We start from the raw sequence: 72089 nt of genomic DNA on the forward strand, positions 1-72089 counted from the left end.
ACAGCATTAACATTCAATTATACATTTAGACAAAGGCGACTCCGTGAATGCAAGTGTTGAGACCCTTATGGAATAAACAAAGGTGTCTTATTGGATGCAAGAGTTGAGACCCTTATGGAATAGACAAAGGCGTTTCCGTGAATGAAAGTATTGAGACCCTTATGGAATAAACAAAGGCGTCTCTGTGTGTGCAGAAGTTGAGACCCTTATGATTTAGACAAAGACGTCTCCAAGGATGCAAGTGTTGAGACCCTTATGGAATAAACAAAGGCATCTCCTTGAATGGAAGAGTTGAGACCCTTATGGAATAGACAACGGCGTCTCAGTGAATGAAAGTGTTGAGACCCTTATGGAATAAACAAAGGCGTCTCCGTGAATGCAGGAGTTGAGACCCTTATGGAATAGACAAAGGCATCTCCGTGAATGCAAGTGTTGAGACCCTTATACAATAGACAAAGGCGTCTCTGTGTGTGCAAGAGTTGAGACCCTTATGGAATAAACAAAGGCGTCTCCGTGTGTGTAAGAGTTGAGACCCTTATGGAATAAACAAAGGCGTCTCCGTGAATGCAAGAGTTGAGACCCGTATGGAATAGACAAAGGCGTCTCCGTGAATGCAAGAGTTGAGACCCTTATGGAATAGACAAAGGCGTCTCCGTGGATGCAAGTGTTGAGACCCTTATGGAATAAACAAAGGTGTCTCTGTGAATGCAAGAGTTGACACCCTTATGGAATAGACAAAGGTGTCTCCGTGAATGCAAGAGTTGAGACCCTTATGGAATAGACAAAGGTGTCTCTGTGTGTGCAGGAGTTGAGAACTTTATGATTTAGACAAAGGTGTCTCCAAGGATGCAAGAGTTGAGACCCTTATGGAATAGACAAAGGCATCTCCGTGAATGCAAACCAACTCAGAAAGGTATTATAGCACAGAGTTGTGGTGAAGCCAGTCGGGGGAAGGGAATTAGGGTAGGGAACAGCAGGGAGAGAGATCTGAAAAGGAAAAATGGTTAAGCATGAATGTATATACTTGTTCATAACAGCATTAACATTCAATTATACATTTAGACAAACGCGTCTCCGTGAATGCAAGTGTTGAGACCCTTATGGAATAAACAAAGGCGTCTCTGTGTGTGCAGGAGTTGAGACCCTTATGATTTAGACAAAGGCGTCTCCAAGGATGCAAGTGTTGAGACCCTTATGGAATAAACAAAGGCATCTCCGTGAATGCAAGAGTTGAGACCCTTATGGAATAGACAACCGCGTCTCCGTGAATGAAAGTGTTGAGACCCTTATGGAATAAACAAAGGCGTCTCCGTGAATGAAAGTGTTGAAACCCTTATGGAATAAACAAAGGCGTCTCCGTGAATGCAGGAGTTGAGACCCTTATGGAATAGACAAAGGCATCTCTGTGTGTGCAAGAGATGAGACCCTTATGGAATAGACAAAGACATCTCCGTGAATGCAAGTGTTGAGACCATTATGGAATAGACAAAGGTGTCTCTGTGTGTGCAAGAGTTGAGACCCTCGTGGAATAACTAAAGGCGTCTCCGTGTGTGTATGAGTTGAGACCCTTATGGAATAAACAAAGGCGTCTCCGTGAATGCAAGAGTTGAGACCCGTATGGAATAGACAAAGGCATCTCCGTGAATGCAAGAGTTGAGACCCTTATGGAATAGACGACGGCGTCTCCGTGAATGAAAGTGTTGAAACCCTTATGGAATAAACAAAGGCGTCTCCGTGAATAAAAGTGTTGAAACCCTTATGGAATAAACAAAGGCGTCTCCGTGAATGCAGGAGTTGAGACCCTTATGGAATAGACAAAGGCATCTCTGTGTGTGCAAGAGATGAGACCCTTATGGAATAGACAAAGACATCTCCGTGAATGCAAGTGTTGAGACCCTTATGGAATAGACAAAGGTGTCTCTGTGTGTGCAAGAGTTGAGACCCTCATGGAATAACTAAAGGCGTCTCCATGTGTGTATGAGTTGAGACCCTTATGGAATAAACAAAGGCGTCTCCGTGAATGCAAGAGTTGAGACCCGTATGGAATAGACAAAGGCGTCTCCGTGGATGCAAGTGTTGAGACCCTTATGGAATAAACAAAGGCATCTCTGTGAATGCAAGAGTTGAGACCCTTATGGAATAGACAAAGGCGTCTCTGTGAATGCAAGAGTTGAGACTCTTATGGAATAGACAAAGGCGTCTCCGTGTGTGCAAGAGTTGAGACCCTTATGGAATTGACAAAGGCGTCTCCGTGAATGCAAGAGTTGAGACCCGTATGGAATAGACAAAGGCGTCTCCGTGAATGCAAGAGTTGAGACCCTTATGGAATAGACAAAGGCGTCTCCGGGATGCAAGTGTTGAGACCCTTATGGAATAAACAAAGGCGAATCCGTGAATGCAAGAGTTGAGACCCTTATGGAATAGACAAAGGTGTCTCCGTGGATGCAAGTGTTGAGACCCCTATGGAATAAACAAAGGCATCTCTGTGAATGCAAGAGTTGAGACCCTTATGGAATAGACAAAGGCGTCTCCGTGAATGCAAGAGTTGAGACCCTTATGGAATAGACAAAGGCGTCTCCGTGAAAGCAAGAGTTGAGACACTTATGGAATAGACAAACGCGTCTCCGTGAATGCAAGAGTTGAGACCCTTATGGAATAGACAAAGGCGTCTCCGTGAATGCAAACCAACTCAGAAAGCTATTATAGCACAGAGTTATGGTGAAGCCAGTCGGGGGAAGGGAATTAGGGTAGGGAACAACAGGGAGAGAGATCTGAAAAGGAAAAATTGTTAAGCATGCATGTATGTACTTGTTCATAACAGCATTAACATTCAATTATACATTTAGACAAAGGCTTCTCCGTGAATGCAAGTGTTGAGACCCTTATGGAATAAACAAAGGTGTCTTATTGGATGCAAGAGTTGAGACCCTTATGGAATAGACAAAGGCGTTTCCGTGAATGAAAGAATTGAGACCCTTATGGAATAAACAAAGGCGTCTCTGTGTGTGCAGGAGTTGAGACCCTTATGATTTAGACAAAGGTGTCTCCAAGGATGCAAGTGTTGAGACCCTTATGGAATAGACAAAGGCATCTCCGTGAATGCAAACCAACTCAGAAAGCTATTATAGCACAGAGTTGTGGTGAAGCCAGTCGGGGGAAGGGAATTAGGGTAGGGAACAGCAGGGAGAGAGATCTGAAAAGGAAAAATGGTTAAGCATGAATGTATATACTTGTTCATAACAGCATTAACATTCAATTATACATTTAGACAAACGCGTCTCCGTGAATGCAAGTGTTGAGACCCTTATGGAATAAACAAAGGCGTCTCTGTGTGTGCAGGAGTTGAGACCCTTATGATTTAGACAAAGGCGTCTCCAAGGATGCAAGTGTTGAGACCCTTATGGAATGAACAAAGGCATCTCCGTGAATGCAAGAGTTGAGACCCTTATGGAATCGACAACGGCGTCTCCGTGAATGAAAGTGTGAGACCCTTATGGAATAAACAAAGGCGTCTCCGTGAATGCAGGAGTTGAGACCCTTATGGAATAGACAAAGGCATCTCAGTGAATGCAAGTGTTGAGACCCTTATGGAATAAACAAAGGTGTCTTATTGGATGCAAGAGTTGAGACCCTTATGGAATAGACAAAGGCGTTTCCGTGAATGAAAGTATTGAGACCCTTATGGAATAAACAAAGGCGTCTCTGTGTGTGCAGGAGTTGAGACCCTTATGATTTAGACAAAGGTGTCTCCAAGGATGCAAGTGTTGAGACCCTTATGGAATAGACAAAGGCATCTCCGTGAATGCAAACCAACTCAGAAAGCTATTATAGCACAGAGTTATGGTGAAGCCAGTCGGGGGAAGGGAATTAGGGTAGGGAACAGCAGGGAGAGAGATCTGAAAAGGAAAAATGGTTAAGCATGCATGTATATACTTGTTCATAACAGCATTAACATTCAATTATACATTTAGACAAAGGCGTCTCCGTGAATGCAAGTGTTGAGACCCTTATGGAATAAACAAAGGTGTCTTATTGGATGCAAGAGTTGAGACCCTTATGGAATAGACAAAGGCGTTTCCGTGAATGAAAGTATTGAGACCCTTATGGAATAAACAAAGGCGTCTCTGTGTGTGCAGGAGTTGAGACCCTTATGATTTAGACAAAGGCGTCTCCAAGGATGCAAGTGTTGAGACCCTTATGGAATAAACAAAGGCGTCTCCGTGAATGCAAGAGTTGAGACCAGAATGGAATAGACAAAGGCGTCTCCGTGAATGCAAGAGTTGAGACCCTTATGGAATAGACAAAGGCGTCTCCGGGATGCAAGTGTTGAGACCCTTATGGAATAAACAAAGGCGAATCCGTGAATGCAAGAGTTGAGACCCTTATGGAATAGACAAAGGTGTCTCCGTGGATGCAAGTGTTGAGACCCCTATGGAATAAACAAAGGCATCTCTGTGAATGCAAGAGTTGAGACCCTTATGGAATAGACAAAGGCGTCTCCGTGAATGCAAGAGTTGAGACCCTTATGGAATAGACAAAGGCGTCTCCGTGAAAGCAAGAGTTGAGACCCTTATGGAATAGACAAACGCGTCTCCGTGAATGCAAGAGTTGAGACCCTTATGGAATAGACAAAGGCATCTCCGTGAATGCAAACCAACTCAGAAAGCTATTATAGCACAGAGTTATGCTGAAGCCAGTCGGGGGAAGGGAATTAGGGTAGGGAACAGCAGGGAGAGAGATCTGAAAAGGAAAAATTGTTAAGCATGCATGTATGTACTTGTTCATAACAGCATTAACATTCAATTATACATTTAGACAAAGGCGTCTCCGTGAATGCAAGTGTTGAGACCCTTATGGAATAAACAAAGGTGTCTTATTGGATGCAAGAGTTGAGACCCTTATGGAATAGACAAAGGCGTTTCCGTGAATGAAAGTATTGAGACCCTTATGGAATAAACAAAGGCGTCTCTGTGTGTGCAGAAGTTGAGACCCTTATGATTTAGACAAAGGCGTCTCCAAGGATGCAAGTGTTGAGACCCTTATGGAATAAACAAAGGCATCTCCTTGAATGGAAGAGTTGAGACCCTTATGGAATAGACAACGGCGTCTCAGTGAATGAAAGTGTTGAGACCCTTATGGAATAAACAAAGGCGTCTCCGTGAATGCAGGAGTTGAGACCCTTATGGAATAGACAAAGGCATCTCCGTGAATGCAAGTGTTGAGACCCTTATACAATAGACAAAGGCGTCTCTGTGTGTGCAAGAGTTGAGACCCTTATGGAATAAACAAAGGCGTCTCCGTGTGTGTAAGAGTTGAGACCCTTATGGAATAAACAAAGGCGTCTCCGAGAATGCAAGAGTTGAGACCCGTATGGAATAGACAAAGGCGTCTCCGTGAATGCAAGAGTTGAGACCCTTATGGAATAGACAAAGGCGTCTCCGTGGATGCAAGTGTTGAGACCCTTATGGAATAAACAAAGGTGTCTCTGTGAATGCAAGAGTTGACACCCTTATGGAATAGACAAAGGTGTCTCCGTGAATGCAAGAGTTGAGACCCTTATGGAATAGACAAAGGCGTCTCTGTGTGTGCAAGAGTTGAGACCCTTACGGAATAGACAAAGGCGTCTCCGTGAAAGCAAGAGTTGAGACCCTTATGGAATAGACAAAGGCGTCTCCGTGAATGCAAGAGTTGAGACCCTTATGGAATAGACAAAGGCGTCTCCGTGAATGCAAACCAACTCAGAAAGCTATTATAGCACAGAGGAATTAGGGTAGGGAACAGCAGGGAGAGACATCTGAAAAGGAAAAATGGTTAAGCATGCATGTATATACTTGTTCATAACAGCATTAACATTCAGTTATACATTTAGACAAAGGCGTCTCCGTGAATGCAAGTGTTGAGACCCGTATGGAATAGACAAAGGCGTCTCCGTGAATGCAAGAGTTGAGACCCTTATGGAATAGACAAAGGCGTCTCCGTGGATGCAAGTGTTGAGACCCTTGTGGAATAAACAAAGGCGTCTCCGTGGATGCAAGTGTTGAGACCCTTATGGAATAAACAAAGGCGTCTCTGTGAATGCAAGAGTTGAGACCCTCATGGAATAGACAAAGGCGTCTCTGTGTGTGCAAGAGTTGAGACCCTTATGGAATAGACAAAGGCATCTCCGTGAAAGCAAGAGTTGAGACCCTTATGGAATAGACAAAAGCGTCTCCGTGAATGCAAGAGTTGAGACCCTTATGGAATAGACAAAGGCATCTCCGTGAATGCAAACCAACTCAGAAAGCTATTATAGCACAGAGTTGTGGTGAAGCCAGTCGGGGGAAGGGAATTAGGGTAGGGAACAGCAGGGAGAGAGATCTGAAAAGGAAAAATGGTTAAGCATGCATATATATACTTGTTCATAACAGCATTAACATTCAATTATACATTTAGACAAACGTGTCTCCGTGAATGCAAGTGTTGAGACCCTTATGGAATAAACAAAGGCGTCTCTGTGTGTGCAGGAGTTGAGACCCTTATGATTTAGACAAAAGCGTCTCCAAGGATGCAAGTGTTGAGACCCTTATGGAATAAACAAAGGCATCTCCGTGAATGCAAGAGTTGAGACCCTTATGGAATAGACAACGGCGTCTCCGTGAATGAAAGTGTTGAGACCCTTATGGAATAAACAAAGGCGTCTCCGTGAATGCAGGAGTTGAGACCCTTATGGAGTAGACAAAGGCATCTCCGTGAATGCAAGTGTTGAGACCCTTATGGAATAGACAAAGGCGTCTCTGTGAGTGCATGAGTTGAGACCCTTATGGAATAAACAAAGGCGTCTCCGTGAATGCAAGAGTTGAGACCCGTATGGAATAGACAAAGGCGTCTCCGTGAATGCAAGAGTTGAGACCCTTATGGAGTAGACAAAGGCGAATCCGTGAAGGCAAGAGTTGAGACCCTTATGAAATAGACAAAGGTGTCTCCGTGAATGCAAGAGTTGAGACCCTTATAGAATAGACAAAGGCGTCTCCGTGTGTGCAAGAGTTGAGACCCTCATGGAATAGACAAAGGCGTTTGCGTGAAAGCAAGAGTTGAGACCCTTATGGAATAGACAAAGGTGTCTCCGTGAATGCAAGAGTTGAGACCCTTATGAAATAGACAAAGGCGTCTCCGTGAATGCAAACCAACTCAGAAAGCTATTATAGCACAGAGTTATGGTGAAGCCAGTCGGGGGAAGGGAATTAGGGTAGGGAACAGCAGGGAGAGAGATCTGAAAAGGAAAAATGGTTAAGCATGCATGTATATACTTGTTCATAACAGCATTAACATTCAATTATACATTTAGACAAAGGCATCTCCGTGAATGCAAGTGTTGAGACCCTTATGGAATAAACAAAAGTGTCTTATTGGATGCAAGAATTGAGACCCTTATGGAATAGACAAAGGCGTCTCCGTGAATGAAAGTGTTGAGACCCTTATGGAATAAACAAAGGCATCTCTGTGAATACAAGAGTTGAGAACCTTATGGAATAGACAACGGCGTCTCCGTGAATGAAAGTGTTGAGACCCTTATGGAATAAACAAAGGCGTCTTCGTGAATGCAGGAGTTGAGACCCTTATGGAATAGACGAAGGAATCTCCGTGAATGCATGTGTTGAGACCCTTATGGAATAGACAAAGGAATCTCTGTGTGTGCAAGAGATGAGACCCTCATGGAATAAACAAAGGCGTCTCCGTGAATGCAGGAGTTGAGACCCTTATGGAATAAACAAAGGCGTCTCCGTGGATGCAAGTGTTGAGACCCTTATGGAATAAACAAAGGCGTCTCTGTGAATGCAAGAGTTGAGACCCTTATGGAATAGACAAAGGCGTCTCCGTGAATGCAAGAGTTGAGACCCTCATAGAATAGACAAAGGCGTCTCTGTGTGTGCAAGAGTTGCGACCCTTATGGAATAGACAAAGGCATCTCCGTAAAAGCAAGAGTTGAGACCCTTATGGAATAGACATAGGCGTCTCCGTGAATGCAAGAGTTGAGACCCTTATGGAATAGACAAAGGCATCTCCGTGAATGCAAACCAACTCAGAAAACTATTATAGCACAGAGTTGTGGTGAAGCCAGTCGGGGGAGGGGAATTAGGGTAGGGAACAGCAGGGAGAGAGATCTGAAAAGGAAAAATGGTTAAGCATGAATGTATATACTTGTTCATAACAGCATTAACATTCAATTATACATTTAGACAAAGGCGTCTCAGTGAATGCAAGTGTTGAGACCCTTATGGAATAAACAAAGGTGTCTTATTGGATGCAAGAGTTGAGACCCTTATGGAATAGACAAAGGCGTCTCCGTGAATGAAAGTGTTGAGACCCTTATGGAATAAACAAAGGCATCTCCGTGAATGCAAGAGTTGAGACCCTTATGGAATAGACGACGGCGTCTCCGTGAATGAAAGTGTTGAGACCCTTATGGAATAAACAAAGGCGTCTCCGTGAATGCAGGAGTTGAGACCCTTATGGAATAGATAAAGGCATCTCCTTGAATGCAAGTGTTGAGACCCTTATGGAATAGACAAAGGCATCTCTGTGTGTGCAAGAGATGAGACCCTTATGGAATAGACAAAGACATCTCCGTGAATGCAAGTGTTGAGACCCTTATGGAATAGACAAAGGTGTCTCTGTGTGTGCAAGAGTTGAGACCCTCATGGAATAACTAAAGGCGTCTCCGTGTGTGTATGAGTTGAGACCCTTATGGAATAAACAAAGGTGTCTCCGTGAATGCAAGAGTTGAGACCCGTATGGAATAGACAAAGGCGTCTCCGTGGATGCAAGTGTTGAGACCCTTATGGAATAAACAAAGGCATCTCTGTGAATGCAAGAGTTGAGACCCTTATGGAATAGACAAAGGCGTCTCTGTGAATGCAAGAGTTGAGACCCTTATGGAATAGACAAAGGCGTCTCCGTGTGTGCAAGAGTTGAGACCCTTATGGAATAGACAAAGGCATCTCCGTGAATGCAAGTGTTGAGACCCGTAAGGAATAGACAAAGGCGTCTCTGTGTGTGCAAGAGTTGAGACCCTTATGGAATAAACAAAGGCGTCTCCGTGAATGCAAGAGTTGAGACCCGTATGGAATAGACAAAGGCGTCTCCGTGAATGCAAGAGTTGAGACCCTTATGGAATAGACAAAGGCGTCTCCGGGATGCAAGTGTTGAGACCCTTATGGAATAAACAAAGGCGAATCCGTGAATGCAAGAGTTGAGACTCTTATGGAATAGACAAAGGTGTCTCCGTGGATGCAAGTGTTGAGACCCCTATGGAATAAACAAAGGCATCTCTGTGAATGCAAGAGTTGAGACCCTTATGGAATAGACAAAGGCGTCTCCGTGAATGCAAGTGTTGAGACCCTTATGGAATAGACAAAGGCGTCTCTGTGTGTGCAAGAGTTGAGACCCTTATGGAACAAACAAAGGTGTCTCCATGTGTGTAAGAGTTGAGACCCTTATGGAATAGACAAAGGCGTCTCCGTGAATGCAAGAGTTGAGACCCTTATGGAATAGACAAAGGTGTCTCCGGGATGCAAGTGTTGAGACCCTTATGGAATAAACAAAGGCGAATCCGTGAATGCAAGAGTTGAGACCCTTATGAAATAGACAAAGGTGTCTCCGTGAATGCAAGAGTTGAGACCCTTATGGAATAGACAAAGGCATCTCCGTGTGTGCAAGAGTTGAGACCCTTATGGAATAGACAAAGGCGTCTGCGTGAAAGCAAGAGTTGAGACCCTTATGGAATAGACAAAGGTGTCTCCGTGAATGCAAGACTTGAGACCCTTATGGAATAGACAAAGGCGTCTCCGTGAATGCAAACCAACTCAGAAAGCTATTATAGCACAGAGTTATGGTGAAGCCAGTCGGGGGAAGGGAATTCGGGTAGGGAACAGCAGGGAGAGAGATCTGAAAAGGAAAAATGGTTAAGCATGCATGTATATACTTGCTCATAACAGCATTAACATTCAATTATACATTTAGACAAAGGCGTCTCCGTGAATGCAAGTGTTGAGACCCTTATGGAATAAACAAAGGTGTCTTATTGGATGCAAGAGTTGAGACCCTTATGGAATAGACAAAGGCGTCTCCGTGAATGAAAGTGTTGAGACCCATATGGAATAAACAAAGGCATCTCTGTGAATGCAAGAGTTGAGAACCTTATGGAATAGACAACGGTGTCTCCGTGAATGAAAGTGTTGAGACCCTTATGGAATAAACAAAGGCGTCTCCTTCAATGCAGGAGTTGAGACCCTTATGGAATAGACAAAGGCATCTCCGTGAATGCAAGTGTTGAGACCCTTATGGAATAGACAAAGGCATCTCTGTGTGTGCAAGAGATGAGTCCCTTATGGAATAAACAAAGGCGTCTCCGTGAATGCAGGAGTTGAGACCCTTATGGAATAGACAAAGGCATCTCCGTGAATGCAAGTGTTGAGACCCTTATGGAATAGGCAAAGGCGTCTCTGTGTGTGCAAGTGTTGAGATCCTTATGGAATAAACAAAGGCGTCTCCGTGTGTGTAAGAGTTGAGACCCTTATGGAATAAACAAAGGCGTCTCCGTGAATGCAAGAGTTGAGACCCGTATGGAATAGACAAAAGCGTCTCAGTGAATGCAAGAGTTGAGACCCTTATGGAATAGACAAAGGCGTCTCCGTGGATGCAAGTGTTGAGACCCTTATGGAATAAACAAAGGCGTCTCTGTGAATGCAAGAGTTGAGACACTTATGGAATAGACAAAGGCGTCTCCGTGAATGCAAGAGTTGAGACCCTCATGGAATAGACAAAGGCGTCTCTGTGTGTGCAAGAGTTGAGACCCTTATGGAATAGACAAAGGCATCTCCGTGAAAGCAAGAGTTGAGACCCTTATGGAATAGACAAAAGCGTCTCCGTGAATGCAAGAGTTGAGACCCTTATGGAATAGACAAAGGCATCTCCGTGAATGCAAACCAACTCAGAAAGCTATTATAGCACAGAGTTGTGGTGAAGCCAGTCGGGGGAAGGGAATTAGGATAGGGAACAGCAGGGAGAGAGATCTGAAAAGGAAAAATGGTTAAGCATGAATGTATATACTTGTTCATAACAGCATTAACATTCAATTATACATTTAGACAAACGCGTCTCCGTGAATGCAAGTGTTGAGACCCTTATGGAATAAACAAAGGCGTCTCTGTGTGTGCAGGAGTTGAGACCCTTATGATTTAGACAAAAGCGTCTCCAAGGATGCAAGTGTTGAGACCCTTATGGAATAAACAAAGGCATCTCCGTGAATGCAATAGTTGAGACCCTTATGGAATAGACAACGGCGTCTCCGTGAATGAAAGTGTTGAGACCCTTATGGAATAAACAAAGGCGTCTCCGTGAATGCAGGAGTTGAGAACCTTATGAAGTAGTCAAAGACATCTCCGTGAATGCAAGTGTTGAGACCCTTATGGAATAGACAAAGGCGTCTCTGTGAGTGCATGAGTTGAGACCCTTATGGAATAAACAAAGGCGTCTCCGTGAATGCAAGAGTTGAGACCCGTATGGAATAGACAAAGGCGTCTCCGTGAATGCAAGAGTTGAGACCCTTATGGAGTAGACAAAGGCGAATCCGTGAATGCAAGAGTTGAGACCCTTATGAAATAGACAAAGGTGTCTCCGTGAATGCAAGAGTTGAGACCCTTATAGAATAGACAAAGGCGTCTCCGTGTGTGCAAGAGTTGAGACCCTCATGGAATAGACAAAGGCGTTTGCGTGAAAGCAAGAGTTGAGACCCTTATGGAATAGACAAAGGTGTCTCCGTGAATGCAAGAGTTGAGACCCTTATGAAATAGACAAAGGCGTCTCCGTGAATGCAAACCAACTCAGAAAGCTATTATAGCACAGAGTTATGGTGAAGCCAGTCGGGGAAGGGAATTAGGGTAGGGAACAGCAGGGAGAGAGATCTGAAAAGGAAAAATGGTTAAGCATGCATGTATATACTTGTTCATAACAGCATTAACATTCAATTATACATTTAGACAAAGGCATCTCCGTGAATGCAAGTGTTGAGACCCTTATGGAATAAACAAAGGTGTCTTACTGGATGCAAGAATTGAGACCCTTATGGAATAGACAAAGGCGTCTCCGTGAATGAAAGTGTTGAGACCCTTATGGAATAAACAAAGGCATCTCTGTGAATGCAAGAGTTGAGAACCTTATGGAATAGACAACGGCGTCTCCGTGAATGAAAGTGTTGAGACCCTTATGGAATAAACAAAGGCGTCTTCGTGAATGCAGGAGTTGAGACCCTTATGGAATAGACGAAGGAATCTCCGTGAATGCATGTGTTGAGACCCTTATGGAATAGAAAAAGGCATCTCTGTGTGTGCAAGAGATGAGACCCTCATGGAATAAACAAAGGCGTCTCCGTGAATGCAGGAGTTGAGACCCTTATGGAATAAACAAAGGCGTCTCCGTGGATGCAAGTGTTGAGACCCTTATGGAATAAACAAAGGCGTCTCTGTGAATGCAAGAGTTGAGACCCTTATGGAATAGACAAAGGCGTCTCCGTGAATGCAAGAGTTGAGACCCTCATAGAATAGACAAAGGCGTCTCTGTGTGTGCAAGAGTTGCGACCCTTATGGAATAGACAAAGGCATCTCCGTAAAAGCAAGAGTTGAGACCCTTATGGAATAGACAAAGGCGTCTCCGTGAATGCAAGAGTTGAGACCCTTATGGAATAGACAAAGGCATCTCCGTGAATGCAAACCAACTCAGAAAACTATTATAGCACAGAGTTGTGGTGAAGCCAGTCGGGGGAGGGGAATTAGGGTAGGGAACAGCAGGGAGAGAGATCTGAAAAGGAAAAATGGTTAAGCATGAATGTATATACTTGTTCATAACAGCATTAACATTCAATTATACATTTAGACAAAGGCGTCTCCGTGAATGCAAGTGTTGAGACCCTTATGGAATAAACAAAGGTGTCTTATTGGATGCAAGAGTTGAGACCCTTATGGAATAGACAAAGGCGTCTCCGTGAATGAAAGTGTTGAGACCCTTATGGAATAAACAAAGGCATCTCCGTGAATGCAAGAGTTGAGACCCTTATGGAATAGACGACGGCGTCTCCGTGAATGGAAGTGTTGAGACCCTCATGGAATAAACAAAGGCGTCTCCGTGAATGCAGGAGTTGAGACCCTTATGGAATAGACAAAGGCATCTCCGTGAATGCAAGTGTTGAGACCCTTATGGAATAGACAAAGGCATCTCTGTGTGTGCAAGAGATGAGACCCTTATGGAATAGACAAAGACATCTCCGTGAATGCAAGTGTTGAGACCCTTATGGAATAGACAAAGGTGTCTCTGTGTGTGCAAGAGTTGAGAACCTCATGGAATAACTAAAGGCGTCTCCGTGTGTGTATGAGTTGAGACCCTTATGGAATAAAAAAAGGCGTCTCCGTGAATGCAAGAGTTGAGACCCGTATGGAATAGACAAAGGCGTCTCCGTGGATGCAAGTGTTGAGACCCTTATGGAATAAACAAAGGCATCTCTGTGAATGCAAGAGTTGAGACCCTTATGGAATAGACAAAGGCGTCTCTGTGAATGCAAGAGTTGAGACCCTTATGGAATAGACAAAGGCGTCTCCGTGTGTGCAAGAGTTGAGACCCTTATGGAATAGACAAAGGCATCTCCATGAATGCAAGTGTTGAGACCCGTAAGGAATAGACAAAGGCGTCTCTGTGTGTGCAAGAGTTGAGACCCTTATGGAATAAACAAAGGCGTCTCCGTGAATGCAAGAGTTGAGACCCGTATGGAATAGACAAAGGCGTCTCCGTGAATGCAAGAGTTGAGACCCTTATGGAATAAACAAAGGCGTCTCCGTGAATGAAAGTGTTGAAACCCTTATGGAATAAACAAAGGCGTCTCCGTGAATGCAGGAGTTGAGACCCTTATGGAATAGACAAAGGCATCTCTGTGTGTGCAAGAGATGAGACCCTTATGGAATAGACAAAGACATCTCCGTGAATGCAAGTGTTGAGACCATTATGGAATAGACAAAGGTGTCTCTGTGTGTGCAAGAGTTGAGACCCTCGTGGAATAACTAAAGGCGTCTCCGTGTGTGTATGAGTTGAGACCCTTATGGAATAAACAAAGGCGTCTCCGTGAATGCAAGAGTTGAGACCCGTATGGAATAGACAAAGGCATCTCCGTGAATGCAAGAGTTGAGACCCTTATGGAATAGACGACGGCGTCTCCGTGAATGAAAGTGTTGAAACCCTTATGGAATAAACAAAGGCGTCTCCGTGAATAAAAGTGTTGAAACCCTTATGGAATAAACAAAGGCGTCTCCGTGAATGCAGGAGTTGAGACCCTTATGGAATAGACAAAGGCATCTCTGTGTGTGCAAGAGATGAGACCCTTATGGAATAGACAAAGACATCTCCGTGAATGCAAGTGTTGAGACCCTTATGGAATAGACAAAGGTGTCTCTGTGTGTGCAAGAGTTGAGACCCTCATGGAATAACTAAAGGCGTCTCCATGTGTGTATGAGTTGAGACCCTTATGGAATAAACAAAGGCGTCTCCGTGAATGCAAGAGTTGAGACCCGTATGGAATAGACAAAGGCGTCTCCGTGGATGCAAGTGTTGAGACCCTTATGGAATAAACAAAGGCATCTCTGTGAATGCAAGAGTTGAGACCCTTATGGAATAGACAAAGGCGTCTCTGTGAATGCAAGAGTTGAGACTCTTATGGAATAGACAAAGGCGTCTCCGTGTGTGCAAGAGTTGAGACCCTTATGGAATTGACAAAGGCGTCTCCGTGAATGCAAGAGTTGAGACCCGTATGGAATAGACAAAGGCGTCTCCGTGAATGCAAGAGTTGAGACCCTTATGGAATAGACAAAGGCGTCTCCGGGATGCAAGTGTTGAGACCCTTATGGAATAAACAAAGGCGAATCCGTGAATGCAAGAGTTGAGACCCTTATGGAATAGACAAAGGTGTCTCCGTGGATGCAAGTGTTGAGACCCCTATGGAATAAACAAAGGCATCTCTGTGAATGCAAGAGTTGAGACCCTTATGGAATAGACAAAGGCGTCTCCGTGAATGCAAGAGTTGAGACCCTTATGGAATAGACAAAGGCGTCTCCGTGAAAGCAAGAGTTGAGACACTTATGGAATAGACAAACGCGTCTCCGTGAATGCAAGAGTTGAGACCCTTATGGAATAGACAAAGGCGTCTCCGTGAATGCAAACCAACTCAGAAAGCTATTATAGCACAGAGTTATGGTGAAGCCAGTCGGGGGAAGGGAATTAGGGTAGGGAACAACAGGGAGAGAGATCTGAAAAGGAAAAATTGTTAAGCATGCATGTATGTACTTGTTCATAACAGCATTAACATTCAATTATACATTTAGACAAAGGCTTCTCCGTGAATGCAAGTGTTGAGACCCTTATGGAATAAACAAAGGTGTCTTATTGGATGCAAGAGTTGAGACCCTTATGGAATAGACAAAGGCGTTTCCGTGAATGAAAGAATTGAGACCCTTATGGAATAAACAAAGGCGTCTCTGTGTGTGCAGGAGTTGAGACCCTTATGATTTAGACAAAGGTGTCTCCAAGGATGCAAGTGTTGAGACCCTTATGGAATAGACAAAGGCATCTCCGTGAATGCAAACCAACTCAGAAAGCTATTATAGCACAGAGTTGTGGTGAAGCCAGTCGGGGGAAGGGAATTAGGGTAGGGAACAGCAGGGAGAGAGATCTGAAAAGGAAAAATGGTTAAGCATGAATGTATATACTTGTTCATAACAGCATTAACATTCAATTATACATTTAGACAAACGCGTCTCCGTGAATGCAAGTGTTGAGACCCTTATGGAATAAACAAAGGCGTCTCTGTGTGTGCAGGAGTTGAGACCCTTATGATTTAGACAAAGGCGTCTCCAAGGATGCAAGTGTTGAGACCCTTATGGAATGAACAAAGGCATCTCCGTGAATGCAAGAGTTGAGACCCTTATGGAATCGACAACGGCGTCTCCGTGAATGAAAGTGTGAGACCCTTATGGAATAAACAAAGGCGTCTCCGTGAATGCAGGAGTTGAGACCCTTATGGAATAGACAAAGGCATCTCAGTGAATGCAAGTGTTGAGACCCTTATGGAATAAACAAAGGTGTCTTATTGGATGCAAGAGTTGAGACCCTTATGGAATAGACAAAGGCGTTTCCGTGAATGAAAGTATTGAGACCCTTATGGAATAAACAAAGGCGTCTCTGTGTGTGCAGGAGTTGAGACCCTTATGATTTAGACAAAGGTGTCTCCAAGGATGCAAGTGTTGAGACCCTTATGGAATAGACAAAGGCATCTCCGTGAATGCAAACCAACTCAGAAAGCTATTATAGCACAGAGTTATGGTGAAGCCAGTCGGGGGAAGGGAATTAGGGTAGGGAACAGCAGGGAGAGAGATCTGAAAAGGAAAAATGGTTAAGCATGCATGTATATACTTGTTCATAACAGCATTAACATTCAATTATACATTTAGACAAAGGCGTCTCCGTGAATGCAAGTGTTGAGACCCTTATGGAATAAACAAAGGTGTCTTATTGGATGCAAGAGTTGAGACCCTTATGGAATAGACAAAGGCGTTTCCGTGAATGAAAGTATTGAGACCCTTATGGAATAAACAAAGGCGTCTCTGTGTGTGCAGGAGTTGAGACCCTTATGATTTAGACAAAGGCGTCTCCAAGGATGCAAGTGTTGAGACCCTTATGGAATAAACAAAGGCGTCTCCGTGAATGCAAGAGTTGAGACCAGAATGGAATAGACAAAGGCGTCTCCGTGAATGCAAGAGTTGAGACCCTTATGGAATAGACAAAGGCGTCTCCGGGATGCAAGTGTTGAGACCCTTATGGAATAAACAAAGGCGAATCCGTGAATGCAAGAGTTGAGACCCTTATGGAATAGACAAAGGTGTCTCCGTGGATGCAAGTGTTGAGACCCCTATGGAATAAACAAAGGCATCTCTGTGAATGCAAGAGTTGAGACCCTTATGGAATAGACAAAGGCGTCTCCGTGAATGCAAGAGTTGAGACCCTTATGGAATAGACAAAGGCGTCTCCGTGAAAGCAAGAGTTGAGACCCTTATGGAATAGACAAACGCGTCTCCGTGAATGCAAGAGTTGAGACCCTTATGGAATAGACAAAGGCATCTCCGTGAATGCAAACCAACTCAGAAAGCTATTATAGCACAGAGTTATGCTGAAGCCAGTCGGGGGAAGGGAATTAGGGTAGGGAACAGCAGGGAGAGAGATCTGAAAAGGAAAAATTGTTAAGCATGCATGTATGTACTTGTTCATAACAGCATTAACATTCAATTATACATTTAGACAAAGGCGTCTCCGTGAATGCAAGTGTTGAGACCCTTATGGAATAAACAAAGGTGTCTTATTGGATGCAAGAGTTGAGACCCTTATGGAATAGACAAAGGCGTTTCCGTGAATGAAAGTATTGAGACCCTTATGGAATAAACAAAGGCGTCTCTGTGTGTGCAGAAGTTGAGACCCTTATGATTTAGACAAAGGCGTCTCCAAGGATGCAAGTGTTGAGACCCTTATGGAATAAACAAAGGCATCTCCTTGAATGGAAGAGTTGAGACCCTTATGGAATAGACAACGGCGTCTCAGTGAATGAAAGTGTTGAGACCCTTATGGAATAAACAAAGGCGTCTCCGTGAATGCAGGAGTTGAGACCCTTATGGAATAGACAAAGGCATCTCCGTGAATGCAAGTGTTGAGACCCTTATACAATAGACAAAGGCGTCTCTGTGTGTGCAAGAGTTGAGACCCTTATGGAATAAACAAAGGCGTCTCCGTGTGTGTAAGAGTTGAGACCCTTATGGAATAAACAAAGGCGTCTCCGAGAATGCAAGAGTTGAGACCCGTATGGAATAGACAAAGGCGTCTCCGTGAATGCAAGAGTTGAGACCCTTATGGAATAGACAAAGGCGTCTCCGTGGATGCAAGTGTTGAGACCCTTATGGAATAAACAAAGGTGTCTCTGTGAATGCAAGAGTTGACACCCTTATGGAATAGACAAAGGTGTCTCCGTGAATGCAAGAGTTGAGACCCTTATGGAATAGACAAAGGCGTCTCTGTGTGTGCAAGAGTTGAGACCCTTACGGAATAGACAAAGGCGTCTCCGTGAAAGCAAGAGTTGAGACCCTTATGGAATAGACAAAGGCGTCTCCGTGAATGCAAGAGTTGAGACCCTTATGGAATAGACAAAGGCGTCTCCGTGAATGCAAACCAACTCAGAAAGCTATTATAGCACAGAGGAATTAGGGTAGGGAACAGCAGGGAGAGACATCTGAAAAGGAAAAATGGTTAAGCATGCATGTATATACTTGTTCATAACAGCATTAACATTCAGTTATACATTTAGACAAAGGCGTCTCCGTGAATGCAAGTGTTGAGACCCGTATGGAATAGACAAAGGCGTCTCCGTGAATGCAAGAGTTGAGACCCTTATGGAATAGACAAAGGCGTCTCCGTGGATGCAAGTGTTGAGACCCTTGTGGAATAAACAAAGGCGTCTCCGTGGATGCAAGTGTTGAGACCCTTATGGAATAAACAAAGGCGTCTCTGTGAATGCAAGAGTTGAGACCCTCATGGAATAGACAAAGGCGTCTCTGTGTGTGCAAGAGTTGAGACCCTTATGGAATAGACAAAGGCATCTCCGTGAAAGCAAGAGTTGAGACCCTTATGGAATAGACAAAAGCGTCTCCGTGAATGCAAGAGTTGAGACCCTTATGGAATAGACAAAGGCATCTCCGTGAATGCAAACCAACTCAGAAAGCTATTATAGCACAGAGTTGTGGTGAAGCCAGTCGGGGGAAGGGAATTAGGGTAGGGAACAGCAGGGAGAGAGATCTGAAAAGGAAAAATGGTTAAGCATGCATATATATACTTGTTCATAACAGCATTAACATTCAATTATACATTTAGACAAACGTGTCTCCGTGAATGCAAGTGTTGAGACCCTTATGGAATAAACAAAGGCGTCTCTGTGTGTGCAGGAGTTGAGACCCTTATGATTTAGACAAAAGCGTCTCCAAGGATGCAAGTGTTGAGACCCTTATGGAATAAACAAAGGCATCTCCGTGAATGCAAGAGTTGAGACCCTTATGGAATAGACAACGGCGTCTCCGTGAATGAAAGTGTTGAGACCCTTATGGAATAAACAAAGGCGTCTCCGTGAATGCAGGAGTTGAGACCCTTATGGAGTAGACAAAGGCATCTCCGTGAATGCAAGTGTTGAGACCCTTATGGAATAGACAAAGGCGTCTCTGTGAGTGCATGAGTTGAGACCCTTATGGAATAAACAAAGGCGTCTCCGTGAATGCAAGAGTTGAGACCCGTATGGAATAGACAAAGGCGTCTCCGTGAATGCAAGAGTTGAGACCCTTATGGAGTAGACAAAGGCGAATCCGTGAAGGCAAGAGTTGAGACCCTTATGAAATAGACAAAGGTGTCTCCGTGAATGCAAGAGTTGAGACCCTTATAGAATAGACAAAGGCGTCTCCGTGTGTGCAAGAGTTGAGACCCTCATGGAATAGACAAAGGCGTTTGCGTGAAAGCAAGAGTTGAGACCCTTATGGAATAGACAAAGGTGTCTCCGTGAATGCAAGAGTTGAGACCCTTATGAAATAGACAAAGGCGTCTCCGTGAATGCAAACCAACTCAGAAAGCTATTATAGCACAGAGTTATGGTGAAGCCAGTCGGGGGAAGGGAATTAGGGTAGGGAACAGCAGGGAGAGAGATCTGAAAAGGAAAAATGGTTAAGCATGCATGTATATACTTGTTCATAACAGCATTAACATTCAATTATACATTTAGACAAAGGCATCTCCGTGAATGCAAGTGTTGAGACCCTTATGGAATAAACAAAAGTGTCTTATTGGATGCAAGAATTGAGACCCTTATGGAATAGACAAAGGCGTCTCCGTGAATGAAAGTGTTGAGACCCTTATGGAATAAACAAAGGCATCTCTGTGAATACAAGAGTTGAGAACCTTATGGAATAGACAACGGCGTCTCCGTGAATGAAAGTGTTGAGACCCTTATGGAATAAACAAAGGCGTCTTCGTGAATGCAGGAGTTGAGACCCTTATGGAATAGACGAAGGAATCTCCGTGAATGCATGTGTTGAGACCCTTATGGAATAGACAAAGGAATCTCTGTGTGTGCAAGAGATGAGACCCTCATGGAATAAACAAAGGCGTCTCCGTGAATGCAGGAGTTGAGACCCTTATGGAATAAACAAAGGCGTCTCCGTGGATGCAAGTGTTGAGACCCTTATGGAATAAACAAAGGCGTCTCTGTGAATGCAAGAGTTGAGACCCTTATGGAATAGACAAAGGCGTCTCCGTGAATGCAAGAGTTGAGACCCTCATAGAATAGACAAAGGCGTCTCTGTGTGTGCAAGAGTTGCGACCCTTATGGAATAGACAAAGGCATCTCCGTAAAAGCAAGAGTTGAGACCCTTATGGAATAGACATAGGCGTCTCCGTGAATGCAAGAGTTGAGACCCTTATGGAATAGACAAAGGCATCTCCGTGAATGCAAACCAACTCAGAAAACTATTATAGCACAGAGTTGTGGTGAAGCCAGTCGGGGGAGGGGAATTAGGGTAGGGAACAGCAGGGAGAGAGATCTGAAAAGGAAAAATGGTTAAGCATGAATGTATATACTTGTTCATAACAGCATTAACATTCAATTATACATTTAGACAAAGGCGTCTCAGTGAATGCAAGTGTTGAGACCCTTATGGAATAAACAAAGGTGTCTTATTGGATGCAAGAGTTGAGACCCTTATGGAATAGACAAAGGCGTCTCCGTGAATGAAAGTGTTGAGACCCTTATGGAATAAACAAAGGCATCTCCGTGAATGCAAGAGTTGAGACCCTTATGGAATAGACGACGGCGTCTCCGTGAATGAAAGTGTTGAGACCCTTATGGAATAAACAAAGGCGTCTCCGTGAATGCAGGAGTTGAGACCCTTATGGAATAGATAAAGGCATCTCCTTGAATGCAAGTGTTGAGACCCTTATGGAATAGACAAAGGCATCTCTGTGTGTGCAAGAGATGAGACCCTTATGGAATAGACAAAGACATCTCCGTGAATGCAAGTGTTGAGACCCTTATGGAATAGACAAAGGTGTCTCTGTGTGTGCAAGAGTTGAGACCCTCATGGAATAACTAAAGGCGTCTCCGTGTGTGTATGAGTTGAGACCCTTATGGAATAAACAAAGGTGTCTCCGTGAATGCAAGAGTTGAGACCCGTATGGAATAGACAAAGGCGTCTCCGTGGATGCAAGTGTTGAGACCCTTATGGAATAAACAAAGGCATCTCTGTGAATGCAAGAGTTGAGACCCTTATGGAATAGACAAAGGCGTCTCTGTGAATGCAAGAGTTGAGACCCTTATGGAATAGACAAAGGCGTCTCCGTGTGTGCAAGAGTTGAGACCCTTATGGAATAGACAAAGGCATCTCCGTGAATGCAAGTGTTGAGACCCGTAAGGAATAGACAAAGGCGTCTCTGTGTGTGCAAGAGTTGAGACCCTTATGGAATAAACAAAGGCGTCTCCGTGAATGCAAGAGTTGAGACCCGTATGGAATAGACAAAGGCGTCTCCGTGAATGCAAGAGTTGAGACCCTTATGGAATAGACAAAGGCGTCTCCGGGATGCAAGTGTTGAGACCCTTATGGAATAAACAAAGGCGAATCCGTGAATGCAAGAGTTGAGACTCTTATGGAATAGACAAAGGTGTCTCCGTGGATGCAAGTGTTGAGACCCCTATGGAATAAACAAAGGCATCTCTGTGAATGCAAGAGTTGAGACCCTTATGGAATAGACAAAGGCGTCTCCGTGAATGCAAGTGTTGAGACCCTTATGGAATAGACAAAGGCGTCTCTGTGTGTGCAAGAGTTGAGACCCTTATGGAACAAACAAAGGTGTCTCCATGTGTGTAAGAGTTGAGACCCTTATGGAATAGACAAAGGCGTCTCCGTGAATGCAAGAGTTGAGACCCTTATGGAATAGACAAAGGTGTCTCCGGGATGCAAGTGTTGAGACCCTTATGGAATAAACAAAGGCGAATCCGTGAATGCAAGAGTTGAGACCCTTATGAAATAGACAAAGGTGTCTCCGTGAATGCAAGAGTTGAGACCCTTATGGAATAGACAAAGGCATCTCCGTGTGTGCAAGAGTTGAGACCCTTATGGAATAGACAAAGGCGTCTGCGTGAAAGCAAGAGTTGAGACCCTTATGGAATAGACAAAGGTGTCTCCGTGAATGCAAGACTTGAGACCCTTATGGAATAGACAAAGGCGTCTCCGTGAATGCAAACCAACTCAGAAAGCTATTATAGCACAGAGTTATGGTGAAGCCAGTCGGGGGAAGGGAATTCGGGTAGGGAACAGCAGGGAGAGAGATCTGAAAAGGAAAAATGGTTAAGCATGCATGTATATACTTGCTCATAACAGCATTAACATTCAATTATACATTTAGACAAAGGCGTCTCCGTGAATGCAAGTGTTGAGACCCTTATGGAATAAACAAAGGTGTCTTATTGGATGCAAGAGTTGAGACCCTTATGGAATAGACAAAGGCGTCTCCGTGAATGAAAGTGTTGAGACCCATATGGAATAAACAAAGGCATCTCTGTGAATGCAAGAGTTGAGAACCTTATGGAATAGACAACGGTGTCTCCGTGAATGAAAGTGTTGAGACCCTTATGGAATAAACAAAGGCGTCTCCTTCAATGCAGGAGTTGAGACCCTTATGGAATAGACAAAGGCATCTCCGTGAATGCAAGTGTTGAGACCCTTATGGAATAGACAAAGGCATCTCTGTGTGTGCAAGAGATGAGTCCCTTATGGAATAAACAAAGGCGTCTCCGTGAATGCAGGAGTTGAGACCCTTATGGAATAGACAAAGGCATCTCCGTGAATGCAAGTGTTGAGACCCTTATGGAATAGGCAAAGGCGTCTCTGTGTGTGCAAGTGTTGAGATCCTTATGGAATAAACAAAGGCGTCTCCGTGTGTGTAAGAGTTGAGACCCTTATGGAATAAACAAAGGCGTCTCCGTGAATGCAAGAGTTGAGACCCGTATGGAATAGACAAAAGCGTCTCAGTGAATGCAAGAGTTGAGACCCTTATGGAATAGACAAAGGCGTCTCCGTGGATGCAAGTGTTGAGACCCTTATGGAATAAACAAAGGCGTCTCTGTGAATGCAAGAGTTGAGACACTTATGGAATAGACAAAGGCGTCTCCGTGAATGCAAGAGTTGAGACCCTCATGGAATAGACAAAGGCGTCTCTGTGTGTGCAAGAGTTGAGACCCTTATGGAATAGACAAAGGCATCTCCGTGAAAGCAAGAGTTGAGACCCTTATGGAATAGACAAAAGCGTCTCCGTGAATGCAAGAGTTGAGACCCTTATGGAATAGACAAAGGCATCTCCGTGAATGCAAACCAACTCAGAAAGCTATTATAGCACAGAGTTGTGGTGAAGCCAGTCGGGGGAAGGGAATTAGGATAGGGAACAGCAGGGAGAGAGATCTGAAAAGGAAAAATGGTTAAGCATGAATGTATATACTTGTTCATAACAGCATTAACATTCAATTATACATTTAGACAAACGCGTCTCCGTGAATGCAAGTGTTGAGACCCTTATGGAATAAACAAAGGCGTCTCTGTGTGTGCAGGAGTTGAGACCCTTATGATTTAGACAAAAGCGTCTCCAAGGATGCAAGTGTTGAGACCCTTATGGAATAAACAAAGGCATCTCCGTGAATGCAATAGTTGAGACCCTTATGGAATAGACAACGGCGTCTCCGTGAATGAAAGTGTTGAGACCCTTATGGAATAAACAAAGGCGTCTCCGTGAATGCAGGAGTTGAGAACCTTATGAAGTAGTCAAAGACATCTCCGTGAATGCAAGTGTTGAGACCCTTATGGAATAGACAAAGGCGTCTCTGTGAGTGCATGAGTTGAGACCCTTATGGAATAAACAAAGGCGTCTCCGTGAATGCAAGAGTTGAGACCCGTATGGAATAGACAAAGGCGTCTCCGTGAATGCAAGAGTTGAGACCCTTATGGAGTAGACAAAGGCGAATCCGTGAATGCAAGAGTTGAGACCCTTATGAAATAGACAAAGGTGTCTCCGTGAATGCAAGAGTTGAGACCCTTATAGAATAGACAAAGGCGTCTCCGTGTGTGCAAGAGTTGAGACCCTCATGGAATAGACAAAGGCGTTTGCGTGAAAGCAAGAGTTGAGACCCTTATGGAATAGACAAAGGTGTCTCCGTGAATGCAAGAGTTGAGACCCTTATGAAATAGACAAAGGCGTCTCCGTGAATGCAAACCAACTCAGAAAGCTATTATAGCACAGAGTTATGGTGAAGCCAGTCGGGGAAGGGAATTAGGGTAGGGAACAGCAGGGAGAGAGATCTGAAAAGGAAAAATGGTTAAGCATGCATGTATATACTTGTTCATAACAGCATTAACATTCAATTATACATTTAGACAAAGGCATCTCCGTGAATGCAAGTGTTGAGACCCTTATGGAATAAACAAAGGTGTCTTACTGGATGCAAGAATTGAGACCCTTATGGAATAGACAAAGGCGTCTCCGTGAATGAAAGTGTTGAGACCCTTATGGAATAAACAAAGGCATCTCTGTGAATGCAAGAGTTGAGAACCTTATGGAATAGACAACGGCGTCTCCGTGAATGAAAGTGTTGAGACCCTTATGGAATAAACAAAGGCGTCTTCGTGAATGCAGGAGTTGAGACCCTTATGGAATAGACGAAGGAATCTCCGTGAATGCATGTGTTGAGACCCTTATGGAATAGAAAAAGGCATCTCTGTGTGTGCAAGAGATGAGACCCTCATGGAATAAACAAAGGCGTCTCCGTGAATGCAGGAGTTGAGACCCTTATGGAATAAACAAAGGCGTCTCCGTGGATGCAAGTGTTGAGACCCTTATGGAATAAACAAAGGCGTCTCTGTGAATGCAAGAGTTGAGACCCTTATGGAATAGACAAAGGCGTCTCCGTGAATGCAAGAGTTGAGACCCTCATAGAATAGACAAAGGCGTCTCTGTGTGTGCAAGAGTTGCGACCCTTATGGAATAGACAAAGGCATCTCCGTAAAAGCAAGAGTTGAGACCCTTATGGAATAGACAAAGGCGTCTCCGTGAATGCAAGAGTTGAGACCCTTATGGAATAGACAAAGGCATCTCCGTGAATGCAAACCAACTCAGAAAACTATTATAGCACAGAGTTGTGGTGAAGCCAGTCGGGGGAGGGGAATTAGGGTAGGGAACAGCAGGGAGAGAGATCTGAAAAGGAAAAATGGTTAAGCATGAATGTATATACTTGTTCATAACAGCATTAACATTCAATTATACATTTAGACAAAGGCGTCTCCGTGAATGCAAGTGTTGAGACCCTTATGGAATAAACAAAGGTGTCTTATTGGATGCAAGAGTTGAGACCCTTATGGAATAGACAAAGGCGTCTCCGTGAATGAAAGTGTTGAGACCCTTATGGAATAAACAAAGGCATCTCCGTGAATGCAAGAGTTGAGACCCTTATGGAATAGACGACGGCGTCTCCGTGAATGGAAGTGTTGAGACCCTCATGGAATAAACAAAGGCGTCTCCGTGAATGCAGGAGTTGAGACCCTTATGGAATAGACAAAGGCATCTCCGTGAATGCAAGTGTTGAGACCCTTATGGAATAGACAAAGGCATCTCTGTGTGTGCAAGAGATGAGACCCTTATGGAATAGACAAAGACATCTCCGTGAATGCAAGTGTTGAGACCCTTATGGAATAGACAAAGGTGTCTCTGTGTGTGCAAGAGTTGAGAACCTCATGGAATAACTAAAGGCGTCTCCGTGTGTGTATGAGTTGAGACCCTTATGGAATAAAAAAAGGCGTCTCCGTGAATGCAAGAGTTGAGACCCGTATGGAATAGACAAAGGCGTCTCCGTGGATGCAAGTGTTGAGACCCTTATGGAATAAACAAAGGCATCTCTGTGAATGCAAGAGTTGAGACCCTTATGGAATAGACAAAGGCGTCTCTGTGAATGCAAGAGTTGAGACCCTTATGGAATAGACAAAGGCGTCTCCGTGTGTGCAAGAGTTGAGACCCTTATGGAATAGACAAAGGCATCTCCATGAATGCAAGTGTTGAGACCCGTAAGGAATAGACAAAGGCGTCTCTGTGTGTGCAAGAGTTGAGACCCTTATGGAATAAACAAAGGCGTCTCCGTGAATGCAAGAGTTGAGACCCGTATGGAATAGACAAAGGCGTCTCCGTGAATGCAAGAGTTGAGACCCTTATGGAATAGACAAAGGCGTCTCCGGGATGCAAGTGTTGAGACCCTTATGGAATAAACAAAGGCGAATCCGTGAATGCAAGAGTTGAGACCCTTATGGAATAGACAAAGGTGTCTCCGTGGATGCAAGTGTTGAGACCCCTATGGAATAAACAAAGGCATCTCTGTGAATGCAAGAGTTGAGACCCTTATGAAATAGACAAAGGCGTCTCCGTGAATGCAAGTGTTGAGACCCTTATGGAATAAACAAAGGTGTCTTATTGGATGCAAGAGTTGAGACCCTTATGGAATAGACAAAGGCGTTTCCGTGAATGAAAGTATTGAGACCCTTATGGAATAAACAAAGGCGTCTCTGTGTGTGCAGGAGTTGAGACCCTTATGATTTAGACAAAGGTGTCTCCAAGGATGCAAGAGTTGAGACCCTTATGGAATAGACAAAGGCATCTCCGTGAATGCAAACCAACTCAGAAAGCTATTATAGCACAGAGTTGTGGTGAAGCCAGTCGGGGGAAGGGAATTAGGGTAGGGAACAGCAGGGAGAGAGATCTGAAAAGGAAAAATGGTTAAGCATGAATGTATATACTTGTTCATAACAGCATTAACATTCAATTATACATTCAGACAAACGCGTCTCCGTGAATGCAAGTGTTGAGACCCTTATGGAATAAACAAAGGCGTCTCTGTGTGTGCAGGAGTTGAGACCCTTATGATTTAGACAAAGGCGTCTCCAAGGATGCAAGTGTTGAGACCCTTATGGAATAAACAAAGGCATCTCCGTGAATGCAAGAGTTGAGACCCTTATGGAATAGACAACGGCGTCTCCGTGAATGAAAGTGTTGAGACCCTTATGGAATAAACAAAGGCGTCTCCGTGAATGCAGGAGTTGAGACCCTTATGGAATAGACAAAGGCATCTCCGTGAATGCAAGTGTTGAGACCCGTGTGGAATAGACAAAGGCGTCTCTGTGTGTGCAAGAGTTGAGACCCTTATGGAATAAACAAAGGCGTCTCCGTGAATGCAAGAGTTGAGACCAGTATGGAATAAACAAAGGCGTCTCCGTGAATGCAAGAGTTGAGACCCTTATGGAATAGACAAAGGCGTCTCCGGGATGCAAGTGTTGAGACCCTTATGGAATAAACAAAGGCGAATCCCTGAATGCAAGAGTTGAGACCCTTATGGAATAGACAAAGGTGTCTCCGTGGATGCAAGTGTTGAGACCCCTATGGAATAAACAAAGGCATCTCTGTGAATGCAAGAGTTGAGACCCTTATGGAATAGACAAAGGCGTCTCCGTGAATGCAAGAGTTGAGACCCTTATGGAATAGACAAAGGCGTCTCCGTGAAAGCAAGAGTTGAGATCCTTATGGAATAGACAAACGCGTCTCCGTGAATGCAAGAGTTGAGACCCTTATGGAATAGACAAAGGCATCTCCGTGAATGCAAACCAACTCAGAAAGCTATTATAGCACAGAGTTATGCTGAAGCCAGTCGGGGGAAGGGAATTAGGGTAGGGAACAGCAGGGAGAGAGATCTGAAAAGGAAAAATTGTTAAGCATGCATGTATGTACTTGTTCATAACAGCATTAACATTCAATTATACATTTAGACAAAGGCGTCTCCGTGAATGCAAGTGTTGAGACCCTTATGGAATAAACAAAGGTGTCTTATTGGATGCAAGAGTTGAGACCCTTATGGAATAGACAAAGGCGTTTCCGTGAATGAAAGTATTGAGACCCTTATGGAATAAACAAAGGCGTCTCTGTGTGTGCAGAAGTTGAGACCCTTATGATTTAGACAAAGGCGTCTCCAAGGATGCAAGTGTTGAGACCCTTATGGAATAAACAAAGGCATCTCCTTGAATGGAAGAGTTGAGACCCTTACGGAATAGACAACGGCGTCTCAGTGAATGAAAGTGTTGAGACCCTTATGGAATAAACAAAGGCGTCTCCGTGAATGCAAGAGTTGAGACCCTTATGGAATAGACAAAGGCGTCTCTGTGTGTGCAGGAGTTGAGAACCTTATGATTTAGACAAAGTTGTCTCCAAGGATGCAAGAGTTGAGACCCTTATCGAATAGACAAAGGCATCTCCGTGAATGCAAACCAACTCAGAAAGGTATTATAGCACAGAGTTGTGGTGAAGCCAGTCGGGGGAAGGGAATTAGGGTAGGGAACAGCAGGGAGAGAGATCTGAAAAGGAAAAATGGTTAAGCATGAATGTATATACTTGTTCATAACAGCATTAACATTCAATTATACATTTAGACAAACGCGTCTCCGTGAATGCAAGTGTTGAGACCCTTATGGAATAAACAAAGGCGTCTCTGTGTGTGCAGGAGTTGAGACCCTTATGATTTAGACAAAGGCGTCTCCAAGGATGCAAGTGTTGAGACCCTTATGGAATAGACAACCGCGTCTCCGTGAATGAAAGTGTTGAGACCCTTATGGAATAAACAAAGGCGTCTCCGTAAATGCAAGAGTTGAGACCCTTATGGAATAGACGACGGCGTCTCCGTGAATGAAAGTGTTGAAACCCTTATGGAATAAACAAAGGCGTCTCCGTGAATGCAGGAGTTGAGACCCTTATGGAATAGACAAAGGCATCTCTGTGTGTGCAAGAGATGAGACCCTTGTGGAATAGACAAAGACATCTCCGTGAATGCAAGTGTTGAGACCATTATGGAATAGACAAAGGTGTCTCTGTGTGTGCAAGAGTTGAGACCCTCATGGAATAACTAAAGGCGTCTCCGTGTGTGTATGACTTGAGACCCTTATGGAATAAACAAAGGCGTCTCCGTGAATGCAAGAGTTGAGACCCGTATGGAATAGACAAAGGCATCTCCGTGAATGCAAGAGTTGAGACCCTTATGGAATAGACGACGGCGTCTCCGTGAATGAAAGTGTTGAAACCCTTATGGAATAAACAAAGGCGTCTCCGTGAATGAAAGTGTTGAAACCCTTATGGAATAAACAAAGGCGTCTCCGTGAATGCAGGAGTTGAGACCCTTATGGAATAGACAAAGGCATCTGTGTGTGTGCAAGAGATGAGACCCTTATGGAATAGACAAAGACATCTCCGTGAATGCAAGTGTTGAGACCCTTATGGAATAGACAAAGGTGTCTCTGTGTGTGCAAGAGTTGAGACCCTCATGGAATAACTAAAGGCGTCTCCATGTGTGTATGAGTTGAGACCCTTATGGAATAAACAAAGGCGTCTCCGTGAATGCAAGAGTTGAGACCCGTATGGAATAGACAAAGGCGTCTCCGTGGATGCAAGTGTTGAGACCCTTATGGATAAACAAAGGCATCTCTGTGAATGCAAGAGTTGAGACCCTTATGGAATAGACAAAGGCGTCTCTGTGAATGCAAGAGTTGAGACCCTTATGGAATAGACAAAGGCGTCTCCGTGTGTGCAAGAGTTGAGACCCTTATGGAATAGACAAAGGCGTCTCCGTGAATGCAAGAGTTGAGACCCGTATGGAATAGACAAAGGCGTCTCCGTGAATGCAAGAGTTGAGACCCTTATGGAATAGACAAAGGCGTCTCTGGGATGCAAGTGTTGAGACCCTTATGGAATAAACAAAGGCGTCTTCGTGAATGCAGGAGTTGAGACCCTTATGGAACAGACGAAGGAATCTCCGTGAATGCATGTGTTGAGACCCTTATGGAATAGACAAAGGCATCTCTGTGTGTGCAAGAGATGAGACCCTCATGGAATAAACAAAGGCGTCTCCGTGAATGCAGGAGTTGAGACCCTTATGGAATAAACAAAGGCGTCTCCGTGGATGCAAGTGTTGAGACCCTTATGGAATAAACAAAGGCGTCTCTGTGAATGCAAGAGTTGAGACCCTTATGGAATAGACAAAGGCGTCTCCGTGAATGCAAGAGTTGAGACCCTCATAGAATAGACAAAGGCGTCTCTGTGTGTGCAAGAGTTGCGACCCTTATGGAATAGACAAAGGCATCTCCGTAAAAGCAAGAGTTGAGACCCTTATGGAATAGACAAAGGCGTCTCCGTGAATGCAAGAGTTGAGACCCTTATGGAATAGACAAAGGCATCTCCGTGAATGCAAACCAACTCAGAAAACTATTATAGCACAGAGTTGTGGTGAAGCCAGTCGGGGGAGGGGAATTAGGGTAGGGAACAGCAGGGAGAGAGATCTGAAACGGAAAAATGGTTAAGCATGAATGTATATACTTGTTCATAACAGCATTAACATTCAATTATACATTTAGACAAAGGCGTCTCCGTGAATGCAAGTGTTGAGACCCTTATGGAATAAACAAAGGTGTCTTATTGGAAGCAAGAGTTGAGACCCTTATGGAATAGACAAAGGCGTCTCCGTGAATGAAAGTGTTGAGACCCTTATGGAATAAACAAAGGCATCTCCGTGAATGCAAGAGTTGAGACCCTTATGGAATAGATGACGGCGTCTCCGTGAATGAAAGTGTTGAGACCCTTATGGAATAAACAAAGGCGTCTCCGTGAATGCAGGAGTTGAGACCCTTATGGAATAGACAAAGGCATCTCCGTGAATGCAAGTGTTGAGACCCTTATGGAATAGACAAAGGCATCTCTGTGTGTGCAAGAGATGAGACCCTTATGGAATAGACAAAGACATCTCCGTGAATGCAAGTGTTGAGACCCTTATGGAATAGACAAAGGTGTCTCTGTGTGTGCAAGAGTTGAGACCCTCATGGAATAACTAAAGGCGTCTCCGTGTGTGTATGAGTTGAGACCCTTATGGAATAAACAAAGGCGTCTCCGTGAATGCAAGAGTTGAGACCCGTATGGAATAGACAAAGGCGTCTCCGTGGATGCAAGTGTTGAGACCCTTATGGAATAAACAAAGGCATCTCTGTGAATGCAAGAGTTGAGACCCTTATGGAATAGAGAAAGGCGTCTCTGTGAATGCAAGAGTTGAGACCCTTATGGAGTAGACAAAGGCGTCTCCGAGTGTGCAAGAGTTGAGACCCTTATGGAATAGACAAAGGCATCTCCGTGAATGCAAGTGTTGAGACCCGTAAGGAATAGACAAAGGCGTCTCTGTGTGTGCAAGAGTTGAGACCCTTATGGAATAAACAAAGGCGTCTCCGTGAATGCAAGAGTTGAGACCCGTATGGAATAGACAAAGGCGTCTCCGTGAATGCAAGAGTTGAGACCCTTATGGAATAGACAAAGGCGTCTCCGGGATGCAAGTGTTGAGACCCTTATGGAATAAACAAAGGCGAATCCGTGAATGCAAGAGTTGAGACCCTTATGGAATAGACAAAGGTGTCTCCGTGGATGCAAGTGTTGAGACCCCTATGGCATAAACAAAGGCATCTCTGTGAATGCAAGAGTTGAGACCCTTATGGAATAGACAAAGGCGTCTCCGTGAATGCAAGTGTTGAGACCCTTATGGAATAAACAAAGGTGTCTTATTGGATGCAAGAGTTGAGACCCTTATGGAATAGACAAAGGCGTTTCCGTGAATGAAAGTATTGAGACCCTTATGGAATAAACAAAGGCGTCTCTGTGTGTGCAGGAGTTGAGACCCTTATGATTTAGACAAAGGTGTCTCCAAGGATGCAAGAGTTGAGACCCTTATGGAATAGACAAAGGCATCTCCGTGAATGCAAACCAACTCAGAAAGCTATTATAGCACAGAGTTGTGGTGAAGCCAGTCGGGGGAAGGGAATTAGGGTAGGGAACAGCAGGGAGAGAGATCTGAAAAGGAAAAATGGTTAAGCATGAATGTATATACTTGTTCATAACAGCATTAACATTCAATTATACATTTAGACAAACGCGTCTCCGTGAATGCAAGTGTTGAGACCCTTATGGAATAAACAAAGGCGTCTCTGTGTGTGCAGGAGTTGAGACCCTTATGATTTAGACAAAGGTGTCTCCAAGGATGCAAGTGTTGAGACCCTTATGGAATAAACAAAGGCATCTCCGTGAATGCAAGAGTTGAGACCCTTATGGAATAGACAACGGCGTCTCCGTGAATGAAAGTGTTGAGACCCTTATGGAATAAACAAAGGCGTCTCCGTGAATGCAGGAGTTGAGACCCTTATGGAATAGACAAAGGCATCTCCGTGAATGCAAGTGTTGAGACCCTTATGGAATAGACAAAGTCATCTCTGTGTGTGCAAGAGATGAGACCCTTATGGAATAGACAAAGACATCTCCGTGAATGCAAGTGTTGAGACCCTTATGGAATAGACAAAGGTGTCTCTGTGTGTGCAAGAGTTGAGACCCTCATGGAATAACTAAAGGCGTCTCCGTGTGTGTATGAGTTGAGACCCTTATGGAATAAACAAAGGCGTCTCCGTGAATGCAAGAGTTGAGACCCGTATGGAATAGACAAAGGCGTCTCCGTGGATGCAAGTGTTGAGACCCTTATGGAATAAACAAAGGCATCTCTGTGAATGCAAGAGTTGAGACCCTTATGGAATAGAGAAAGGCGTCTCTGTGAATGCAAGAGTTGAGACCCTTATGGAATAGACAAAGGCGTCTCCGTGTGTGCAAGAGTTGAGACCCTTATGGAATAGACAAAGGCATCTCCGTGAATGCAAGTGATGAGACCCGTAAGGAATAGACAAAGGCGTCTCTGTGTGTGCAAGAGTTGAGACCCTTATGGAATAAAGAAAGGCGTCTCCGTGAATGCAAGAGTTGAGACCCGTATGGAATTGACAAAGGCGTCTCCGTGAATGCAAGAGTTGAGACCCTTATGGAATAGACAAAGGCGTCTCCGGGATGCAAGTGTTGAGACCCTTATGGAATAAACAAAGGCGAATCCATGAATGCAAGAGTTGAGACCCTTATGGAATAGACAAAGGTGTCTCCGTGGATGCAAGTGTTGAGACCCCTATGGAATAAACAAAGGTGTCTTATTGGATGCAAGAGTTGAGACCCTTATGGAATAGACAAAGGCGTTTCCGTGAATGAAAGTATTGAGACCCTTATGGAATAAACAAAGGCGTCTCTGTGTGTGCAGGAGTTGAGACCCTTATGATTTAGACAAAGGTGTCTCCAAGGATGCAAGAGTTGAGACCCTTATGGAATAGACAAAGGCATCTCCGTGAATGCAAACCAACTCAGAAAGCTATTATAGCACAGAGTTGTGGTGAAGCCAGTCGGGGGAAGGGAATTAGGGTAGGGAACAGCAGGGAGAGAGATCTGAAAAGGAAAAATGGTTAAGCATGAATGTATATACTTGTTCATAACAGCATTAACATTCAATTATACATTTAGACAAACGCGTCTCCGTGAATGCAAGTGTTGAGACCCTTATGGAATAAACAAAGGCGTCTCTGTGTGTGCAGGAGTTGAGACCCTTATGATTTAGACAAAGGCGTCTCCAAGGATGCAAGTGTTGAGACCCTTATGGAATAAACAAAGGCATCTCCGTGAATGCAAGAGTTGAGACCCTTATGGAATAGACAACGGCGTCTCCGTGAATGAAAGTGTTGAGACCCTTATGGAATAAACAAAGGCGTCTCCGTGAATGCAGGAGTTGAGACCCTTATGGAATAGACAAAGGCATCTCCGTGAATGCAAGTGTTGAGACACGTATGGAATAGACAAAGGCGTCTCTGTGTGTGCAAGAGTTGAGACCCTTATGGAATAAACAAAGGCGTCTCCGTGAATGCAAGAGTTGAGACCAGTATGGAATAGACAAAGGCGTCTCCGTGAATGCAAGAGTTGAGACCCTTATGGAATAGACAAAGGCGTCTCCGGGATGCAAGTGTTGAGACCCTTATGGAATAAACAAAGGCGAATCCGTGAATGCAAGAGTTGAGACCCTTATGGAATAGACAAAGGTGTCTCCGTGGATGCAAGTGTTGAGACCCCTATGGAATAAACAAAAGCATCTCTGTGAATGCAAGAGTTGAGACCCTTATGGAATAGACAAAGGCGTCTCCGTGAATGCAAGAGTTGAGACCCTTATGGAATAGACAAAGGCGTCTCCGTGAAAGCAAGAGTTGAGACGCTTATGGAATAGACAAACGCGTCTCCGTGAATGCAAGAGTTGAGACCCTTATGGAATAGACAAAGGCATCTCCGTGAATGCAAACCAACTCAGAAAGCTATTATAGCACAGAGTTATGCTGAAGCCAGTCGGGGGAAGGGAATTAGGGTAGGGAACAGCAGGGAGAGAGATCTGAAAAGGAAAAATTGTTAAGCATGCATGTATGTACTTGTTCATAACAGCATTAACATTCAATTATACATTTAGACAAAGGCGTCTCCGTGAATGCAAGTGTTGAGACCCTTATGGAATAAACAAAGGTGTCTTATTGGATGCAAGAGTTGAGACCCTTATGGAATAGACAAAGGCGTTTCCGTGAATGAAAGTATTGAGACCCTTATGGAATAAACAAAGGCGTCTCTGTGTGTGCAGAAGTTGAGACCCTTATGATTTAGACAAAGGCGTCTCCAAGGATGCAAGTGTTGAGACCCTTATGGAATAAACAAAGGCATCTCCTTGAATGGAAGAGTTGAGACCCTTATGGAATAGACAACGGCGTCTCAGTGAATGAAAGTGTTGAGACCCTTATGGAATAAACAAAGGCGTCTCCGTGAATGCAGGAGTTGAGACCCTTATGGAATAGACAAAGGCATCTCCGTGAATGCAAGTGTTGAGACCCTTATACAATAGACAAAGGCGTCTCTGTGTGTGCAAGAGTTGAGACCCTTATGGAATAAACAAAGGCGTCTCCGTGTGTGTAAGAGTTGAGACCCTTATGGAATAAACAAAGGCATCTCCGTGAATGCAAGAGTTGAGACCCGTATGGAATAGACAAAGGCGTCTCCGTGAATGCAAGAGTTGAGACCCTTATGAAATAGACAAAGGCGTCTCCGTGGATGCAAGTGTTGAGACCCTTATGGAATAAACAAAGGTGTCTCTGTGAATGCAAGAGTTGACACCCTTATGGAATAGACAAAGGTGTCTCCGTGAATGCAAGAGTTGAGACCCTTATGGAATAGACAAAGGCGTCTCTGTGTGTGCAGGAGTTGAGAACTTTATGATTTAGACAAAGGTGTCTCCAAGGATGCAAGAGTTGAGACCCTTATGGAATAGACAAAGGCATCTCCGTGAATGCAAACCAACTCAGAAAGGTATTATAGCACAGAGTTGTGGTGAAGCCAGTCGGGGGAAGGGAATTAGGGTAGGGAACAGCAGGGAGAGAGATCTGAAAAGGAAAAATGGTTAAGCATGAATGTATATACTTGTTCATAACAGCATTAACATTCAATTATACATTTAGACAAACGCGTCTCCGTGAATGCAAGTGTTGAGACCCTTATGGAATAAACAAAGGCGTCTCTGTGTGTGCAGGAGTTGAGACCCTTATGATTTAGACAAAGGTGTCTCCAAGGATGCAAGTGTTGAGACCCTTATGGAATAAACAAAGGCATCTCCGTGAATGCAAGAGTTGAGACCCTTATGGAATAGACAACCGCGTCTCCGTGAATGAAAGTGTTGAGACCCTTATGGAATAAACAAAGGCGTCTCCGTGAATGCAAGAGTGGAGACCCTTATGGAATAGACGACGGCGTCTCCGTGAATGAAAGTGTTGAAACCCTTATGGAATAAACAAAGGCGTCTCCGTGAATGCAGGAGTTGAGACCCTTATGGAATAGACAAAGGCATCTCTGTGTGTGCAAGAGATGAGACCCTTATGGAATAGACAAAGACATCTCCGTGAATGCAAGTGTTGAGACCATTATGGAATAGACAAAGGTGTCTCTGTGTGTGCAAGAGTTGAGACCCTCATGGAATAACTAAAGGCGTCTCCGTGTGTGTATGAGTTGAGACCCTTATGGAATAAACAAAGGCGTCTCCGTGAATGCAAGAGTTGAGACCCGTATGGAATAGACAAAGGCATCTCCGTGAATGCAAGAGTTGAGACCCTTATGGAATAGACGACGGCGTCTCCGTGAATGAAAGTGTTGAAACCCTTATGGAATAAACAAAGGCGTCTCCGTGAATAAAAGTGTTGAAACCCTTATGGAATAAACAAAGGCGTCTCCGTGAATGCAGGAGTTGAGACCCTTATGGAATAGACAAAGGCATCTCTGTGTGTGCAAGAGATGAGACCCTTATGGAATAGACAAAGACATCTCCGTGAATGCAAGTGTTGAGACCCTTATGGAATAGACAAAGGTGTCTCTGTGTGTGCAAGAGTTGAGACCCTCATGGAATAACTAAAGGCGTCTCCATGTGTGTATGAGTTGAGACCCTTATGGAATAAACAAAGGCGTCTCCGTGAATGCAAGAGTTGAGACCCGTATGGAATAGACAAAGGCGTCTCCGTGGATGCAAGTGTTGAGACCCTTATGGAATAAACAAAGGCATCTCTGTGAATGCAAGAGTTGAGACCCTTATGGAATAGACAAAGGCGTCTCTGTGAATGCAAGAGTTGAGACTCTTATGGAATAGACGAAGGCGTCTCCGTGTGTGCAAGAGTTGAGACCCTTATGGAATTGACAAAGGCGTCTCCGTGAATGCAAGAGTTGAGACCCGTATGGAATAGACAAAGGCGTCTCCGTGAATGCAAGAGTTGAGACCCTTATGGAATAGACAAAGGCGTCTCCGGGATGCAAGTGTTGAGACCCTTATGGAATAAACAAAGGCGAATCCGTGAATGCAAGAGTTGAGACCCTTATGGAATAGACAAAGGTGTCTCCGTGGATGCAAGTGTTGAGACCCCTATGGAATAAACAAAGGCATCTTTGTGAATGCAAGAGTTGAGACCCTTATGGAATAGACAAAGGCGTCTCCGTGAATGCAAGAGTTGAGACCCTTATGGAATAGACAAAGGCGTCTCCGTGAAAGCAAGAGTTGAGACACTTATGGAATAGACAAACGCGTCTCCGTGAATGCAAGAGTTGAGACCCTTATGGAATAGACAAAGGCGTCTCCGTGAATGCAAACCAACTCAGAAAGCTATTATAGCACAGAGTTATGGTGAAGCCAGTCGGGGGAAGGGAATTAGGGTAGGGAACAACAGGGAGAGAGATCTGAAAAGGAAAAATTGTTAAGCATGCATGTATGTACTTGTTCATAACAGCATTAACATTCAATTATACATTTAGACAAAGGCTTCTCCGTGAATGCAAGTGTTGAGACCCTTATGGAATAAACAAAGGTGTCTTATTGGATGCAAGAGTTGAGACCCTTATGGAATAGACAAAGGCGTTTCCGTGAATGAAAGTATTGAGACCCTTATGGAATAAACAAAGGCGTCTCTGTGTGTGCAGGAGTTGAGACCCTTATGATTTAGACAAAGGTGTCTCCAAGGATGCAAGTGTTGAGACCCTTATGGAATAGACAAAGGCATCTCCGTGAATGCAAACCAACTCAGAAAGCTATTATAGCACAGAGTTGTGGTGAAGCCAGTCGGGGGAAGGGAATTAGGATAGGGAACCGCAGGGAGAGAGATCTGAAAAGGAAAAATGGTTAAGCATGAATGTATATACTTGTTCATAACAGCATTAACATTCAATTATACATTTAGACAAACGCGTCTCCGTGAATGCAAGTGTTGAGACCCTTATGGAATAAACAAAGGCGTCTCTGTGTGTGCAGGAGTTGAGACCCTTATGATTTAGACAAAGGCGTCTCCAAGGATGCAAGTGTTGAGACCCTTATGGAATAAACAAAGGCATCTCCGTGAATGCAAGAGTTGAGACCCTTATGGAATCGACAACGGCGTCTCCGTGAATGAAAGTGTGAGACCCTTATGGAATAAACAAAGGCGTCTCCGTGAATGCAGGAGTTGAGACCCTTATGGAATAGACAAAGGCATCTCAGTGAATGCAAGTGTTGAGACCCGTATGGAATAGACAAAGGCGTCTCTGTGTGTGCAAGAGTTGAGACCCTTATGGAATAGACAAAGGCGTCTCCGTGTGTGCAAGAGTTGAGACCCTTATGGAATAGACAAAGGCGTCTGCGTGAAAGCAAGAGTTGAGACCCTTATGGAATAGACAAAGGTGTCTCCGTGAATGCAAGACTTGAGACCCTTATGGAATAGACAAAGGCGTCTCCGTGAATGCAAACCAACTCAGAAAGCTATTATAGCACAGAGTTATGGTGAAGCCAGTCGGGGGAAGGGAATTAGGGTAGGGAACAGCAGGGAGAGAGATCTGAAAAGGAAAAATGGTTAAGCATGCATGTATATACTTGTTCATAACAGCATTAACATTCAATTATACATTTAGACAAAGGCGTCTCCGTGAATGCAAGTGTTGAGACCCTTATGGAATAAACAAAGGTGTCTTATTGGATGCAAGAGTTGAGACCCTTATGGAATAGACAAAGGCGTTTCCGTGAATGAAAGTATTGAGACCCTTATGGAATAAACAAAGGCGTCTCTGTGTGTGCAGGAGTTGAGACCCTTATGATTTAGACAAAGGCGTCTCCAAGGATGCAAGTGTTGAGACCCTTATGGAATAAACAAAGGCGTCTCCGTGAATGCAAGAGTTGAGACCAGTATGGAATAGACAAAGGCGTCTCCGTGAATGCAAGAGTTGAGACCCTTATGGAATAGACAAAGGCGTCTCCGGGATGCAAGTGTTGAGACCCTTATGGAATAAACAAAGGCGAATCCGTGAATGCAAGAGTTGAGACCCTTATGGAATAGACAAAGGTGTCTCCGTGGATGCAAGTGTTGAGACCCCTATAGAATAAACAAAGGCATCTCTGTGAATGCAAGAGTTGAGACCCTTATGGAATAGACAAAGGCGTCTCCGTGAATGCAAGAGTTGAGACCCTTATGGAATAGACAAAGGCGTCTCCGTGAAAGCAAGAGTTGAGACCCTTATGGAATAGACAAACGCGTCTCCGTGAATGCAAGAGTTGAGACCCTTATGGAATAGACAAAGGCATCTCCGTGAATGCAAACCAACTCAGAAAGCTATTATAGCACAGAGTTATGCTGAAGCCAGTCGGGGGAAGGGAATTAGGGTAGGGAACAGCAGGGAGAGAGATCTGAAAAGGAAAAATTGTTAAGCATGCATGTATGTACTTGTTCATAACAGCATTAACATTCAATTATACATTTAGACAAAGGCGTCTCTGTGAATGCAAGTGTTGAGACCCTTATGGAATAAACAAAGGTGTCTTATTGGATGCAAGAGTTGAGACCCTTATGGAATAGACAAAGGCGTTTCCGTGAATGAAAGTATTGAGACCCTTATGGAATAAACAAAGGCGTCTCTGTGTGTGCAGAAGTTGAGACCCTTATGATTTAGACAAAGGCGTCTCCAAGGATGCAAGTGTTGAGACCCTTATGGAATAAACAAAGGCATCTCCTTGAATGGAAGAGTTGAGACCCTTATGGAATAGACAACGGCGTCTCAGTGAATGAAAGTGTTGAGACCCTTATGGAATAAACAAAGGCGTCTCCGTGAATGCAGGAGTTGAGACCCTTATGGAATAGACAAAGGCATCTCCGTGAATGCAAGTGTTGAGACCCTTATACAATAGAGAAAGGCGTCTCTGTGTGTGCAAGAGTTGAGACCCTTATGGAATAAACAAAGGCGTCTCCGTGTGTGTAAGAGTTGAGACCCTTATGGAATAAACAAAGGCGTCTCCGTGAATGCAAGAGTTGAGACCCGTATGGAATAGACAAAGGCGTCTCCGTGAATGCAAGAGTTGAGACCCTTATGGAATAGACAAAGGCGTCTCCGTGGATGCAAGTGTTGAGACCCTTATGGAATAAACAAAGGTGTCTCTGTGAATGCAAGAGTTGACACCCTTATGGAATAGACAAAGGTGTCTCCGTGAATGCAAGAGTTGAGACCCTTATGGAATAGACAAAGGCGTCTCTGTGTGTGCAAGAGTTGAGACCCTTACGGAATAGACAAAGGCGTCTCCGTGAAAGCAAGAGTTGAGACCCTTATGGAATAGACAAAGGCGTCTCCGTGAATGCAAGAGTTGAGACCCTTATGGAATAGACAAAGGCGTCTCCGTGAATGCAAACCAACTCAGAAAGCTATTATAGCACAGAGGAATTAGGGTAGGGAACAGCAGGGAGAGACATCTGAAAAGGAAAAATGGTTAAGCATGCATGTATATACTTGTTCATAACAGCATTAACATTCAGTTATACATTTAGACAAAGGCGTCTCCGTGAATGCAAGTGTTGAGACCCGTATGGAATAGACAAAGGCGTCTCCGTGAATGCAAGAGTTGAGACCCTTATGGAATAGACAAAGGCGTCTCCGTGGATGCAAGTGTTGAGACCCTTATGGAATAAACAAAGGCGTCTCTGTGAATGCAAGAGTTGAGACCCTTATGAAATAGACAAAGGTGTCTCCGTGAATGCAAGAGTTGAGACCCTTATAGAATAGACAAAGGCGTCTCCGTGTGTGCAAGAGTTGAGACCCTTATGGAATAGACAAAGGCGTTTGCGTGAAAGCAAGAGTTGAGACCCTCATGGAATAGAGAAAGGTGTCTCCGTGAATGCAAGAGTTGAGACCCTTATGAAATAGAAAAAGGCGTCTCCGTGAATGCAAACCAACTCAGAAAACTATTATAGCACAGAGTTGTGGTGAAGCCAGTCGGGGGAAAGGAATTAGGGTAGGGAACAGCAGGGAGAGAGATCTGAAAAGGAAAAATGGTTAAGCATGCATGTATATACTTGTTCATAACAGCATTAACATTCAATTATACATTTAGACAAAGGCGTCTCCGTGAATGCAAGTGTTGAGACCCTTATGGAATAAACAAAGGTGGTTTATTGGATGCAAGAGTTGAGACCCTTATGGAATAGACAAAGGCGTCTCCGTGAATGAAAGTGTTGAGACCCTTATGGAATAAACAAAGGCATCTCCGTGAATGCAAGAGTTGAGACCCTTATGGAATAGACGACGGCGTCTCCGTGAATGAAAGTGTTGAAACCCTTATGGAATAAACAAAGGCGTCTCCGTGAATGCAGGAGTTGAGACCCTTATGGAATAGACAAAGGCATCTCCGTGAATGCAAGTGTTGAGACCCTTATGGAATAGACAAAGGCATCTCTGTGTGTGCAAGAGATGAGACCCTTATGGAATAGACAAAGACATCTCCGTGAATGCAAGTGTTGAGACCCTTATGGAATAGACAAAGGTGTCTCTGTGTGTGCAAGAGTTGAGACCCTCATGGAATAACTAAAGGCGTCTCCGTGTGTGTATGAGTTGAGACCCTTATGGAATAAACAAAGGCGTCTCCGTGAATGCAAGAGTTGAGACCCGTATGGAATAGACAAAGGCGTCTCCGTGGATGCAAGTGTTGAGACCCTTATGGAATAAACAAAGGCATCTCTGTGAATGCAAGAGTTGAGACCCTTATGGAATAGACAAAGGCGTCTCTGTGAATGCAAGAGTTGAGACCCTTATGGAATAGACAAAGGCGTCTCCGTGTGTGCAAGAGTTGAGACCCTTATGGAATAGACAAAGGCATCTCCGTGAATGCAAGTGTTGAGACCCGTATGGAATAGACAAAGGCGTCTCTGTGTGTGCAAGAGTTGAGACCCTTATGGAATAAACAAAGGCGTCTCCGTGAATGCAAGAGTTCAGACCCGTATGGAATAGACAAAGGCGTCTCCGTGAATGCAAGAGTTGAGACCCTTATGGAATAGACAAAGGCGTCTCCGGGATGCAAGTGTTGAGACCCTTATGGAATAAACAAAGGCGAATCCGTGAATACAAGAGTTAAGACCCTTATGGAATAGACAAAGGTGTCTCCGTGGATGCAAGTGTTGAGACCCCTATGGAATAAACAAAGGCATCTCTGTGAATGCAAGAGTTGATACCCTTAATGAATAGACAAAGGCGTCTCCGTGAATGCAAGAGTTGAGACCCTTATGGAATAGACAAAGGCGTCTCCGTGAAAGCAAGAGTTGAGACACTTATGGAATAGACAAACGCATCTCCGTGAATGCAAGAGTTGAGACCCTTATGGAATAGACAAAGGCGTGTCCGTGAATGCAAACCAACTCAGAAAGCTATTATAGCACAGAGTTATGGTGAAGCCAGTCGGGGAAGGGAATTAGGGTAGGGAACAACAGGGAGAGAGATCTGAAAAGGAAAAATTGTTAAGCATGCATGTATGTACTTGTTCATAACAGCATTAACATTCAATTATACATTTAGACAAAGGCTTCTCCGTGAATGCAAGTGTTGAGACCCTTATGGAATAAACAAAGGTGTCTTATTGGATGCAAGAGTTGAGACCCTTATGGAATAGACAAAGGCGTTTCCGTGAATGAAAGTATTGAGACCCTTATGGAATAAACAAAGGCGTCTCTGTGTGTGCAGGAGTTGAGACCCTTATGATTTAGACAAAGGTGTCTCCAAGGATGCAAGAGTTGAGACCCTTATGGAATAGACAAAGGCATCTCCGTGAATGCAAACCAACTCAAAAAGCTATTATAGCACAGAGTTGTGGTGAAGCCAGTCGGGGGAAGGGAATTAGGGTAGGGAACAGCAGGGAGAGAGATCTGAAAAGGAAAAATGGTTAAGCATGAATGTATATACTTGTTCATAACAGCATTAACATTCAATTATACATTTAGACAAATGCGTCTCCGTGAATGCAAGTGTTGAGACCCTTATGGAATAAACAAAGGTGTCTTATTGGATGCAAGAGTTGAGACCCTTATGGAATAGACAAAGGCGTCTCCGTGAATGAAAGTGTTGAGACCCTTATGGAATAAACAAAGGCTTCTCCGTGTGTGTAAGAGTTGAGACCCTTATGGAATAAACAAAGGCGTCTCCATGAATGCAAGAGTTGAGACCCGTATGGAATAGACAAAGGCGTCTCCGTGAATGCAAGAGTTGAGACCCTTATGGAATAGACAAAGGCGTCTCCGTGGATGCAAGTGTTGAGACCCTTATGGAATAAACAAAGGCGTCTCTGTGAATGCAAGAGTTGAGACCCCTATGGAATAGACAAAGGCTTCTCTGTGTGTGCAAGAGTTGAGACCCTTATGGAATAGACAAAGGCATCTCCGTGAAAGCAAGAGTTGAGACCCTTATGGAATAGACAAAGGTGTCTCCGTGAATGCAAGACTTGAGACCCTTATGGAATAGACAAAGGCGTCTCCGTGAATGCAAACCAACTCAGAAAGCTATTATAGCACAGAGTTATGGTGAAGCCAGTCGGGGGAAGGGAATTAGGGTAGGGAACAGCAGGGAGAGAGATCTGAAAAGGAAAAATGGTTAAGCATGCATGTATATACTTGTTCATAACAGAATTAACATTCAATTATACATTTAGACAAAGGCGTCTCCGTGAATGCAAGTGTTGAGACCCTTATGGAATAAACAAAGGTGTCTTATTGGATGCAAGAGTTGAGACCCTTATGGAATAGACAAAGGCGTCTCCGTGGATGCAAGTGTTGAGACCCTTATGGAATAAACAAAGGCGTCTCTGTGAATGCAAGAGTTGAGACCCTTATGGAATAGACAAAGGCGTCTCCGTGAATGCAAGAGTTGAGACCCTCATGGAATAGACAAAGGCGTCTCCGTGAATGCAAGAGTTGAGACCCTTATGGAGTAGACAAAGGCGAATCCGTGAATGCAAGAGTTGAGACCCTTATGAAATAGACAAAGGTGTCTCCGTGAATGCAAGAGTTGAGACCCTTATAGAATAGACAAAGGCGTCTCCGTGTGTGCAAGAGTTGAGACCCTTATGGAATAGACAAAGGCGTTTGCGTGAAAGCAAGAGTTGAGACCCTTATGGAATAGAGAAAGGTGTCTCCGTGAATGCAAGAGTTGAGACCCTTATGAAATAGACAAAGGCGTCTCCGTGAATGCCAACCAACTCAGAAAGCTATTATAGCACAGAGTTATGGTGAAGCCAGTCGGGGGAAGGGAATTAGGGTAGGGAACAGCAGGGAGAGAGATCTGAAAAGGAAAAATGGTTAAGCATGCATGTATATACTTGTTCATAACAGTATTAACATTCAATTATACATTTAGACAAAGGCGTCTCCGTGAATGCAAGTGTTGAGACCCTTATGGAATAAACAAAGGTGTCTTATTGGATGCAAGAGTTGAGACCCTTATGGAATAGACAAAGGCGTCTCCGTGAATGAAAGTGTTGAGACCCTTATGGAATAATCAAAGGCATCTCTGTGAATGCAAGAGTTGAGACCCTTATGGAATAGACAGTGGCGTCTCCGTGAATGCAAGAGTTGAGACCCTTATGGAATAAACAAAGGCGTCTCCATGAATGCAGGAGTTGAGACCCTTATGTAATAGACAAAGGCATCTCCGTGAATGCAAGTGTTGAGACCCTTATGGAATAGACAAAGGCATCTCTGTGTGTGCAAGAGATGAGACCCTTATGGAATAAACAAAGGCGTCTCCGTGAATGCAAAAGTTGAGACCCTTATGGAATAGACAAAGGCATCTCCGTGAGTGCAAGAGTTGAGACCCTTATGGAATAGACAAAGGCATCTCCGTGTGTGTAAGAGTTGAGACCCTTATGGAATAAACAAAGGCGTCTCCGTGAATGCAAGAGTTGAGACCCGTATGGAATAGACAAAGGCATCTCCGTGAATGCAAGTGTTGAGACCCTTATGGAATAGACAAAGGCGTCTCTGTGTGTGCAAGAGTTGAGATCCTTATGGAATAAACAAAGGCGTCTCCGTGTGTGTAAGAGTTGAGACCCTTATGGAATAGACAAAGGCGTCTCCGTGAATGCAAGAGTTGAGACCCTTATGGAATAGACAAAGGCATCTCCGTGAATGCAAACCAACTCAGAAAGCTATTATAGCACAGAGTTGTGGTGAAGCCAGTCGGGGGAAGGGAATTAGGGTAGGGAACAGCAGGGAGATAGATCTGAAAAGGAAAAATGGTTAAGCATGAATGTATATACTTGTTCATAACAGCATTGACATTCAATTATACATTTAGACAAACGCGTCTCCGTGAATGCAAGTGTTGAGACCCTTATGGAATAAAAAAAGGCGTCTCTGTGTGTGCAGGAGTTGAGACCCTTATGATTTAGACAAAAGCGTCTCCAAGGATGCAAGTGTTGAGACCCTTATGGAATAAACAAAGGCATCTCCGTGAATGCAAGAGTTGAGACCCTTATGGAATAGACAACGGCGTCTCCGTGAATGAAAGTGTTGAGACCCTTATGGAATAAACAAAGGCGTCTCCGTGAATGCAGGAGTTGAGACCCTTATGGAATAGACAAAGGCATCTCCGTGAATGCAAGTGTTGAGACCCTTATGGAATAGACAAAGGCGTCTCTGTGAGTGCAAGAGTTGAGACCCTTATGGAATAAACAAAGGCGTCTCCGTGAATGCAAGAGTTGAGACCCGTATGGAATAGACAAAGGCGTCTCCGTGAATGCAAGAGTTGAGACCCTTATGGAGTAGACAAAGGCGAATCCGTGAATGCAAGATTTGAGACCCTTATGAAATAGACAAAGGTGTCTCCGTGAATGCAAGAGTTGAGACCCTTATAGAATAGACAAAGGCGTCTCCGTGTGTGCAAGAGTTGAGACCCTTATGGAATAGACAAAGGCGTTTGCGTGAAAGCAAGAGTTGAGACCCTTATGGAATAGAGAAAGGTGTCTCCGTGAATGCAAGAGTTGAGACCCTTATGAAATAGACAAAGGCGTCTCCGTGAATGCAAACCAACTCAGAAAGCTATTATAGCACAGAGTTATGGTGAAGCCTGTCGGGGGAAGGGAATTAGGGTAGGGAACAGCAGGGAGAGAGATCTGAAAAGGAAAAATGGTTAAGCATGCATGTATATACTTGTTCATAACAGCATTAACATTCAATTATACGTTTAGACAAAGGCGTCTCCGTGAATGCAAGTGTTGAGACCCTTATGGAATAAACAAAGGTGTCTTATTGGATGCAAGAATTGAGACCCTTATGGAATAGACAAAGGCGTCTCCGTGAATGAAAGTGTTGAGACCCTTATGGAATAAAGAAAGACATCTCTGTGAATGCAAGAGTTGAGAACCTTATGGAATAGACAAAGGCATCTCTGTGTGTGCAAGAGATGAGACCCTTATGGAATAGACAAAGGCATCTCCGTGAATGCAAGTGTTGAGACCCTTATGGAATAGACAAAGGTGTCTCTGAGTGTGCAAGAGTTGAGACCCTTATGGAATAACTAAAGGCGTCTCCGTGTGTGTCAGAGTTGAGACCCTTATGGAGTAAACAATGGCGTCTCCGTGAATGCAAGAGTTGAGATCCGTAAGGAATAGACAAAGGCGTCTCCGAGAATGCAAGAGTTGAGACCCTTATGGAATAGACAAAGGCGTCACCGTGGATGCAAGTGTTGAGACCCTTATGGAATAAACAAAGGCATCTCTGTGAATGCAAGAGTTGAGACCTTTATGGAATAGATAAAGGCGTCTCCGTGAATGCAAGAGTTGAGACCCTTATGGAATAGACAAAGGCGTCTCTGTGTGTGCAAGAGTTGAGACCCTTATGGAATAGACAATGGCATCTCTGTGAAAGCAAGAGTTGAGACCCTTATGGAATAGACAAAGGCGTCTCCGTGAATGCAAGAGTTGAGAGCCTTATGAAATAGACAAAGGCATCTCCGTGAATGCAAACCAACTCAGAAAGCTATTATAGCACAGAGTTGTGGTGAAGCCAGTCGGGGGAAGGGAATTAGGGTAGGGAACAGCAGGGAGAGAGATCTGAAAAGGAAAAATGGTTAAGCATGCATGTATATACTTGTTCATAACAGCATTAACATTCAATTATACATTTAGACAAAGGCGTCTCCGTGAATGCAAGTGTTGAGACCCTTATGGAATAAACAAAGGTGTCTTATTGGATGCAAGAGTTGAGACCCTTATGGAATAGACAAAGGCGTCTCCGTGAATGAAAGTGTTGAGACCCTTATGGAATAAACAAAGGCATCTCTGTGAATGCAAGAGTTGAGAACCTTATGGAATAGACAACGGCGTCTCCGTGAATGAAAGTGTTGAGACCCTTATGGAATAAACAAAGGCGTCTCCTTCAATGCAGGAGTTGAGACCCTTATGGAATAGACAAAGGCATCTCCGTGAATGCAAGTGTTGAGACCCTTATGGAATAGACAAAGGCATCTCTGTGTGTGCAAGAGATGAGACCCTTATGGAATAACCAAAGGCGTCTCCGTGAATGCAGGAGTTGAGACCCTTATGGAATAGACAAAGGCATCTCCGTGAATGCAAGTGTTGAGACCCTTATGGAATAGACAAAGGCGTCTCTGTGTGTGCAAGAGTTGAGATCCTTATGGAATAAACAAAGGCGTCTCCGTGTGAGTAAGAGTTGAGACCCTTATGGAATAGACAAAGGCGTCTCCGTGAATGCAAGAGTTGAGACCCTTATGGAATAGACAAAGGCATCTCCGTGAATGCAAACCAACTCAGAAAGCTATTATAGCACAGAGTTGTGGTGAAGCCAGTCGGGGGAAGGGAATTAGGGTAGGGAACAGCAGGGAGATAGATCTGAAAAGGAAAAATGGTTAAGCATGAATGTATATACTTGTTCATAACAGCATTGACATTCAATTATACATTTAGACAAACGCGTCTCCGTGAATGTAAGTGTTGAGACCCTTATGGAATAAACAAAGGCGTCTCTGTGTGTGCAGGAGTTGAGACCCTTATGATTTAGACAAAAGCGTCTCCAAGGATGCAAGTGTTGAGACCCTTATGGAATAAACAAAGGCATCTCCGTGAATGCAAGAGTTGAGACCCTTATGGAATAGACAACGGCGTCTCCGTGAATGAAAGTGTTGAGACCCTTATGGAATAAACAAAGGCGTCTCCGTGAATGCAGGAGTTGAGACCCTTATGGAATAGACAAAGGCATCTCCGTGAATGCAAGTGTTGAGACCCTTATGGAATAGACAAAGGCGTCTCTGTGAGTGCAAGAGTTGAGACCCTTATAGAATAAACAAAGGCGTCTCCGTGAATGCAAGAGTTGAGACCCGTATGGAATAGACAAAGGCGTCTCCGTGAATGCAAGAGTTGAGACCCTTATGGAGTAGACAAAGGCGAATCCGTGAATGCAAGATTTGAGACCCTTATGAAATAGACAAAGGTGTCTCCGTGAATGCAAGAGTTGAGACCCTTATAGAATAGACAAAGGCGTCTCCGTGTGTGCAAGAGTTGAGACCCTTATGGAATAGACAAAGGCGTTTGCGTGAAAGCAAGAGTTGAGACCCTTATGGAATAGAGAAAGGTGTCTCCGTGAATGCAAGAGTTGAGACCCTTATGAAATAGACAAAGGCGTCTCCGTGAATGCAAACCAACTCAGAAAGCTATTATAGCACAGAGTTATGGTGAAGCCTGTCGGGGGAAGGGAATTAGGGTAGGGAACAGCAGGGAGAGAGATCTGAAAAGGAAAAATGGTTAAGCATGCATGTATATACTTGTTCATAACAGCATTAACATTCAATTATACGTTTAGACAAAGGCGTCTCCGTGAATGCAAGTGTTGAGACCCTTATGGAATAAACAAAGGTGTCTCTGTGTGTGCAGGAGTTGAGACCCTTATGATTTAGACAAAGGCGTCTCCAAGGATGCAAGTGTTGAGACCCTTATGGAATAAACAAAGGCATCTCCGTGAATGCAAGAGTTGAGACCCTTATGGAATAGACAACGGCGTCTCCGTGAATGAAAGTGTTGAGACCCTTATGGAATAAACAAAGGCGTCTCCGTGAATGCAGGAGTTGAGACCCTTATGGAATAGACAAAGGCTTCTCCGTGAATGCAAGTGTTGAGACCCTTATGGAATAGACAAAGGCATCTCTGTGTGTGCAAGAGTTGAGACCCTTATGGAACAAACAAAGGTGTCTCCGTGTGTGTAAGAGTTGAGACCCTTATTTAATAGACAAAGGCGTCTCCGTGAATGCAAGAGTTGAGACCCTTATGGAATAGACAAAGGTGTCTCCGGGATGCAAGTGTTGAGACCCTTATGGAATAAACAAAGGTGTCTCTGTGTGTGCAGGAGTTGAGACCCTTATGATTTAGACAAAGGCATCTCCAAGGATGCAAGTGTTGAGACCCTTATGGAATAAACAAAGGCATCTCCGTGAATGCAAGAGTTGAGACCCTTATGGAATAGACAACGGCGTCTCCGTGAATGAAAGTGTTGAGACCCTTATGGAATAAACAAAGGCGTCTCCGTGAATGCAGGAGTTGAGACCCTTATGGAATAGACAAAGGCATCTCCGTGAATGCAAGTGTTGAGACCCTTATGGAATAGACAAAGGCGTCTCTGTGTGTGCAAGAGTTGAGACCCTTATGGAACAAACAAAGGTGTCTCCGTGTGTGTAAGAGTTGAGACCCTTATGAAATAGACAAAGGTGTCTCCGTGAATGCAAGAGTTGAGACCCTTATGGAATAGACAAAGGCGTCTCCGTGTGTGCAAGAGTTGAGACCCTTATGGAATAGACAAAGGCGTCTGCGTGAAAGCAAGAGTTGAGACCCTTATGAAATAGACAAAGGTGTCTCCGTGAATGCAAGACTTGAGACCCTTATGGAATAGACAAAGGCGTCTACGTGAATGCAAACCAACTCAGAAAGCTATTATAGCACAGAGTTATGGTGAAGCCAGTCGGGGGAAGGGAATTAGGGTAGGGAACAGCAGGGAGAGAGATCTGAAAAGGAAAAATGGTTAAGCATGCATGTATATACTTGTTCATAACAGCATTAACATTCAATTATACATTTAGACAAAGGCGTCTCCGTGAATGCAAGTGTTGAGACCCTTATGAAATAAACAAAGGTGTCTTATTGGATGCAAGAGTTGAGACCCTTATGGAATAGACAAAGGCGTCTCCGTGAATGAAAGTGTTGAGACCCTTATGGAATAAACAAAGGTGTCTTATTGGATGCAAGAATTGAGACCCTTATGGAATAGACAAAGGCGTCTCCGTGAATGAAAGTGTTGAGACCCTTATGGAATAAAGAAAGACATCTCTGTGAATGCAAGAGTTGAGAACCTTATGGAATAGACAAAGGCATCTCTGTGTGTGCAAGAGATGAGACCCTTATGGAATAGACAAAGTCATCTCCGTGAATGCAAGTGTTGAGACCCTTATGGAATAGACAAAGGTGTCTCTGAGTGTGCAAGAGTTGAGACCCTTATGGAATAACTAAAGGCGTCTCCGTGTGTGTCAGAGTTGAGACCCTTATGGAGTAAACAATGGCGTCTCCGTGAATGCAAGAGTTGAGACCCGTAAGGAATAGACAAAGGCGTCTCCGAGAATGCAAGAGTTGAGACCCTTATGGAATAGACAAAGGCGTCACCGTGGATGCAAGTGTTGAGACCCTTATGGAATAAACAAAGGCATCTCTGTGAATGCAAGAGTTGAGACCATTATGGAATAGACAAAGGCGTCTCCGTGAATGCAAGAGTTGAGACCCTTATGGAATAGACAAAGGCGTCTCCGTGTGTGCAAGAGTTGAGACCCTTATGGAATAGACAATGGCATCTCTGTGGAAGCAAGAGTTGAGACCCTTATGGAATAGACAAAGGCGTCTCCGTGAATGCAAGAGTTGAGAGCCTTATGAAATAGACAAAGGCATCTCCGTGAATGCAAACAAACTCAGAAAGCTATTATAGCACGGAGTTATGGTGAAGCCAGTCGGGGGGAAGGGAATTAGGGTAGGGAACAGCAGGGAGAGAGATCTGAAAAGGAAAAATGGTTAAGCATGAATGTATATACTTGTTCATAACAGCATTAACATTCAATTATACATTTAGACAAAGGCGTCTCCGTGAATGCAAGTGTTGAGACCCTTATGGAATAAACAAAGGTGTCTCTGTGTGTGCAGGAGTTGAGACCCTTATGATTTAGACAAAGGCGTCTCCAAGGATGCAAGTGTTGAGACCCTTATGGAATAAACAAAGGCATCTCCGTGAATGCAAGAGTTGAGACCCTTATGGAATAGACAACGGCGTCTCCGTGAATGAAAGTGTTGAGACCCTTATGGAATAAACAAAGGCGTCTCCGTGAATGCAGGAGTTGAGACCCTTATGGAATAGACAAAGGCATCTCCGTGAATGCAAGTGTTGAGACCCTTATGGAATAGACAAAGGCGTCTCTGTGTGTGCAAGAGTTGAGACCCTTATGGAACAAACAAAGGTGTCTCCGTGTGTGTAAGAGTTGAGACCCTTATGGAATAGACAAAGGCGTCTCCGTGAATGCAAGAGTTGAGACCCTTATGGAATAGACAAAGGTGTCTCCGGGATGCAAGTGTTGAGACCCTTATGGAATAAACAAAGGTGTCTCTGTGTGTGCAGGAGTTGAGACCCTTATGATTTAGACAAAGGCATCTCCAAGGATGCAAGTGTTGAGACCCTTATGGAATAAACAAAGGCATCTCCGTGAATGCAAGAGTTGAGACCCTTATGGAATAGACAACGGCGTCTCCGTGAATGAAAGTGTTGAGACCCTTATGGAATAAACAAAGGCGTCTCCGTGAATGCAGGAGTTGAGACCCTTATGGAATAGACAAAGGCATCTCCGTGAATGCAAGTGTTGAGACCCTTATGGAATAGACAAAGGCGTCTCTGTGTGTGCAAGAGTTGAGACCCTTATGGAACAAACAAAGGTGTCTCCGTGTGTGTAAGAGTTGAGACCCTTATGAAATAGACAAAGGTGTCTCCGTGAATGCAAGAGTTGAGACCCGTATGGAATAGACAAAGGCGTCTTCGTGAATGCAAGAGTTGAGACCCTTATGGAATAGACAAAGGCGTCTCCGTGGATGCAAGTGTTGAGACCCTTATGGAATAAACAAAGGCGTCTCTGTGAATGCAAGAGTTGAGACCCTTATGGAATAGACAAAGGCGTCTCCGTGAATGCAAGAGTTGAGACCCTCATGGAATAGACAAAGGCGTCTCTTTGTGTGCAAGAGTTGAGACCCTTATGGAATAGACAAAGGCATCTCCGTGAAAGCAAGAGTTGAGACCCTTATGGAATAGACAAAGGCGTCTCCGTGAATGCAAGAGTTGAGACCCTTATGGAATAGACAAAGGAATCTCTGTGAATGCAAGTGTTGAGACCCTTATGGAATAGACAAAGGCATCTCTGTGTGTGCAAGAGATGAGACCCTTATGGAATAAACAAAGGCGTCTCCGTGAATGCAGGAGTTGAGACCCTTATGGAATAAACAAAGGCGTCTCCGTGAATGCAAGAGTTGAGACCCGTATGGAATAGACAAAGGCGTCTCCATGAATGCAAGAGTTGAGACCCTTATGGAATAGACAAAGGCGTCTCCGTGGATGCAAGTGTTGAGACCCTTATGGAATAAACAAAGGCGTCTCTGTGAATGCAAGAGTTCAGACCCTTATGGAATAGACAAAGGCGTCTCCATGAATGCAAGAGTTGAGACCCTCATGGAATAGACAAAGGCGTCTCTGTGTGTGCAAGAGCTGCGACCCTTATGGAATAGACAAAGGCATCTCTGTGAAAGCAAGAGTTGAGACCCTTATGGAATAGACAAAGGCGTCTCCGTGAATGCAAGAGTTGAGACCCTTATGGAATAGACAAAGGCATCTCCGTGAATGCAAACCAACTCAGAAAACTATTATAGCACAGAGTTGTGGTGAAGCCAGTCGGGGGAAGGGAATTAGGGTAGGGAACAGCAGGGAGAGAGATCTGAAAAGGAAAAATGGTTAAGCATGAATGTATATACTTGTTCATAACAGCATTAACATTCAATTATACATTTAGACAAAGGCGTCTCCGTGAATGCAAGTGTTGAGACCCTTATGGAATAAACAAAGGTGTCTTATTGGATGCAAGAGTTGAGACCCTTATGGAATAGACAAAGGCGTCTCCGTGAATGAAAGTGTTGAGACCCTTATGGAATAAACAAAGGCATCTCCGTGAATGCAAGAGTTGAGACCCTTATGGAATAGACGACGGCGTCTCCGTGAATGAAAGTGTTGAGACCCTTATGGAATAAACAAAATCGTTTCCGTGAATGCAGGAGTTGAGACCCTTATGGAATAGACAAAGGCATCTCCGTGAATGCAAGTGTTGAGACCCTTATGGAATAGACAAAGGCATCTCTGTGTGTGCAAGAGATGAGACCCTTATGGAATAGACAAAGACATCTCCGTGAATGCAAGTGTTGAGACCCTTATGGAATAGACAAAGGTGTCTCTGTGTGTGCAAGAGTTGAGACCCTCATGGAATAACTAAAGGCGTCTCCGTGTGTGTATGAGTTGAGACCCTTATGGAATAAACAAAGGCGTCTCCGTGAATGCAAGAGTTGAGACCCGTATGGAATAGACAAAGGCGTCTCCGTGGATGCAAGTGTTGAGACCCTTATGGAATAAACAAAGGCATCTCTGTGAATGCAAGAGTTGAGACCCTTATGGAATAGACAAAGGCGTCTCTGTGAATGCAAGAGTTGAGACCCTTATGGAATAGACAAAGGCGTCTCCGTGTGTGCAAGAGTTGAGACCCTTATGGAATAGACAAAGGCGTCTCCGTGAAAGCAAGAGTTGAGACCCTTATGGAATAGACAAAGGTGTCTCCGTGAATGCAAGAGTTGAGACCCTTATGGAATAGACAAAGGCTTCTCCGTGAATGCAAACCAACTCAGAAAGCTATTATAGTACAGAGTTATGGTGAAGCCAGTCGGGGGAAGGGAATTAGGGTAGGGAACAGCAGGGAGAGAGATCTGAAAAGGAAAAATGGTTAAGCATGCATGTATATACTTGTTCATAACAGCATTAACATTCAATTATACATTTAGACAAAGGCGTCTCAGTGAATGCAAGTGTTGAGACCCTTATGGAATAAACAAAGGTGTCTTATTGGATGCAAGAGTTGAGACCCTTATGGAATAGACAAAGGCGTCTCCGTGAATGAAAGTGTTGAGACCCTTATGGAATAATCAAAGGCATCTCTGTGAATGCAAGAGTTGAGACCCTTATGGAATAGACAGTGGCGTCTCCGTGAATGCAAGTGTTGAGACCCTTATGGAATAAACAAAGGCGTCTCCATGAATGCAGGAGTTGAGACCCTTATGTAATAGACAAAGGCATCTCCGTGAATGCAAGTGTTGAGACCCTTATGGAATAGACAAAGGCATCTCTGTATGTGCAAGAGATGAGACCCTTATGGAATAAACAAAGGCGTCTCCGTGAATGCAAAAGTTTAGACCCTTATGGAATAGACAAAGGCATCTCCGTGAGTGCAAGAGTTGAGACCCTTATGGAATAGACAAAGGCATCTCCGTGTGTGTAAGAGTTGAGACCCTTATGGAATAAACAAAGGCGTCTCCGTGAATGCAAGAGTTGAGACCCGTATAGAATAGACAAAGGCGTCTCAGTGAATGCAAGAGTTGAGACCCTTATGGAATAGACAAAGGCGTCTCCGTGGATGCAAGTGTTGAGACCCTTATGGAATAAACAAAAGCGTCTCTGTGAATGCAAGAGTTGAGACCCTTATGGAATAGACAAAGGTGTCTCCGTGAATGCAAGAGTTGAGACCCTTATGGAATAGACAAAGGTGTCTCTGTGTGTGCAAGAGTTGAGACCCTTATGGAATAGACAAAGGCGTCTCCGTGAAAGCAAGAGTTGAGACCCTTATGGAATAGACAAAGGCGTCTCCGTGAATGCAAGAGTTGAGACCCTTATGGAATAGACAAAGGCGTCTCTGTGAATGCAAGTGTTGAGACTCTTATGGAATAGACAAAGGCGTCTCCTTGGGTGCAAGAGTTGGTAGAATCATGATACTTCAGGATGTCATGAGCATTAAACAAAACTGGGCGTGGCCCTTCTCTGAATCATGGATCAAGAACAATTAGTAAAATCATGATACTTCAGGATGGTGTGAGCATTAAACAAAACTGGGCTTGGCCCTTCTCTGAATCATGGAACAAGAACAATTAGTAAAATCATCATACTTCAGGATGTCGTGGGCATTAAAAAAAACTGGGCGTGGCCCTTCTCTGAATCATGGAACAAGAACAATTAGTAAAATCATGATACTTCAGGCTGTCGTGCGCATTAAACAAAACTGGGTGTGGCCCTTCTCTGAATCATGGAACAGGAACGAACTGAGACCTCTGAACCTTGAGAAGGCAAGAGCTTGGACCTTGGACATACTCTGAACATCAATCATGCAACTACTATGCATTCATAAACATAAAACGTTTGGTCTCAGTCTAGAAATTCGCAAAGACTTAAATATGTATCTCACATATCACCAAAGACTTAAATATGTCTCTCACATATTCTGCTTCCAAAAACAACGAAACTATGATTTTGCTTATCTTTGAGATGTTTTCACATTTGCCACCTAGGCCTGAAAGTTTTACTCATGTAAACTGAAACGCCTTGATTATTGGTCCAAGGGCGCTTTACTCATATGAACTGAAGCGCTTTGATTGCTGTGCGAAGGGCGCTTTACTTCCAATGAACCAAATCGCTTTGAATGTCGTGCCAAGTGCGCTTTACTCCTGTGAACTTAAGTGCTTTGAATACCATGCCAAGTGCGCTTTACTCCTGTGAACTGAAGCGCTTTGAATACCATGTCAAGTGCGCTTTACTCCTGTGAACTGAAGTGATTTAAATGTCATGCTAAGGGCGCTTTACTCCTGTGAACTGAAGCGCCTTGCATGCTGTGCCAAGGGCGCTTTATTCCTGTGAACTGAAGCGCTTTGATTGCTGTGCCAAGGGCACTCTACTCCTGTGACCGGAAGCGCTTTAAATGTCATGCCCGGGGCGCTTTACCAGGGTGGCCTGAAACGCTTTGCTCGTCATGCTAAGGGGCGCTTTACCTTTTGGAATTAACGACTTCCTTCAAACTTGGATTCAGCAAGGCCTTACCGCTAGGAGTAAGACCTACTCGTTTTTGAATGCACCATGGAAACAAGGATACTTCGGTTGGATGACACTCTGCCATTCAGGAACTCTTCTCTTCTCCAGAGAAATCACCACGAGGTCTGGCTGCATCAAAGTCTTCAAAATAGTGAGCAACGTGCTTGGGTGTGGCTGGGCTTTATAGGCCTGCCACACCCCAAGATGGCTGTTGCCTCTAAAAACATGGGAATTGTAGTCTCTTCATGGAATAGCACTGATAAGTGCATCTTGTCCACCAATGACCTGAACCTGCAACTCTATGAGCTTTGCCACAGGGCAGACGACGTTGATGGCCATCTTTGGAGTAAGAGGGGATGACAAGTGGTGCACAGAAAGCGCCGCAGAGCTGCGCAGCGGAGTTTTGGGCGGGACCTGGACCGTGCATGTTTCTAATCCTGACAGAGGGTCCCTGCTTGGACAGAGTGCAAACTGACTGCCAACCAGAGACCCCATTTCTAACAATTATGCATTATGGTCTATTTTCTTTAACTTCCCCCAGGTACTGTAATGCCCACTTTAGCCAATCATACATTCCTATTTGTATACTATTTTCTTTTATATCCTCTCCCTTCTGCATCTGACTTCCTAATGTCTGTAGTTCCCTTCAGTTCCCTTTTTTCAGTAACCTTAACCCTCTTTTATATGTCTTGTGTTGTTAACAGAAGATTGTTAGTAACATAAAGAGGAACACTGGTCTAAGGATTCACAATGTGTATTTTGACAGGCCAGAGGACTTTATTTAGCAAACAGTCAACAGTTCAGAAACCAAGATATTCATCATGGACCTCAATAGGATGTCATACAGGGTTCTGTAATGTCATGGTAGTGCAGCCTTTAACGTTTCCGTTTCCTTTCACCCCTTCATTGTTTTTCAGATACATTAGTAGCCATGTCCCTTCATTGTGAGAACAAATTATTATAGCATTGCAGGGTTGGCTACTTGGATCTTGAAATGTCAAGCAAACCCTTGAAAGTGATACTTTGGATAAAAGATAGACAAGGATAACCTTACATTACTGAGGTATTGTTTTTGTAATATGTGAAAAATAACGTGGTGGTTACAAAAATCTATATAAGTATGTTACCCTTTTGTCTATGCCCAGAAGTATTCCAGGTTCCAGAGGAAGAGAGCAACAGGAACCATAGTTTAGAAGGGGAAGGAGTGACTGCTGGAATATGTGGTAACTACTGCATTTGTTATGTTGTTAATTCCTTTCTTCCAAGTCCAGTTAGCAAACCTCTTATAAGGTAGTCAGCCCTTGATGTTTCTGTTTCATCCTCTCTAGTATTCAATTGGTAGACAAAAGGTGTACTGCCCAGTGCACACTCATCAACCACATCCCCATTATTTCTCTTGCAGCCAGCCCAAAAATGATAATCCCACCTTGGCATGTGCCACATTTTTCCCATAGTTTCTGGCCAAGTGACTACTTTTCATCGCTTCCATTACTGTAGCATATTCTACTTTCCATTAACTATGTAACTAAACCTACTAGCACATGATAAGTATGACACCTAATAAACCAATATCCAAACCTTTACCTACCCCAAATCCTCTATTGCTTTACTATTAGTTACCTTACCCTGACTTCCTTGCTCCATTGCCAAAGAAAAAAGTATTTGTGCAACATGATATGGGGTGGAGGGTGTAATGTGAGACTCACTGCAGAACTCAGGAGAAAGCAGGATTAGAGCAAGCCCATTATAATTTATGATGACATGCCATTAGCTGTCACAAAAAACATGCTGCCCTGTGACCATGAATCACATTGAAAAGAAATAATAACCATAAGGGACCAGCAATGTTCTGGTACTGAGTGACTATATAAACAAGTTTTTGTGTTGAGTTTTATGATTTATTTTTTCTTTGGATCATCTACCTACTCATGCCAGATGACCGGTCCTGGAGGCCCACTCCTGGCTGTGCCTCCAGTAATTAGAGGCAATTGCAGCAGAGCACCACCGGCTAGTAACCTTCAAAGAAGAGGAATAGGATGCAGCAGCCACCCATGCCTGTGGCCATCAGCCTGAGCGACCCCAGCAATGTCATATTCACAGGAAGGTGAGGATCCCATCCACCCCCTATGCAACATATTATTCTGCCGTCTCCAAAAAATACCAAGGGACCTGAAAGAAGTAGAAGAAGTAGAGATGGGTCAGCAAGATCTTTGGAAGTAAATAGAAGATGTGGCCAGGCCCTACTCCCATCCCCATACACGCCCCACCACCCAACCACTATACATGATTGACTATGTAACAATATAAAGGATGGCATTTTAAGTAAGGCAGATCTAAAAGGTCACCAATCACTATAATGAAACTAATATTTCATAAATTCACATATTGCACTGTGTAATAATAGGGATTTTCACAAAATATAATTAAACATTATTTAAAAAAATATTAAACATGTCTTTGAGTCTTTTGAAAACATTTTTAAGGCCACAAAGTGCAGTCATAGAACCAACCACAAAGGGTCCTTGCCTTTTAGCTGAAGAGCATACAGCTCCAACTCAAAGTGCTTTCAAAAATATGTTAAGCTGTCCTGGAGTCATGGATTCAATGACCCGGTAGACTTACTGTGTTTTTTTAATGTTGCGAAGGTGCAGCTCCACTTTCTGTAGCCCTCTACAACATTTAAAAAATATTTGGGGGTTCCCCCTCCCCTTCTGGGGACTCCACCGGGAAGAAAACATATAATTAAAAAAAAAACTTGTGGGGCATTATGGGGTGCTCCTCGCACGGAAAAGTGAACAATAAAAGAATGGCTCCTGGTGCTAATTTATTACTCCCTCAATTATTTTTTGAGTGTCCATTGTGGGTGCTTGTGGGAGCTGGTCATTACATAAAAGTGGGTGCCCCATTGCAAACCTGGGGCACCCACAAATGTGTAAGATATTGGGGACCATGGGGTGAGCCTCAAGGCCCCCCGAGGTCACTTCTGGCTCCCCAGCCAGTGCCCATCTTGCTATCCAGGTACTCCTCTGTTGGGTCAAAAAGATCATCTTGGACCATATTCTGAATTGTCATTGGTGCTGATACTTGCTGTGCCTGTGTTACTTGTGCCCTGCACTTCACTTAAGTCCTGTAATACGAAACCAACCAGTGGCTGAGGTTGGCAATTAACTTGATTCTGAATTTAGTAGCTGTTGATGGTGTTGGTTGCTGCTGGAGAGGACTGCAAGCCAACACTAACAACCTCTATTTAGGTTCAATGATGCAATTTAGTACTTCTGCCCTGCCCTTGAATCTGAAGTTGTTCTGATTCTTGATCACTCCCTTTACTGACAATCCAAGTATTGTAAAAAAAGACATCAATTTCGGTAAAAGGAATGAAAGTCGTCAGTGCTTTTTTATATTGTGGGTACAGTATTGTGGCACAGAGGTACTCTTCGGAGGACACAATCTCTTGTTCCAGTCGTTGATTTGTGTTCAAGTGAAGGATTAAGCTATTCACCAAAGAAACTTCTTCTTTATTGACATTGATGTTTTATTACCATGTTTTGCAAATGATCCTCTAGCAGATGTAACAACTGGATTACTTGGCTGATGGTACTCCTTTCCTTGCTGACTTCTCATGACATAATATTGAAATGAAGCAGCATTTATATCAGACACTCATCATTCGCCCATTTGTCCACCTCCATTGTCATGGCTTTGGTAGTTGCAATACCCTCCTCTGAATTACATAATAGTTGATAGAACCCAGTTTAGTCACTTCTTGGGTAATAATAGCCTAATAGTATGCTGTTGTTTTTGTCCTACTACTGCCACAACTGGCGTAGGAGCACCAGCAGCAGGTAGACTGCTTGAGAGCTTTGGGGTGACAGTCACTGTATCCTGCTGTCGCATGAGACATGCAGACCTTGCTGTTAGTGATGCTTGCACACTATGGGGGATTCTCATAGGTTGCTTTCCCTAATGCTTCTTCTGCATCACCACCTTTTCTCTCACTTCAGTTGCTTCTCTCTCACTACCAGCAGCTATGTTTTTAAAGTTCTCCTGCCACATGTAGGTGTGCTGCTTTTTTGAAATGGCAAAGTTAGGATACAGTACCATAATGCCCACATGGCTTACCACAACAACTTTCTTTTGGCAAACAGAACATACTGAGATGTTATCCTCATCATGGCTACACAAAAAGAAGTCACAAACTGGGGAGGAGAGCTTTATTTGTATTTAAAAGTCTGAAGAACTGGAGGTGAAGCTAGGTAGTTTTGTTTGCTTTTCTGTAGGGCATGGTGTGACTATTGTAGGGGTGGTGGTAACTGTAGGTCTCTTGGGCCTTGCAAATATGGATGCTGGAGGGTGCTGATGGAATCACATGCCTGTTAGCAGCTCCAAATATCCTTTGCCCTTGTCCCTCATGGCAGGTTTCAGGGTAGATCATGATCTGAACCATGTTCAGATCATCAGAAGGGAGGATTGGAAGAGATGGGAGAGTACACTTTCTTTTAATTGCAGGAGATTGTAAAGCTGATGGAGGAAGAACAGTATCAACAGCATCTTGCTCAACAGGAAGCTCATCCCCCTGTTCTGCTCCTACTTTCGGAAGAACTTTAGCTGACTACAGCTCCTTTTGTTGCCTTAACTGAAATGATTTGGTTGCAACTGAGACAATTCCACTTCAGTTTCACTGCTCTCCATGACTGCAGTCACTTCAGCGTAGAGAGATATGGGCTTAGATTTTGGTGGTGGTTTGTTTGATGCTGGCGTGATCGTCTCAGCCTTTTCCTGCCGAGAAGAGGGTGCATCAGGTATATCATGTTTCCTTAAAAGGATGGGAGCTTGATGCCAGTGGTGGTAACAGGAATCTTTTTCTCCCCACTGACTACTTTCTTGGCAAGAGCCCACTAGAAGTTGGCAGTTAGAATGACCAGAAGCACTTGGTAGAGGAGGACACAGATGTCACTTTCAGCTAATTCACAGAGTTTACATCAGTACTGTTTGTGATATCTTGCGCAACTCCAATCAACCAAAAATAAAAAAACAGGAAGTCAGTGAACAATTGCAGCCTGAATGTAGCCAATAGAACACAAGTGAAATAATCATCATCATCATCAAAGCTTTACAACAGTGTACTCCAACCATACATAACCTTAATACCTTTCTCATGATATTACAAAGGAAAAGATTAGCTTGTGTTCCTCCAAGACCATGGGACCCCTATGAGAGACAGGTGGTGCAGGGATAATGAATGAATGAATGACGGAATGAATGAATCTTTATTGCCTGATTAATTAAAATCCTTACAACATATTAAAATAATAAAAGCGAAAAAAGAAATATATATATATGTAAAATAAACAGCAAAAGTTACCCTTCAGATGCCAAAGAGGATGCCTATTCGTAGCATCTTCTATCCAAACACATTAAAATACTAGAAAGCCCAGGAAATCGTCCCGCCTTGTGGTCCCCAGATGTTAATCACCAGCTGTTACACAAGAAGGTACCCGTAATACAACCTTCTGCGGGTACCAACAAATTTTTTCGCCAGTTAACCCAGACCCGTTTCCAACAAACCCCAGGACCAGCGCAAAAAGATACGCACTAGCCAAGGGATTGCTGTGCATGAAGAGCCTCTCTTAGCTCGTCATCCAGGGACATTAGGTGATAGAGAGGGATGGCATGGGTGGCAGAAGCCATCTCGTCAAAGCTGTTTCTTTGAGGGCCCCCTTCTCTCCACAGATACCCATGCTAGTTTGACTCCTTGCCTGGCATAAGGCTAACCACAGCTTATGAAAGAATTTTCCAAAACGGGTTTGTTCCATTGGTACCACTGCGGTGAAAATAAGGCTTAGAGCTTTGTGACATGTTCTTACCCCAGGTTTCAAGAACAGACGTTTTAACAGGAGGCGCCGTTCAGTCACCTAGCAAGTGCAACAGCATACGAGATGTTTTATAGATTCAGTATGGTGTTTACACAACGTGCATTCTTGCATGTGCCCTTGTACAATTTTCCACTTCCAACGGTATTCCCAGGCAGGTAAGGTTAGAAGGCACATCTGCAGAATGTTCTGGAACTCTTAGAGGTGCTTTTCGATGGGACTGGCCTTTGGAGGTTGCATACGATTTATATAGGCCATCAGCTCCACGGATATCCCTAACTATTAAAATATCTTTGGCTCTAGAAGTTTCCACCCCAAGCTCTTTCAGTTTTTTCTTCAATACTGCTTTCGTGATGGCAGGGTCTGTAGAATAAGAAGGGGCTAAATTGAACTGTTCCTCAGCCTTTGTCAGATAGACGGCTTAGCTACTTGTTTTATTTTTTAAAATTACGTTCAAAGCCCCCCTGAGGCTGCATGCCTCTGCCCTGCTAACACTTTGATAAAACTTTATCATATCCATTTTGCACATCAAGTCCATGCATATTATATCTAGTTCCAAACGTATCCCTGCATGCCTAGTTGATCTAGGGATCTTGAGAATCTTTTTGTAGGCTCTCATCTGGGCATTCTCTAGAATGGCTGTCAATTTGCCTGGGAAAGCCAAATGGCCGTAAGTGATTGAAGGAAGCAATTTTGCTCTTATCACCCTCCCTAAAGGCTCAAATGTGGGTGCCTTATTCCGTTGATAGAGTTTTGCTAAAGTGTGGGAGATTTTTACTGCTTTGGAGGTCAATGCCGCTGCATGGTGTGATGTTCTCCCTGTATTTGATAGCCAGACCCCCAAGTAGTGACATTTATCTTCCAACTGTACGCTTAGAGGTCTGAGTTTCCATCTTCTACACAAAGTTTTTGACTGACGGCTGAAAACCAGGACTTTTGTTTTTCCTGCATTTGCTTTTAAAGCATTTCTTTCATTGTAGTCATGCAGTAGGTCTAGACCCCTTATGAGCCCAATCCAAGTTTGGGCAAGCAAGACCATATCGGGTGCAGGGATAAATATTAAATAGATGAATTAATTAATTGCTAAAGGCCCCAGGGCATTGTGGACTCAATGGGTGTGTTGGACCTGGCCCTTATTACAGGGTCAGCCCCAAACTTTTTGCCTTCCTCCTCCTATTTAATCCTCACCTCTTTGTGTTGGCTCTAGGACTCTGGGCACTTTATCACTGCTGGTCATTGCTAAAGGACATGTGCTCTCCCTTCTACATTTGTTATGATTGACTTACACCTAATTGGCACATTGAATTTACCTGTACATCCCTTGTACAGTGGTATCCGTATACCCAGGGCCTGTAAATTAAATGCTGCTGGTGGGCCTGCAGCGCAGCTTGCGCCACCCACAGAAGTAGCCTTTCAAACCTGTCTCATGCCTGCTACTCCATGGCCTGCGTGAGCAGTAACTGCCACAGGGACCTGGCATCTAAATATACTTTCCAGGCCTGGATTTCCCGTTTTACCCATCCCCTAGCTAGCCCTGTGGGAAGGGTGCTGTGTGGATAAAAGGCAGGACATGTACCTGGTTGTGTGACCTGCCCTGGTAGTGACAAACAGCTTATTTGGTTTCTCACTACTGTGAGTGCTGCCTCTCTCATAAGATTACATTAGAAATGTCCTAACATAGGTCTAGGTGGTATTGTCTGAATTATGAGGAGTAGCGTAGGCATGCTTGGTATAGTTTTAATGGTAGTAAGAAATGCTGCTTACTGGTGTAGGAGGATTTTTATTACCATTATAGAAATGCCACTTTCAGCAAGTGAGCATTTCTCTGTGTTTATGACTCTGGTGTTTAGCAGCTTGACTCCAATCCACGTCTGGGGCAGAATGACAGCTGAGCTTTGGGCATACTTTTCAGAGAGCCTGTACACAGGAAGGTAGTAGGTGTCACAAGAGGGCATCTGCATATTGAATGGTTTTCCTGGGCTGGGAGAGGGAGAGGTGGGTCACACCTGCATTTGTGAAGGCTGGGCCCTGACCTCACACAAAGGGCTTGTTTATCCCCCACTGATGTCTGGAGCCAGTGGTGGAGGAGAAAGGCGACACTCCTGGAACCGGTTAGTACTGGTTGGAACCTCTCCCCCCCCTTTTGTGGAGGATGCAAAATGAGTATAAGTACAGGGGATCTTTCCCTACATTTTTAGACACTAATGGACTACTAAACTGGACACTGGATGCTGCTGGAAGGACTTGCCAGGAACTGCCTTGGCACTGCTGATATTGTGCTGACCAGTGACCTGCTAGGTCACTGAGAGGGTCAGCCACTGCCTCCCTAAACCTTGTGCTGGCCTGTTTGCTGGGATCCTGCAGCCCTGCGCCCCATTTGTTGTCTCAAGAGGCTGGGTGGTGTGCCCCCTGCTCTCCTGCATTTTCCCTTCCTCACAGCACAGCACAGGCGGAGCGATTTGCCACTGATTTTCCCAGGGGGAGGAAAGCACTGGAGACATGGAAGTTCTGTGCTCCCTCTGGGCCTGAGCGTAAGGAGCACTCCATTCCTTTTCCTGACAGTGCGTAGGGGAGAACTGTTGACCTGAAATTTCCACCAGGGCATGAGGAAGCGGCCCGGTCCCCCATCGCTGGAGGAGTCGGAAGGAGTTCCTCCCTTGTGAAGGGCAGATGATCACTTCCGGAAATGCCCCTGGGGCACAAGCAGGCACTGCTTGGTGAAGACACTGCTGCAGCCAGGAACCACTGAGGAGAAGAATATCTGCTGGTCGGGCAGGAGTGAAGAGATCCCTGCCGACCTGGAGGCCGTCTGGTGCGGAGACTAGCAGCCCCCAAGCACAGGGTTGGCTTCTAGAAGAGGGGCTGCGAAACCTGGGTGGCTGCACTAGCGATTCGTGGGCTGCCGCCTTTAGGGTGCAACAGGTTTCCTTGGGGGAGGAGGGGGAGCCCACGTGGTGGGAGCGACATGGCTCCGGGGCACTATCCCGGCTGGACAGATGAGGAGGTCCCATGCCTGTCCAGCCATCCTTCTGATACCACATTCCTTATATTAGGAGCATGTGAGCTCCTCAGTGACCAGAATTCTCATTGGAGTATTGCATTCCCTTTTTTAGGAGCAGAGAGCTCCTGCGCTTCATGTATGAGTCCGGGGTTTACCGACCATCATATAATATAAGCGCAGAGGCATTCATGATGATGTCTTGTCATTCATGACAATATATTCACGATGACAAGTGCATTTTGGGGTGTCTGACTTGCCAGATGGGAATGTTTCCCCTTATGCACAATCATGATGATGTCTAGTATGTTTATCCTGACATGCGCCTAATAGGAATGCTTTCATGCTATGTGCATTCATGATGGTGTGTTAGCATCTCTGGTGATATGTTTATTCTGATTTGCATTCTTTTTGATAATGACAACCTGACTACTGATATGCTTCAGACTACCAGTAACATATGTATTTGCCTGACTACTGCTAGCTTTCGCAGAGTACTAGTAATCTGTGTGATGTTCTGACAACTGCTTGTGTAGCAGGGTATTACAGATACATGTTGTGTTTGGTCTTATAGGGGGTTATTCCAACTTTGGAGGAAGTGGTAATCCGTCCCAAAAGTGACGGTAAAGTGACGGATATACCACCAGCCGTATTACGAGTCCATTATATCCTATGGAACTCGTAATACGGCTGGTGGTAAATCCGTCACATTTGGGACGGATTACCACCTCCTCCAAAGTTGGAATAACCCCCATAATGTTTTATGCAATACAGTTTATTTTTTTTATAACTTTGTGTTGTGTTTCCTTTGTGGTGTATTTATTGTGTCACGTGTGTTGTGTGGGCAACTTTACACATGACCTATGGGATAAGCCTGACTGCTCGTGCCAAGCTACCAGTGGGGTGATCAGGGTTTATTTTGGATGTGTAACTCCCTGGCCCTGAGTAGAGTTTTGGGTTCTGCCTGGCTGAGGTGCACACCGTAGCCAACCCGAAACCCCATTTCTATCAGGGAGGCAGTGAAAAATCAAATACATGAATTCAATAATTGGTGGTGTCCCTCCAGGGTGCATGGGCACTCTCTGGAAAACAGGTAAAAATTAAAAAATGGGTATACAAAATGGAGTGGCAAACAAAGGGCATATGGCAGCCTATGGTAAACACACACACTTGCTACACAAAATGGCCATCCCGCATGCCCAGTAGAGAAGGAGTCATGGACAATAACAAACACATGGCAGCCTATGTCAAACACGTACACAGGCTACACAAATGACCACCAATGAATGGCCAGCAAAGAAGGAGGCATGAGGTACAAAGAACACAACTGCCCTGTGCTGCCTGAAGCATCATCTCTCTACCCCACCCAAAAAACATATTGTATCATTGCTACAATAAATGCTGAAAGGATTGTGAAGATATATATTTCCCAAAAATGTGCCAGGGCCCACACAAGTAACTGCCCTTTACCCACCACCATAAAATGCCATGAATGAAAATTAACTTTAATAATTCCCCAACCACAAACAGCCCAAGGAAAAATCCCCTCCAAAATACATTTATGTGCTTCCAGAGAAAAGGTAAAACACACTATATCATCAACAATCTCACACATACACAAACTCACAAAAAATGTGGAAAGGCACATGAAGCTGAGAACAAAGAAAGATGTCTTGCTACATGGGCAGGAACTCCATAAGCCTCCCCAACTCTAGCCACCAACATGCACATGCAGACAAAACATAACCTACATTTTACATTCAATCCAAGGCCTTCCACAACACCTAAATGTTTTTACAAAATGTATAGCACTAAAGCAATGAGAAAAATAGTACTTCAAAAATGCACTCAAGGCATAGTGCATAGCAGGCTAGGTCCCAAAAAGTAAAGCAACATCACAGAAAAATGATGAGCAAATCAGTATACTATTCACAAAAAACACATAAAAAGTAGAGAAACAAACCTATTTAACCGCAGGCTTCCACCATTCAAAACAATGCAAAGATTTTCCCTTAAAAAGGTAATCCGACAAGGGTCCATTACTTCAGTCTATATTCTAGGCCACTCACCAATGAAGATACACAATAAAAACAAAGAAAATAATTACTGGTGCGTGCCCTGACTCAAACAACAAACCTTTCCCAAAGTGCTGCATTGAGCTTACTTGATTTCTCCCAAAAAGGGAAGATTTCAAGGGTTGGAATTCTACAGAGATTACAGGCAAAAAAAGTGATCAGTTTCCTCCAAAATCCAAATCTAAATTGACCAATGGCTAAACAATGCAGAGGGAGGCGTTTTCAGAGCAAGAAGAGAAAGTTGGTATTGTATGTACACTAGGCTCCCAGCCTCTATGACACTTCATTTATGTTAAATAAATAATAATGATTACAAAAATGCATTTTGTGCTAAAAACAATTAACTGAATGGTCTGTTTGGGTAAACTATCTACTTGAAAATTCATTTTGAATTAATTTTTCAGCTGCTGCGGTACAAAATCAACCTGAAATGCTGACAGTGAATTCCCACATTAAAGAACTGCAGCTTGAGTTGGATAATTTTGCTTAACTTTCTGATTATGTTCGCAAGATCGCTATCGCTGTTGATAAAATAAAATTGCATTCCTGCTATTGCTTATCATGTTATTCTAGTGCTTTTCGTGGCATGGTTTTAAAACTACACCCAGGCTTAATATTGACCTAATCAGCATGGATACACTCTCTCTAAATTAATAACCGATAAACAATTTGATCACATCTTACCCATTCTACGCTCCCTTCAGTGACTTCCTGCAGAAGTGCGGGCTTAATTTAAAAGTCTAAAACAAACGAGGGACAAGGAGGAAGAGGTAAGGGCCGGGCTTACCCTCCTAAGTAACTATGTAGCATGACCTAAAAGCCCAGCTCAAAACAAACTGGAGAGCCTCCACAGAAGAAAAAATGGGAAAATATTAGTTTTCCTCAGAAAAACCCACGCTCAGCAGGGATTTCCCTTGGTGGCAAGCTTAATCATTGGGTCTACCACATTCTGTTGTGGACTGAGGCATGCTGTGACCAACAGATTACATGGGAGCACTTTTTTAAGACTATGGCTCTCATTTTAGCCCTGGCGCTCTTTTGACCACCAGGGTTAATGTGGCGGTATCTGTATACCGCCATATTATGAGTGTGGGGGGTTGGCTGTGGCCAACCCACCACATCACCACTCAAACAGCCATAGCAGCATGAACCGCCGGGCTGGAGATGTGCGTCTCCAACCCGGCGGTTCACACATGACAGCCAGTGATATAATGAGCCGGACTACCACCATGGTTTTTGTAGCAGTAACACCGCCACGAAAACCATGGCGGTAGGGCTACCAGTGACAGGGAATTCCTTCCCTGTCACCGGTAGAAGGCTCCCCACCCCAGCAATCACCTAACCCCCCACCCCTCCTAGAATCACAGCACCTCCCAACCCCCTGCAATCATGCACACACACACCCACACCTACAATACATGCACCCATGCACCACCACATCCATACACGCATTCACTTACACGTGCTCACACGCATACACACTGACATGAAGACACGCACTCACCATAAAATTCATACATGCATTCACTCACAAGCATACAACCAGGCATACGCTGCAACACTCAGAGCTGCATTCACACACGCACACACACATTCATACACACACGCAGACACCACACACTAACACACAACACCCTCCACCCCTCTCCCCTGATGGACGCTCTACTTACCTTGTCCGGCGAAGTGGTTGTCCAGCAGGGAACAGGAAGGGGCGCTGCTACCACCAGCAGCGCCCCACCAGCTGGACACCGCCAGGCTGTCTTTTTGGTAAAAATACGGCTGGCGGCATGGCTACTGCCGGATTTCCAACCTTATTGTGGTGGAAATCCATCAGTATCCATATTATGGCGGCAGAAGACTGCCAGCACTGGCGGTCTTCTGGCACCCTTGGCGTCAGTGGTTTCTTGAGGAAACCACCGATGTCATAGTGAGGGGATATATAACCTACTTCACTGAGGTGGAAGGAAATAAGGGTGGGGGGTCTTGAAACTGTTAAAAATACCTGCCTATCAGGGACATCAATATATTAATACCTGCCCTAGTGGCAGTATGATTAAAAATGGGGTAAGTGGAAGTGAGGTATATTATGTACATGACTTTCTGGTCTACATGTTTCAAAGCTTATCCCTAGGCTTATCATCAGGACCAAGGATGACTCACTGGTGCCACTCCTTAGAGGAAAAATTTGCACATGCATGTCCCTTGCATGCTAAAGTTTAAAATATGTTGCACCTATCTCATATGGTTATATCAAAGTATTGCCTGTGGAGACATAAAGGGAGAATTAGCCTGCCTGTTGGAAAATGGGCTATTGGCAAGGGCAGGTAAGTACCTACGCTTAGCAACAGGGCACCAACCTCCACTTAGGTCCAGTTAGGTCTCAGTAAATTAAACCCAGCTCAACCCTTGGTAGCTTGGCAACGAGAGACAAGGCTTAACTTAGGAGACAGAGTGTAAAGCATTCAAATATCACAAAACAGTAATTAAATAAAACACAGGAAACAGTTTAAAAATCCAAAATCAATTTATGAAAATAGATTATATTTGTATCTTTAAAATGACACAAAAACGAATAAAATCGGATAAGGGGAACCGGAGATATTATTTTTTAAAGAATTATTGTTTTCTAGTGCCTAGAAACAAAAAGCGCCAATCTGGTCATCTGGTCGCGCCTTGACCGGGGCAAAGTCAAAGTTTAGGGCCGACTGCGATGGAGCCCGGCTCGGCTACAGCCCGCGGGAGGCCTCGGTCAAAAGTTTACCTTTGGATTTAGCCGTTTTTCTGAAGATTTTCTTCAGCGGGACGAACCTACCAGTCCAATCCGACCTCCAGAAACTCTTCTTCGGAAACGCGTCGCGGGATCCCTCAGTGGAGATTTTTACCTTCAGACTTAGTCGTTTTTTTGAGGTGAAAATCCTTTGACCGGGGCAAACCTGGATCTTGATCCGATGTCCTTGGAGCCCTCCTCGGATATGCAGACTGGGTCGCGGTTGAGGCAAGCCGGCTAGAGTTGCTGCGGCGGGTCAGTCCCTCTATGGAGCTTTTTTCCAAAAGTTCTCCAAACTTCAGGATCTTCTTCCAGATGTTCCTGTAAGGTTCTTTTGTGGTCCACAGCTCACCCCAAGGTTCCAGAAGCTCTGAGTTGAGCCTTGGGGGGTGTGGACCACAACTCCCAGAATGCACCTGGCGCAAACTCCTTTTTGGCCACTGGACAGTGGTCAGCTGGTTGGTTTCTTCAGGAGTTGGTGCAGGGGACTCTGGTTAGCAATTTTTCACCTGCAGCAAACAGGGAGTCCCTCCTTGAACCAGTTGAAGCCAGGCAAAGTCCCTCTTGTGGTGAATCCCAAGTGTGCAGCTGGTGTAGTCCTTCAGAGTGCAGGGTCCAGGTGCAGGCCAGGGGTCCAGCAGTGCAGTCCTTCTTCTCCTGTAGTTCTTCCTTGTTGGAATCTGATGGGGATCTGAGATGTGGTTGCAGGTCTGCCAGTTTTAGCCCTACTCCTGGGTGAAAAACAGGGGGGTCCTGGTTCTCCAATCAGGTGCAGGGTCCTTCCCCCTGTGATGACCACATCCTGGGAAGTGTGGCAAAAATCAATCCCAGGGAGCAACATTCCTCAAAAATCCATCATGGCTGAAAGTGATTTTTGGAGGTTACATCTGGCTGAGACCACCCACTGGTATGGCTAAAAATCCTAAACACACCCTTTTCCTGCCCTCTCCTAATCTAATGAAGGAGGCACCTAATTGTCTGGGTTTGCAGGATGTGGGGATGTTGCTGGGCTGCTCCAAATGTCCTTCTCTGCCTTTGGCAGCCCTCCCCCTTCCTGCCTCACCATCTGCTGAGGGGAGATCTCCTCCCACAGGCACATCTCTTTGTGTGAAGCCAAGCCACTTCACACCTCATCAAGGCAGCCTGGCCAGGCTGTCAGGGGCTGCCCAATCAGAGCACAGCAGCAGAAACACTGCAGGGCTGAAGTTGGCAACTTTTCAGGTAAAGATTCAAACTCTTTACCTGAACAAGTTATATTAAATCCCACAACTAGAAGTTGTGGGATTTATTATAACAATTAATTTGATACCAAACTCTTGGTATCTGTTACTTGAGGGGACTTTTAAAATTAAAATAAAGTCTCCCCATTCTAGCCTATGGAGGCCATTCACTACAATGAGGGAAAACGAATTTGGCTGTTTTACCTCACCAGGGCTTATAAAACTATTTTTATAAGGCCCCTGCTTATAGTTACATGGAACCCAGCCCTAGGGGCACATAGGGCACACCTTAGGGGTGACTTATATGTAAAAATAAGGTAGTTTAAGACTTTGGAACTACTTTTAATTCCAAAGTCGAATTTGCATGTAACTTTAATTTAAAAGCAGCCAGCAAGGCAGGCCTGCCTTTAAAATGACACTGGGCACCTCAGCAGTGCACCTATGGGGGTACTACCTATGCTGGGGTCCCAAAACCTCCATGCCCTACCATATACTAGGGACTTATAGGTAGGTTAACTTTGCCAATTATAATTAGCCTAATTTGCATATCCACTTTACACAGAGCACTGGCCTCAGGACTGGTAAGCAGTACCCAGGGCACAGGCAAGAGTCAGTAACCACCAGTACCTGTCCACAAAGTTTGGGGGTGACCAGAGCAAAAAGGAAGACTTTCCTACACTGCCCCCCCCTCCCCCCAGATGAAAGGTGATGGGTACTAACCTACACCCTGGCAGTCTTCATCAGCTAAGTGGAAAAACCTGGAAAGGCCATCTGCATTGGCATGGGCAGTCCCAGGTCTGTGCTCCAATGTGAAGTCCATCCCCTGTAGGGAAATGGACCACCTTAACAGTTTTGGGTTCTCCCCCCTCATTTGCATCCACCATCTGAGAGGTCTGTGGTCAGTTTGTACACAGAAGTGAGTGCCAAACAGGTATGGCCTCAACTTCTTCAGGGACCAGACCACAGAAAAGGCCTC

Source organism: Pleurodeles waltl, chromosome 1_1 (genome assembly GCF_031143425.1).
Source record: "Pleurodeles waltl isolate 20211129_DDA chromosome 1_1, aPleWal1.hap1.20221129, whole genome shotgun sequence".
Taxonomy (NCBI): Eukaryota; Metazoa; Chordata; class Amphibia; order Caudata; family Salamandridae; genus Pleurodeles; species Pleurodeles waltl.